At 43.2% G+C, this 72,089-nt stretch overlaps 2 protein-coding genes and 1 pseudogene across 8 annotated transcripts in view; 1 reads left to right on the top strand and 2 right to left on the bottom strand.

The window, feature by feature from the left end:
* Positions 1 to 4,287, top strand: part of Frmd4a (FERM domain containing 4A) — a 600,187-nt gene extending 595,900 nt beyond the window's left edge. For all 4 annotated transcript variants that reach the window (XM_029471433.2, XM_021186444.2, XM_085835220.1 and 1 more), the window contains one exon: positions 1,217 to 4,287. In XM_029471433.2, the coding sequence (XP_029327293.1) occupies positions 1,217 to 1,319 (103 nt within the window). In that variant the 3' untranslated portion in view covers positions 1,320 to 4,287. The remainder of the gene's footprint in view (positions 1 to 1,216) is intronic.
* Positions 4,288 to 11,835: 7,548 nt separating this feature from the next.
* On the bottom strand, positions 11,836 to 43,930 carry Prpf18 (pre-mRNA processing factor 18). 4 transcript variants are annotated; one of them, XR_003835946.2, is made up of 12 exons: positions 43,720 to 43,930; positions 40,156 to 40,233; positions 40,013 to 40,039; positions 37,451 to 37,555; positions 34,411 to 34,524; positions 30,353 to 30,499; positions 28,616 to 28,684; positions 27,131 to 27,271; positions 26,935 to 27,006; positions 24,491 to 24,646; positions 23,678 to 23,808; positions 22,821 to 23,075 (listed from the first exon to the last, which is right to left on the bottom strand). XR_003835946.2 is itself a non-coding variant. In XM_029473966.2 (11 exons), the coding sequence occupies exons 1-11, from the start codon at positions 43,783 to 43,785 to the stop codon at positions 14,425 to 14,427; spliced, it is 1,056 nt and encodes a 351-aa protein (XP_029329826.1). In that variant the 5' UTR covers positions 43,786 to 43,930; the 3' UTR covers positions 11,836 to 14,424. The 4 variants fall into 4 exon arrangements, 3 of the variants coding, with proteins under 3 accessions (XP_029329826.1, XP_021012150.1, XP_029329827.1); XM_029473966.2 differs by lacking the exons at positions 22,821 to 23,075; positions 23,678 to 23,808 and adding an exon at positions 11,836 to 14,505; XM_029473967.2 differs by having other exon boundaries at positions 22,759 to 23,808.
* Positions 43,931 to 71,475: 27,545 nt separating this feature from the next.
* Positions 71,476 to 71,718, bottom strand: LOC110290383 (cyclin-dependent kinases regulatory subunit 2 pseudogene; annotated as a pseudogene).
* Between the last annotated feature and the right edge of the window lie 371 nt (positions 71,719 to 72,089).

Below are 72,089 nucleotides of genomic sequence, written 5' to 3'. Positions count from 1 at the left end.
ATCATCGACTTATTTACCCCCAACAAACAGATACATACAAAGACACCCGTGGTCAGTGACGAAACTAAGGGCCTTCACTTCTAAAGCCACATAGAATTAACCTCGGGTACTTCCGGTGCTCCAAGCACAAGACTGTCCTAGTGGTTTACCCAAATATTCAAGGATACTTGGGATCTCTCTAGCTCCTGTGGACTGAGGGACGTTTACAAAGCAGTGAATCCTCACGTGATGAATTCCTGGAGAGGTCGGCAAGTGAGACAGATGGAGGAGTAAGGGAGCTGATTGTCCTCAGAGTGCCCTGACAGCTCTAAGATACTCTTTAAAATGGTCCAGCCCCAACGGATGCTCCTGGCACTAGGCATGGGAACGGAAGGGTAGCTTAGGGACAGTTAGTCGCCTTGAGTAGAGCTGCTGCCACTCATCTGTGTGCACAGCTGCTGATACTTGGGACTCACTCCCATCTAACCTACTAGAAACACTTACCTGATGAAACGTCTGTTTTCTTATGTATGTTTTTCTATGTAGAGACAAATATATTTTTACTATATATTATGTTTTGGTGCTGAAGATTAAGTGCAGGCCCTTTATATGCTAATCATGCTTTCTACCACAGAGCTACAGGCCTGGTCCCAACGGTATGTTTTTTAAAAAAAATACTTTTATAAAATCACAACAGTATTAATCTAAAAAAGCATTAAAAACTCAACTTAGAGCATCACTTTAGTATTACTCTAGGGAAGGCTCACATTTTTACTGTTCTTCCAGGACAGTGATAATTTACCACAGAAGTGTTAGCCCTTGGGTCTGATGTAAAGCAAGCCCCTGGCTGTCCTGTAGGAAGTCACCCCAAGTTCCATGGGCTTCTCAGCCTGGGCTACATCTGAAAATCCTGTGGGACTGGGAAGGATCCCCAAGCAAATAGCAGCATGCCCTGACTCGGGCCTGGACGTGAGCATTTCTGAGGTTCCTACATGATCCTGAGGACGAGCGTTAACTTGCATTGCTGAGGTTTCAGGAGGTTCCCTTTGTGTGACTCTTATGGTCTCTGAACACCTTTCGTATGCCAACCGTAATGGAGATTGCCAAGCCTCACCTATGTGGGGCAGGGAAGACAGCTCATCTGTAGAGGGCATGTCACCCATGCATCCTGAGCATTCATTCTGTAGTACTTTCCTCTAACTCTGGTCTTTTCTCTCTCTCTCTCTTGGATCCACAGGAGCTACAGTGACAGCTGCTTCCTGGATTCCTCCCTCTATCCAGAGCTAGCTGATGTCCAATGGTACGGGCAGGAAAAAGCCAAGCCCGGGACCCTCGTGTGAGCCGGCCAGGCTGGATATGACCACCGCCACGCCATTCCAAGTCACCTCACTGCCTCTCATTTGCCTTACCCAGATGCACTGTCACCTGCACCAGCTTCGGCCCTCAGCACTTTTCTTCTCCTGTCTCCACATCCCTTTCACCCTCAAAAACCTGACTGAGGAGACATTCTGGAAGGTTCCGAACCCACTGTGTGTCCCCTGACTCTCTTGCCCAGAGAGCCAGACAACAATCCTCAATGGCACCTTGGTGGTTTCCCTCTGCCATGATACCCAGGCCACAAACTGTCAGGAAAGCCAACACATGCAATTCCTGTAGAAGAGAACAGAAAAAAAGCTAGCCCTGCCTGCAGAGACTGAAGCTGTTTCTGGCTGCCACCATAGGCCAGCCGAGTGCTTCTAGAGGAGAACTCCTCAGGGGACATCAGTTTACACCTGAAGTAAATATGCCATAGTGAGATAGCCAGCAAGAGCTCCTAAGGGGAAGTGTGAAAAAGAAGACTGGTGCTTCAGAGACACATCAGAGGATCACAGTTGGTTCTACGCTGCCAAAGATTAGACACATTCAACAATGAACAGATAGGAGGGGCCAAGAGGAACACACTCTTTCTGCAGTGAAATGTCATTTCTAAACTGCTCCTATGCAGCACAAGTGAAAGTCAACAATCTGTAGACCACGTCCTGTCGTGACCCTTCTCCTGGAGCACTCCAGGTCCCCGAGAGCCTGGGAACAAACCCAACGGGACAGTGAAGATGAAGGAGGCTCGGCTGGCCTGGCAGACTCGGACTCTATCTGTCTGGACATGGGAGGAGCAGGGTACCATTAGGACTGCCCTATGCAGGGGCCTCAGCCTACGCCCCCAAAGCTTCCTTCCTTTTGGGATGGGGAGGAAGCCAAAGGTGACCATAGCCAAAAGCAGTTCTCTCGTTAAAACCACCAGTAAACGTGTAACCTTTCTGTTTTGTACAAGGCCTTTCAGTTTCTGTTTTTGGGAAACCAAGGGAAAAAGCACATTGCAATCTACTCAAGTGTTTTACTGTTGTGGTCCATTTTATGTTTGTTAACACTTGTGTGAACTCGGACAGACCTCGCCTGTGTGTCGCTTAGTCAGAGAACTCAAGTACACCCTTAGGTAGGAAGACTTTTACACATGTCTACCAGTTGGCAGGCAGAGCAGAGTTGCAACAACTCGGCTCCCAAAGGGCCCAGACCCCTCCAGCAGTATCTGTGACCTTGATATACCACCTCTGTCCACAGATACCAAGAGGATAAAAGGCAAAAAACATAAAAGCACGCGTGCAAGCTGCTTGTTTACATGTGTTTTGAGCTATGCTTAACACACAACCAAAAAGCCATCAATCTCCAAAGGCCTCAGAACGACTTCTATACTAACCAACCAGTGCACAGTCTTAGTGGGGACACTAACGATGGCACAAGAATCTCTGTGGAGGCAGTGTGGCTTGCAGGGGTTACCTCTGTCATGACTTCCTGTGGGGAAGACATCTAGGACCAGGAGCCAGGGTGGGGGGAAAGCAAATCTAAAAGTTAGCTGTGGCATCAAAAGAAACAACTTCCTCATGTATTTAAATCCAGGAATAACAATAGACATTACCAGACCGGGAAGGGAAGAAATGAACAGCAGAAAGGACTGACCCTGTTGCTCACTTTGCAGTGGCTTGGAAACCTCTGGAAGTCAAGTGGGAGCATTCATCCCATGTGGCCTGAGGCCTTCTCTCTCCCATTCAAGGCTGGGTACCCCAGAGCTGGGCATGGTTGGCGTGATGAGCCCAGCTTCCAGAAGCAGTACTCTTCCCAGACACTTGAGGGATAACCCTGTAGGATGAGCGGGGACAGGATATGATGGTACAAAATGACCTGGGGCTCCATGGAGACGGGGCTGCCTTTCTTGCTCCTAGTACGATAATCGGAGCTACATAATGCAGGTTTATTTGGGGGTTATTTCCTCCTTCCTTAGCTAATGGAAATGTGTCACATTGTGCCCCATTTTCTTTCTTCCAAAAGGAGATGCCTGAATAATTTGCCTGCACAGAAAACGTCCAAAAGGAAACAAAGAACAAGACAAGGTTACATGGTTACAGGTTATAACAGAGACAGCAGTTTGAAAATTGATTCTGAAGTCCTCCGGATCTATGAGAGATGCAGAAAGAATCTAAATGTAATAGGTTTGGGGAGCAGAGGGAAACGGAATGGGAGCTGTGAACACCATCATGATAGTCTGGTAGTAAGGACAGAGATTAAGTAAAACAGGTTTTACTGTTTAGCTGTGTTCGGTTAATACACTGTACATAATATAATACACATTAGCCCTTGAAGACTGACATAATAAATGGTCGCTGTGGTTGGTGATGAACGCTCTAGGTATTGTATCCAAGCACCTGCAGATTCTTTACAGATCCCTGTTTCTTTTAAGGGAGATGAAGTCCCCAGTTTAAAGCCTGTATTGGATTCGTTGGATACGTGTAAGAAATTGCTTGTCTCAGCCAGAAGACTATGTTGTGAGCCAGGTTGGTTTATTTTGTCATATGCAGGTGAGTGTTGGAGTGTTCAAAGCCCAATTTGTTTTCATCCAGTATTAGTTTAGTTCTAAATATAGCAAGCCTCACCCAGGTGCTATCAGATGACCAATTACTGCTTAGTTAACTAGATGTAAAGTTTTACATACCCATTCATGTCAATAGTTTATTACAAGTTGTGTAAAACGGACTCTAGTTTAATAATTGGGGGGGTGGTAAGATTAGGTTGCTCCTGAAACTGACTGTAGAGCATGTAAAATGATTTTACTGGATTCTGTTCAACTGTAATCAATGACAAAGATGTATGTTGTAGACAAAGTTGCAGAATTAAAAAAAAGAAATCTGCTTTTAATTTATTCTTTTTGTATTAAGAATTTGTATAGTACCTTTACATTTTGCAGAACAGTGTTGTCAACACTTATTAAAGCATTTTCAAAATGAAAACACCCCAGTTGCCTCTTGGACACTTTGTTTCTAAATGATAAACATGTAACCATGCTCCAGAAATCTACATATCAAGAAGATACTGAACTTTTATTTTCCATAAACATCAGCCTACCTATGGAATATCTTTGGGGTTTGGCTTGTTCTTTAAAACAGTCTCATTCTGCAGAAAAGCTTTAAAATCACAATCTTTTTGTCTCCAGCCCAAGTGCGGGCGCACACCACCACACACACCCCACTACCCCTGGTACTGTTGCCTTGTAGAGAGGCTAGTTCTTGCTATAAATCATCTACCCTCTAAATAACATCGCCTAAACAATAGCCAGTTGCTTTTACATAAGTCCCCAATTACAGCATATGGCTACGGCATGTATTAGCAGATCACTGCAATTGTATCCCTGACCTGTTGTTACCTGATAGACAGCCCTTTCCTAGCAGGAAACTGAAAGGCTAGCCTCCAGGAACACCCTGCATGGAAAGCCCTTCCTGACAAGAGGCTAGAGCCTGCCAATAAGAGCAACAATGCACTAAGAAGCTGGACCTGCCTGAAAGTAAGCAGATAGAACCGTGTTTACTACTTCCTGAACTCTGGCCACTGTCTGGGAAACTGCTTAGGGCACTATCACACTGTCCCAAATAATCTATACTTGAAACAGAAAAGGCCTCTTGTAAACATGTTATACATAAAGATGCCAAAATGAGCCTGTGCTCTAAGATCCGTCATAGGAAAGCAACTGGAATTTAGGAAGATGGCACTGGCTCATGCTTCCTGTTCCTTTTACACACACACACACACACACACACACACACACACACACCCCTACTTCTGCCTCTCACATGATGTCAACATAATTCTCATTTCTATCTTGATTCCTGGAGAACACAAAGTAAACGCCCCGATCCTGTAGAAAATATTAAAAATATTCAGTCCCTGACTTCCCAGAAGAACTGTTAAAAGACACACAAAACTCTCCCCAGAGTGTACAGATCCACTTGAAGGCTGTAGCGCAGACCGTGGCCTCTGTCAAGGCCCTGCACACTTGGTACAGAATCCGTGTGCTCAGTCTTAGGTGCTTGTGAATCAGAAAAAGCAGCACAGGTTAGATATTTAAAGGGCGAGGAACTCTAGCAGCATTAAACTGGGAGGAGCTTAAGCCAATTCCGAAAGACACTAGCATACAGGGGCTCTCACTCAGACCTTGTTCAAGGAGTTGGCCTCTTTGAGATGACAGCCACTGAGGTATAATATATAACCTGCCTGGTTTACACTAAGCCACACTCCCAGCAAAGTCACTTCTATTCAGCCAAGGCAATGAAAGACCCACAACGTGAGGACTCCCTCACGTTCTGACTCAGGAGAGGCGACACTCCAAATCACACAAGAAACGGTCTTGCTGCAACTGCAAGAGGATTTTTATTTAAGAGCGCTCTTGGGCCCACGGTCATATACCACGCAGGGGTAGAGGACCGTGGCGCCCCGAGTAGCTGAGTAAGGGGGTATTTAAAGGAAGAAACCACAACTCAAGGAGGTGGGGAGGGCGTAGTTGGAAAATACCAAAAATACCAGTTAAGAGTCACAAGGAAATGTGAAGTCACAAATGTCACAAGGAATACTTGGTAATTGTGAGGGTTATTTCTCAAGACAGTTTCTAAGAGCCCCTAACAATTTAAGAGCCCCTAACAATAGCACATTTGCATTGTAGGTTCTCGTAATGGTCAGGGTGGGTCAGGGTGACTTTCTTTGAATGAACACTTTTTGAATCCAGGAAGCGGGTGGGTGGAGGAAGGAATGTCGCTGTTTTATGACCAGCACCTGGAGCACTAAGCCACAAAGACCACACTCCCAAGCCTGGGCCTAAAAGCCTCGAATTTTGCTATACTTCTTCAGCAATAGTGTAGATAGTAATTGGTATTCTAGAATAATTGGTGTGCACGCACATACACACACATGGGTGTGTCGCGTCTGCGCTCAGCCAGCAAGAACGACACGACCGCCAGTTCTTCTAACAGCAGTTTATTCAGCAAACTTCAGTCTTCATCTTTCTCCCTCCATCTTTCTCCCCCAACCCCAGGCCTCTCACTCTTATATACTCTCAGTCCCCATTCACTCATGGCAGGCCATGTCACCTCACCAGGCACGCAGCTTCAGCCAATCAGGGTGGCAGGGGCATGTCTCCACCAAATATGGACTTGTTTACACCGCCAGCATCATGGTGCACCTGCGCAGCTTATTTTCAGGTGTATGAGGAAGTCAGGTGCAAGTCATAAGACTTAGCTGCAGCCCCAGGCGCCATCTTGGGACTGCTGCCACACCCGCTCCTCACATGGGTGTTTTTTAATTCTTCATAGAAACACATTTTATAAGATGTTATCCTTATGAGCCAGTAGTAGGTTACTTTTGCTTCTCTTTCTGGTACCCATTTCCCCTAACACTCCCTCCAGTCATGCACTCCTCCCCTCTGCTTCACCTAGCCTAGTCATCAAGATGGATGCCTTGTGATGCCAACAGCTCCCTTTTGTCATTTTATGCAGCTTACCAGCAGGCACTGAATGTAGACAGTGTTCCTTACTCTACTGAGATAACTTCTTCACACCAACCATGTTCTATCATGACCCAAAGCTCTTCTTTGGGTGACCGGCCTTCTACGTGCCTCACAGCTGTGTTTGTTTGGACTCTCTTACTCTTGGCTCCCTGTATTTTCTCATCACTATTATAAAGTACCTGAGAGAAACCACCCCAGGGAAGGTTTTATTTGACTCTGGTTTAGCAGACAAAGGGTGGTACCAGGTCCTTGTAAGCAAAGGTATCCTGATTCTTGGCTGACCAGAACACAAAACGCAAAACTGGAACAAGAGGCACATATAAACTTCAAAGACCACTCCCTACTGAACTACTTATATCACAAAGGCCCCACATCCCAAAGATCCCACAGAGCATAGCCATCTAGGGACCACATGTTCAAACACACAAGCCTCCTGAGAACATCTCAGATTCCAGCCATAACACATCTGCTCTCCTTGTTTGCTGTGTCACCTTTTTGCTGATGACGCCAGCACTTTCCATCCATTCTGGGGCTTGATTTCCCCCTCCAAACATGCTCCAATGGCCACCCTCAACTTAGGAAGTGCCATCTTCCTAGGGCTCAGGTCAAAGATCTTGTAATTATCCCTGATTGCTCTTTTTCTTCCCACATCTGCAGTAAACAAAACAGATATGAATGTCCATCCTTGTGAGATTTATACTGCATTGTGGGAAAGAGGAAGAAAATAAAAACTGAATCATTTACCAGAGAGGGGCAGGAAAGCAGGCACAGTAGAAGATTTAGCCCGAGACAGAAAGAGTAATGCCATTTCCACCACGTCTGCTAAGGAAGAATGCTCGTACACTTGCAGTTCTTAAGACTGCTTCCAAATTCAACTAGTGTGAGAATAAGGTTACGGCCACAGCTACACGAGACAGGAAAAGGGGAGTCAGGATGCAGCGATCTCCAAGCTTCATACAAGAGTCCCAGAATGAGAGAGAGACTGCTCAAAGGAATAGGAAGTGCTCTTCTGCCTTCACCAGTGTACACAGGTGTGCAAGCTCCCACACACGTGACTTACATCACAGACACACAGATACAAATGAACGATATGTAACAAAACACTAGGATTTTACAGAAAGTGCAAAAATTCAGTTCCCTTCTCTGAAATCCCATGCTTGTAGGAATGCCACTATGATGACACCGTTAAACAAAGAGAAAAAAAGCTTCACTAAAATTGCCATACAGGCTGAGATGACTCAGTGATTAAGAGCGCTTGGTACTCTTACAAAGGACCCAGATTCACTTCCCAGCACCCACACAGCAACTCAAACCATCTGTACCTCTACTTCCATGGGATCAGATACTGTTCTGACTTCCATAAGCACTGCCCAAGTGCAGTAAGCTTAACATACATGCTGGCAAAATACTCATGGACATAAAAATAAGTCTACAAATGTTTTTAAAAGATTACCATATGAAATGATTTTTTAATGGGGTCCCTACTCAAAGATAGCTGAAAAGATTATATCAATATCCAAGCTGGGCATGAGATTAGTTAATGGGAAGCATTAACAATTAGCACAACAACTGGCCTCAGAGACGTACAACATCTATGTCCACAAGAATGTATACATAAGTATAAACTAGCAAGAGGGGCTGGAGAGATGGCTCAGTGGTTAAGGGCATTGACTACTCTTCCAGGGGTCCTGAGTTCAATTTTCAGCAACCACATGGTGGCTCACAACCATCTGTAATGGGATCCAATGCCCTCTTCTGGTGTATCTGAGGACACCTATAGTGTACTCATATACATAAAATAAATAATTCTTTAAGAAATAAATTAGCAAGAAAATGTACAAAACTCAACAGGAGACAACAGGCATGAAGTCTGTCTTGATCAGAGCCTTCCTAAAAGGAAATGTACAGTCGAGGTGTTCAACTGGGCTATCATCAGGTGAACACAAACTAACTCCACAATATAACCCTGCCAAAGCAAAGGTGTCAGAAGACACTTCAAATATGAGCAGATGCAGACAAACTAAACTCTCAAGTCCCCAAAGCAGGAGTGTGACTAGTATAAGCCCCAGGGGACTCCTGGAGATGAACGTATGCTTACCTTACTCCATCTATAATAATCTATCTTCACCAAGAAAGGCATAAATAAGGTTCATGCAGAGTGGAGCAACCTGTACGAGCCGCAGCTGTGCACAACAGGGACTACCAGGAACCTAAACTTCCACTCAACACGGCACATAAGAAAGTCAAGCACAGTGATTTCCAAACTGGGAAAACACACAAACACAGAATCGAGCAAGCCTAACTTACCTGCTACATACTTAAGGAAGTACACAAGACCTTACAATCTGCTAAATTTCTTACCAACCATAAGAGCCAAGTGTCACCTGTATATTAAAGAGGATTCAATTCCTTATGCTTTGACTTCATTCAATAAGTCATTTCCTTCCTTAACCCAGCTAGTAATTCCCTTATAATCAGTAGTTTTCATGATGTATTAAAAGGTTGTCAACCGAGAGAGTCACAACCAGCTTATTCTTTAAAGAAAACATACAGGCTGCAGAGGTGGGTCAGTAGTTGACAGCACTTGACATACAATCGTGAGGGCCTGAGTGGGGGATTCCTAAAGTCCACGTGAAAGATGGACATACAGTAATGCCAGTAATTACAGCCTTTCTTCAAGAGGATGGGAAGTGGACAGAAGCCCCAGAGCCTTGTGTACCAGCTAACCCAGAGGATGCAGAGCCTTGTGTACCAGCTAATCTGGACGATGTGGAGGCAAAACAACTGGCATCCCATTGTCTCAAGCAGGATGGAAGATGAGGCCTGAGGTCTGACATCTTCACATGTTGGGATGTGTGCACACACCACCATCACCAATAATAACAAACAAACAAAACCCAGCAAATAAAAGCCAGAATAGGAACACGTGCTACCTCAGACATGGCCAGGCAGTGTTTGTTCCAGTCCTCTGTGTGGGTGGATATGTGATGCAGGGTCTCAGAGCATCCACCATTCACTATAACCATCAGGAACACTCAAATGTACAACTTGAACTCTTTCACAGTGGGCAGAGTCTCAGCCAAGCTCAGGCTGCAATACCCATAGGCCATAGTGTTTCTAAGTCTTCAAAGAAAAGCATGCTAAATGCAAAGGCAACTTGGTTTTGACAGGTTGTAAAACTGCAGCTGAAAGCCTGTGGGACTTAGCTGCCATGCAGGAAGCCCAGTGAATGAGGCTGAGGTCACCAATAACACCCAAAACGAAAGTGGAAACTCCCCAGTGGCGGCTGTCCTTTCCGTGAAGTATGCATTAAGCTTGGCCACTGGGGGTGGGGGTGGGCAGCTAACAGTTATTTCAGAGCAGGGCTTAGGGATAAGGAAGAAACTAGACAAAGGGCGTGGCCTAGCTAAAATATAGTCATATGCTGTATTAAAGTATCCCAGTTTAAAATGTGAAAAATACACAAATAGTCACGTTTTAATAGTAAGCTATTTTGGCCAATGTATAAACCTTATTCTTTTTGTAATGAGCACAACTCCAAAATTTTGGCTAGGGTTAGCTCACATCCAGCCTTTGCTGCTAGCCAGCCACAGGGCACTCCCTAGTTACTCAACACCACCAGAAATTGTTTTTAAACTTTCAAAAGACTTTATGTTATTGTTAACCATTAAAGTTCCAGGGGTTAAAATTCAGCCAATGCAGCTGTAGAGTCTATGATAAAAACCAGTTACCACAGCAGTTTCCCAAAGGGACCCTCTAGAGACTTGTGCTGGCCTCAGCTCTCTGGACAGCTGGAAACTCTTCCATCAGTAAACCGTGAGAAAGTGCTTTTTGGTTCAAGACTCCCAATATGATGCCATACCATAAATTTCTAGAGGATAAAGTTATGCTTTCAGGGGTTGTGTGGGAGAAAACTGCAACAGGGAGGAGGTACGATCCATTCAGTTATCTGCTCAAGATGCTCAGACAAAAGAAACGTAAAGTTCGAGACTCCCTTTCATTCTGGCCTCCCTTCTGTGGTGAGAAGCACTCGTGGGGACTGTGTGCCAGGAATGGAACCAGACACCAACACCCAAAGCCAAGCCTTCCAAAGACTGGGAAAACATTTCTCGCCTTTCTCAAGCTGTTCAGTTTCAGAATTCCCTTTCAACAGCAATAACCAAGGTTTGCATTCCTAAATGATTTACTGTGCTCCAACTCCAGCATAGTTAAAGCACTGGACTAGGTTAAATCACACCACAGTTACAAGTCCTGTCTGCTTACTTCCCAGGCCTTGCCGGTCTACGCGTGATTGCCAAGTTCCATTTGTGACCCCTGCCTGCCTCATTCTGTTCTCCCAGGGCTGTCTCCCTTCTCGTACAGAATCCAGACAAATCTTAGGCCACTGCTGTATTTCCCTGATCCCCACCCTCCAACACTACTGACATTCTAGACTGCCTGCTATAGGCCATTAAACGGTGAAAGATCCGTTCACTTGACAGTGACACTCCTAGGAAATGAGATGGCCTCCTTATGACCACTCACCTTCTATCATATGAAATCAGTAAGCACTCAGTAGAAACGGCACCCTGGAACAGGAACTTGGGGGTCTCTTCCAGGGCTAGCCACTCACAGTTCAACCCTCTCTTGATGCTGGGTAGTGGTCTCTCCACAGTGAGCTATCAAACTTGATCCTCAGAGAAAATAACTGACACTCATCCAAAGCAGCTGCACCACTTTCAAAATAGTCCATGGACTTGGAAGGCTCTACCATACAAAGCAGCTGTGCTGGACGGTTTTGCCTAGCAACAGGCTAATGGATGGGTTTCTAGCACTTAAGGCAGCCTAGGTCAAGCCAATCATTAGGGGCATTTGACGCATTTCTGATGTACTCTATGTTCACCATGCATACATACATACATACATACATACATACATACATACATACATACATACATATTCAGATGTACTCTATGTCAGGATGAATCCCGCAATGAATCAAACAGCACCTGTATTGATTTCTTTTTTTTTTTTTTTTTTTTTTTTTTTTTTATTTTTTAAGATTTATTTATTATATGTAAGTACACTGTAGCTGTCTTCAGACACTCCAGAAGAGGGCGCCAGGTCTCGTTGCGGATGGTTGTGAGCCACCATGTGGTTGCTGGGATTTGAACTCTGGACCTTTGGAGGAGCAGTCGGGTGCTCTTACCCACTGAGCCATCTCACCAGCCCCCTGTATTGATTTCTAAGGAAAGGGTTTTTTATTAAATGTGAATACAGAGAATCCCAGTTCTTGTGGATGGAAGGATGGGGAGAAGAGAAAAGGATACAGTCAATAGAGTTGTAACTGTTTAAAAGAAAAGATATCTTTGTTGTTTTAAAAACAATCTTGAAACAAAAATATATAGTATATGCAGAAGTAAAATTTCCATTTAATGAAAGAAAGGTCATATTCCTACATATCCCAGGATTTTCTATGTAGCTTCTTTAATTTGTACATAGCTTTTTAATTTCCGTTATGAAAAACTTTACTGAGAGAGCCACATACGTGAACATGCTTCTCTCCACCCACATTCAGAATGGCCACAGTCACAACCCTGGAGAATACATATTCCCCTGCAAACAAAGCAAGCTCAAAAAACAAACAAACAAACAAACAAACAAATAACAAAACAAAGCCCCAGCTCACACAGATCAAATGTTAGGAAGTACCGATGTCATATGATATAGTTTCTTCTTTATGTGGAATTTTTTTAAAAAGATTTTATTTATTTTTTTATGTATATGAGTACACTGTGGCTGTCTTCAGACACACCAGAAGAGGGCATCAGATCCCATTACAGATGGCTGCGAGCCACCATGTGGTTGCTGGGAATTGAACTCAGGACCTCAGGAAGAAGAGTCAGTGCTCTTAACCGCTGAGCCATTTCTCTAGCCCCTTTATGTGGAATATTAACGAAAGAAAAGAAGACAACATAAAATAACTTACCGTGCTGTGTGGCCTACCAGTGGGTGAAGAATGAGTGATCTGGGCATTTCTGATAGTGTTTATAAAGAAGACTTTTATGACCAAACCACATGTCACAGCAGGGATTTGCTGCACATCTTATGAAAGCTGCTTCTTTGTCAAGTGAGTCCAAGGGAACACTGATTCGCCCAAGACAGCCACCACCCTGCAAATAACTGGCAGAAGCTACCCTATCTATGCACACCTTGGACCTTAAGTAGCCCAAAGTGGCTTTCACTCTTTCTCAGGAGGGACCAGCATAAGCAACTGTGAATCTGAGCCACCTACAGCAGTCCCCAGGTCCTGTTCTCTGTACTCCTAAACTTGGACCTGACTAAAGACGGGGAAAAAAAACCTAACAGTGGTTCCTTCATTTACTATTGCTGCTAATTCAGTTGTTGTTGTTGTTACATGAGTACATACTATCCCAGTGTAGCCACAGGGCCCCGTAAAGGCCCTTGGTCTACACTGTAATAAGCAATAATAATGATCTCTTATCATCTGCCAGGCAGCAGACTCAGCATCTTACACAGTATCGATGTGAGGTATGGACTCTTATCATCAACGTCAGACAGACAAGCCAAAGCTCAGCAAGATGGACCCACTTGCCCAAAGCTATAGTTAGATCGAGCATGGTGTTGAGAAGCTGTCAGTCCTGGTTTGGCCCACTCCCTCTTCCTTCTCTGACACCACACCCAACCCACCTGCACACATCAGTGAACTAGTCCAGACCTCTTAGCATGCGACATGAAGTGGTCACGGTGATCAAAGCTCCATTCTGTAAGCCCTAGAGCAAGTCATTTTGTGAGGCGAGTGGGGACCACGTGAGGCACAGGGAAGCCAGGAACGCCACGACTCTCCGGCATCCAGTCCTGAGGCTGCCACTCGCAGCTGGCTCCACGGCCACTTCCTCGCCCTGTCCTTGATATGCTGGTGTTCTGAACTTAGGCTGGTATAACAGCCATCTTTCGACCTTCTATCTCCTATCAATTCATCTGTCCAGAAAGGTGACAGCCATACTCTGCTTAGAAAGATAAGCAAGTCTGAAACACAAGACAAATAACACTTAACAGCAACATTCCACACACTCTATTGCAAGATGGCAGAAGGTCCAAGACCACGGAAAACTCTAAAGGAGCATTCAATGGTCCCACGCTTTTGCTGAAATAGGAAAATATTTTCTATAAATACCACATAGAAAAATGTGCAAATCACAATAGTTTACAGAAAGTTCAAAGCCACCTTCAAATGCTCCTAAGTATCAACGACACACTGGGATCTTGACAACGGTCATTTCCAACCCCCTTTCCTGTGTGGTGGCTGTCTACACACTTAAACTACGGGCAATATCTTTACAACTTAATTTTTCAACTCATTAAAATGAAATCAAGACACAAAAATTAGTTTGCAGTCCAGTTCCATGTGAAAGCCAACACAGTTCTTAAAGTCAACAAGAACGGCACCAGGTAGAGCCATGGTGGAGCTCTTCCCTCGTAGCTGTGGTAAGGCCGGAGTCCTCATGCTGCGAGGGAGCGAGGGAGCGAGGGAGCGAGGGAGCGAGGGAGCGGAGGCTTCCTGACACCCACAGTGTGTGCAGACGTCATAGTGCATTGTACTCCACACATTTGGACGGATCTGTAGGAAAGTGCTTCTGGCAAATTGTCATTAACCTCTTCAGTCCCTAGGAACACAAAATAAACGTTCATTATGACACGGCTGGACTACCTCTAACTGCCTTTCTCTGTAGTGCTCAGAAATGAGGCACTGCCAGCAATGCCACTCAGAAGTACAGGTAGACCAGTGTCCATTCATGGGTACTGTTCGTCACAACATCGTTAATCAATTTAAAAAATATGTATTCTATAGGGCTGTGTATTCTATATAGCCATTCTGAGTTTGGGTGGAGAGAAAAACGTTCAAAGATGTGGTTCTCTCAGAAAAGTTTTCCCTATCTCCAAAGTTAAAGAAGCTAAGAAGAAAGTCCCAGGACACACAGGAAGGTGATCTCAGCCCTTCCAGCCAGGGAAATTTTACCTCTGTATATAAGACATATTTTTGTTTGAAACTTTTTAAAACAAAAGTAACTACAAGGAGAAAAGAATCCCAGAAATAATATAATTTCCATCTACGTTTGAATACATGAACATACACACTCTCACAAATTTATTTTGAGCATAGATAATAACTGGCCCTCGTCAACCAGGCTGCCAGAGAGAAGTGAGCCCTAAATGACCAAGAAAACAATTCAAGGTGACAATGCCTCTCTCAGTTTGACCTTTTAAAATTCTTAGCTGGCCAGGACTTTATTTTTCTTAGCTTTCTCACTCATCACTAGTCTTTGGGGAAAAAAAGGCTTTCAAGTCTTTATGCAAATTCTTTGTATCCTTACAAACAGGTCAGGCCAAAGTAGAAACCTGCAGCAAGCCACTGCAGATTTCTCTTGAAGATAAAAATCTGTAATCAGAAAAGAATCCTACAAATTGTTTAATCCATTTCCAAATTTCTCTTGATTACAAGGAATATCTGTTAAATAGGCCTAGAATAATAATCTGGGCTATAAAAGACCATGTAGCATATTGCCTGATACTTTAGGTAGTGTTCAATTCCTTCTCTCCCCCCAAAATGACACAGAGGGTGTCTTTAAACAAGAGATTCATGACCCGGTAGAAAGAACTACAGGGCTGCAGTTATACAAACAGTAACTGAAGAACTCATGCGAAAATCCAGGGAGATAGCATTAAAAATGGCCTCAGATACGTAAAAATACATTATTTAGAACTTTTTTTGTTTGTTTGTTTTGTTTTTTTCGAGACAGGGTTTCTCTGTGTAGCCCTGGCTGTCCTGGAACTCACCCTGTAGACCAGGCTGGCCTTGAACTCAGAAATCCGCCTGCCTCTGCCTCCCAAGTGCTGGGATTAAAGGCGTGCACCACCACTACCTGGCTATTTAGAACTTTTAAACTCTAAATATTCAAACAGCTTTTTTATTTTTGTTTTTTGTGCATACTTTTAGACAGGCTGGTCTGGCACTCACACACATTCAGAAATGGGATTACATGTTTGCTGCTGGGCTCAGATCAAGTAATTCTCAGACCCAATGAGACCGTGAAAACACAATCAGTTAGCTTCCTAGTAAAACTGATAACATAAATGTCAACTACTGTGGAAGGCGCTATGGTCGACAAATTCAACATCGCTGAAACATGATGTGGAGACAGTTTAAGAGTCCTTTCCAGATCCAAATGTCGCCCACACTGAGTTCCCCAAGGCTCGGGTGGGGAGGGGTTCTCTTCAGTTAGCAGTGCGAAGGGAAGCATGTAATTTACTTTGCTCCTCACAGTTCTCCCGACAACCAGACATTTGCTTTATGATAAAGAACTTCTCTTTCGTACTCAACGTCCCCTGCTGTTGAGTTCTAATGGCATGTGTATAAAATCTCAACTGTAGCTATGGCAACATACATGACATCACTGATTTGGCATCTCTAAGAGTCCTGATGGAATAGATGGAAAAAAGGTACAGCTAGGAAAGAAGAGATACTTCAAGCAGCCGTCAAGCACGTCATGAACTGTCCTGAACAAGGAGTCAGCGTCAGGTGCCATTCCTTAACTAGAACCCTAGGCAGCCGCTCCTCAGAGAAGACATTATGAGGTACTTTTCCACACTGAGACTAAGACTTAAGAACACAGCCTCACCTGGAACATTCCTATAAGCCCTTGTAATAGGATTGATAGGTTAGCACGGGTTTTTAACATGCATGCGTCTCAGGACAGTCTTTTTTTCCCAAATGGAAACAAGTCTTTTCAGCTGAAACCCTCTGGCTTTCCACTCCCCACCACTGTGGGTGGCTAAGCTGGACAGCAGAACTCAATAACCCTGCGAACAGCTGGGAGCCAGTGATATTGTAACCGACTTCTTAAAACACAGGTTCTCATTCCAGAGCCAGCGCTGGGCTCAGACTTGTAATCCTCCTGCCTCAGCCTCCCAAGTGCTGATGACTATAGATTTGAACCCCTGTCTTTGTATTTTTATAAAAACACACATATCTGAACAAGCAGGCACTGAGCAGCACCTATGATATGCCAAGCACTGTGCCAAGCTGCAAATAAAAGGAAAAAAAAAAAAAAACCAAGCCAGGGGGGAAACCAACAAAAAGGAAACCCCACCCTCAGTAATAAGGCCAGAAGGACAAGAAAAGGTAGATCTGCCCGAGGGGATAAACTCGGTGCAAACTTGAGGCTGGGGAGGGACTGCTTAATGTGGCTGGAAGGAAAACTGAGCAAGGTAAACACTATTTTAACAGCAACAGTTGTAGGTGCAGACGAGAATAAAGGCAGTAATGACAACTCAGAGGAGACACTGCAAGAATGCACACAGCAGAGGTAGGTGGCTGTCTCCAGACAGCAACTAAAGGCTCCAGATCTCGCGATATAGAGCCGTGGAGGTTTGAAGGCAGGAGTTTATGAGTAGCATAATCCTGGGACGTGAGATTATAGTGCTCATCGGCCTTCCTCCTTCCTTCTCCAATCCCAGCCCCAGGGGTTTGCTTTAGGATAACGAGCTCTCCATACTCACTGCCCTGCTGCTGACTTCTGACCATTCATTCTCCCACCACTCTGTGTGTGAGGCTCTGCTGTGCCTGGCCACACTGTAAATGCCCCACAGGAGCCCTTGGTGGTTCTTCTTGCAAATCGTGTACTGACTTCTGACTGTGAAGCCGGGAGGATTTTCTGGGCCTTTGTCATGCCCACCGGCCGCACACATGTACATACACTACGTATTTTCTTCCTCATGCCCCTAAACCATGGTTGTAAGTGAAAGCCATATTCAAAGTTAATCTCCTAAAGGTTACACACATGTCCTCTATGCACATCTACATTATGTTATTCTAATCACTCCATTTTTAACAGTCTTTAAAAATCATAATTTGTGTAAAAAGCTTTCCCAAAAACTAGGCTAAAGTGTTTCCTCTCTCTTTGGCAGAAATGAGCCATCCTTGACGTTTCTACCAGTAATTTAAACCTAACAAGTAGACTTAGGTAAGTTAATAAGCTATATAGCGTTTGTTTGGTCTATCTGGTTAGGAAACTCCCCGAGGTGTATTTAATTTTGTGAGGAACAGAACACTTCAACTTCACAGTTGAAGTCTACAGAAGTTTGCATAAAAGCCAGAGGATGAAATCATGTTTCAGCAAACAATCTCTTGAACTGTTTCCAGTACATTCATAGAACATGTTATACCAGTATTTCAAATAAAAATAGGAGTCATGTCACTCTAAGTTTTCATTTATGTAATGTCCAGTAACAGGCAGAACTAGAAACACTTAGTCAAGAGCAGTACTGACTACGGCTGAGGGGATGTAAGAGTGCTGCCTCGCTTGCAGAGCTCCCAAGTTCGGTTCCCAGCACCCACATGACAGTTCAGAGCTGGAATTCAGAGACATAAAATATATTGAATAAGTGTTTACAAAAGAAGAGTAACACTGACTGATGGGAGAGAACATAGAAACAAGACAGTGTGAAGGAATACGCTCTACCCAGCACCACCCAGATCTTAGCTTTTAATGTGGCACGTATTACCCAGAATCCCTGAGCTATATACAACTAAAGCCATACACTTCTAACACTAAAGCATTTCTTGATGTGTTATTTTAAAAGAAGTAATTATTACATAATTTCCAAACCTCCTTAGCAAATATCTTCATGTAGAAGAGGTCTGAGTTACACATCTGCCAGAGGTTGCAAACTGATCCACAATATCACTTTATTCTTAGCAGTGTCTCTGGAACACAGCTGCTGCTGGTGAGCTCACAGGAGGTGCAGGTCTAAGATGCTTACTGTTGTTTGTTTTGGGTTTTGAGATTTGTTTATGTGTGTGAGTACACTGTCGCTGTCTTAAAACACACCAGAGGGCATCGGATCCCATTACACATGGCTGTGAGCCACCATGTGGTTGCTGGGAATTGAACTCAGGAAAAGCAGTCAGTGCTCTTAACCCCTGTGCCATCTCTTCAGTCCAATGTTTACCGTCTTAAAAAATAAAATAAAAAGGTTTGAACTTCAGGTATCATGTTGAAAACGGCCCTCTCAGAACATATTTCAAATCAACCTCACCAAGAGACCAAAAAGGTCGTTACATACAATGGAAATCAGGCCTTTTACAAACTAATGCAATGCCTGGCAGTCTTCTGCCTGAGCTGCAGCATGGATTTCAGGATAAACAACACAGTGACTCTGTGCTTAATTTCATACAATGCTAATTTTAAAAGAAAAACAAAACAAAACAAAAAAACCCTGTGGCAACATTTTCAAAATAAGAGTGTTTTTTTAAAAAGAAAAAGATTTTGGATTCTTAAGAGATTGAGTACCAAGGAACACTGGACGTCCATTTCTACAAGGCAAGGCTGACCAAAATGACCGCTAGCTACCAAGGAGACTGAGCACCTAGGCCGCCCCCATTGTACACTCAAGGCCCACTTCCTTATAGCAGAATGAGAAGGAAAACGCACAGCTCTTTTGTTTTACATGCAAGAAAATGCAGAACCAGAGGACAGGCAGGAGGCCAAGGTCGGAACACTCAGCTCCTTTGTTGTTGAAGGCCTGCAACAGGCAGAGCAATGGCCTCTAGGAGAAATGGCAGAGAAGACTTCAGACAGATGAACATGCAACTGTTAACTCAATGCTTGCAAACACTGCCACCCTCCTCCCAACTGTGGGGCAATTCTGCCTACTATAAAAATCTGTTTCGGGCTAGAAAGATGGCTCAGCGGTTAAGAGCACTGACTGCTCTTCCAGAGGACCTGAGTTCAATTCCCAGCAACCACATGGTGGCTCACAACCATGAGATCTGATGCCCTCTTATGGTGCATCTGAAGATATAGTGTACTCATATAAATAAAATAAATAATTTTTAAAAATCTGTTTCATACTGTTTTTCTGCAACTTCTTGTGACTTTCAAATAAGAAGTTTAAAAAAAGATTTTCCTAATACTAAAATTCAAACTTTACATAACTTATTTGGCCCTTCCCTGCAGAGGACAAAACACCCTCCTTCTACCATTCTGCACTACCTTATCTAGGAGTCTGTCATAAAGATTCCCATCAACAGTCTCCATCCCTAACGACTAGACAAGAACAAGACTATGAACCACAGAGGCGCCCATCCAACCACAAAGTATTTACTGAGCACTATTAACAGGTGCCAGGACAACAGTAAACTGTGTTGTCACCGCAGCACTAGGTCATCAGCAGCTGTACCACACTCGCTCCTGTGAACTGCAGTCCCAGGCCACTGTCTCACTGCTGCTCAGACTGTAGACTTGACAGAGTGGGCTGCTGGGTCCAAGGTTTTATTGTCTTCCTTACTATCAGAAACTGTCCTCTGCGCCGATGTCAAGAACTTCTGGAATGTCTACTTCTTTTGCATGCGACTATACCACTCCCTAATTTGTCCCGTCTTGACCTCAGAGACTAAACTTGTGGCAGACATCACAGAAAATTAACACTATGCCTTGAGACCAGTCAAGGCTTTGGACTCAGCCTGCAATCTTCCTATGCGCTCTTAAACTGTGTGTGCCTGCCTTTGTGAGATACAGAGCCAACCTTACTGTGCCCTAGATTTCCCATGCTGTAAGTGTTTACAGTTGAAGGCACATGCATAGCTTCCATGTTAAGTTACACACTCCATGCCCCTGACCATGATGGTATGTGTGTACGCTTATGCTGCAGTAATCCCGTGCTGACAAATCTCCACTGCCAACAGTGTGAGGATGTGGTCTGTCTGTGGTGCTGCGTGTCACTCAAGAGTCAGCTGGGTCAGTGAAGCGGCTTCCTCCCTAGCAAATGCTGCTAAGATAACTGTAAAGAATCCTCGCCCCCCCCCCGCCCCCCCAGCCATGTTTCCTGTGCTGTCCAAGCCTTTATTACAGAGAAGCATGGCACACAGGAACAGACACAGACAGATCATACACACAAAACATGCCAGTACTCGTAAAGACTACAAACAGCAACAAGACTGAGCTAAATGGAGAGTTCAAATTTGGACTTGTTCTTCATAAATGAACCCAAGGGGCCCAATGTGATCATCATGGTATACACTTTCTAAAACAGTGGTTCCCAACGTGAGGGTTGTGGCCCCTTTGGCAAACCTCTATATCCAAATATATTTACATTATGACTTACGACAGTAGCAAAATAACAGTTGTGAAGAAGTCACAAAAACAGTTTTATGGCTGAGATTACCACAGCATGAGAAACTGTATTAAGGGTCATAGCATTAGGAGGGTCTAGAACCACTGTTTAAAGCCTTTGAAACTGAGCCGAATAATCCCTTTCAGATTTTGTTATCCAGGCTAACACATCATCCAAGTCAATGAGAAAAACACTAGAAAGTCACTAACATGTCCCTAGCATCTGCTCAAGGAGAGACTTCAATCCCTTATTTAGTACTCAAGGCTTCCTCATTCAACAGGCTGAAGCCAAAACATCATGTCCTCTCCCTAACCATCTATAGGATGCCATCCAACTCGCCCTAACCATCTGACCTTGACTATTTAGCCCAGGCTAGCCTTAACTCGAGATACCGTTGTGACTCATCTCAAAACTTCCAATCCTCCTCAGCCTCCAAGTGACGAAACCACAGCCATCAAACCTGGCTGAAAAGTAGAGATAAACAAGGAAAAGATGATAGCTTATTCCGAAGTGCTTGCTGCCCAAGCAAGAGAGTTTAGACCCTAGAAGTCAGTAGTCAGGCACAGTGGTGTGCATCTGTAAGGCCAGGCCTGGGGAGGCCAGCACAGGAGGACTCACAGGAGACTTGCTGCTGGCCAGCTAATCGGGCTAATCGAGTACCACGGTAGGGACCTTGTCTCAATAAACCAACACAGGTGGAGGCTGGCGAGACCGACCAGGGAGATGCCTCAACGATTAAGACCACTCACTGCTCTTACAGAAGACACAGGTCAGGTTCCCAGGACCTGGGGTGGCTCACAATTCTAACTTCAGTTCCAGGGGCTCAAACACTCTTTCTGGCCTCCCTGGGCACAAGGCACACATATGGTACACTTAAACATATGCAGGCAAAACATTCATACACACAACATAGAAATATTCCCTTTTCTAAAGGTAGCCATCCTGAGAAACAACTCTGAGGCTAGCTTCTGGCCTCCAAGTGCACATCCAGGTACACGCACCTCCCACACACAAACACACACCCACGCGGCATTCATGCACACACACTTTTTTTTTGAAAGAATATTTTTTAAAATAGAAAACTATAGTAGTTTTATTTTATTACTATTTTTTAAATGTATGAGTGCTCTATTTGCATGTACATCTGCATGCCCAAAGAAGGCACTGGATCCCATTACAGATGGTTGTGAGCCACCATTTGGTTGCTGGGAATTGAACTCAGGACTTCTGGAAGAGTGGTCAGAACTTTTAACCACTGAGCCACCTCTCCAGCTTCCCCCCACTTTTAATATATAAATAAACTAGAAATCCTCTTAAATAAATTACATATGTATATAAAAACTAGTCCAGGAGGAAGGAGAAACCACACAGTGTCTACAAGAAATGTTGTCTTTAAAATTATCTAACTGTATGAACGTTTAAACAGTATCATTTACCCATAGTATAAATGAGCATGATTAACAAATTTAACCCTTGGAAATTAGAATCAATTATCAAAGGAAAAAACCTTTTCTAATTCAAAGCGTTAGCCTTTACTACAGTCATCTGTGGTTTTAAGAAATGAAAATCGGGCCAGTGAGATGTTCTGCTGATAAAGGCTTGCAGCTAAGCCTAATGACGTGAGTTCGATCCCTGGAACCTGCAAAGGTAGAGAAGAACCAGGGCTCTGGCCTGTACATATGCACCATTGCACAGCACACATGCCACCCCTCACTCACAATAAAAACATTAATAGAATCCTGAAAATTAAAAACGGAAAGTCTTCGAATTTACCCAAGTATATGTGAACTGTACAAACTGCACAATCAACACTAGGGAGTCAGGCTGAGATGTTTTTAATGCTAATAAATGTGAATAAGGCACAAAGTATGTCATACAAATGACCAGTCAGCAATTGGAACTAAGAGACAAACAAAGATAATTCATGAGTGGTGACAACCATTCTCTAGCTTAGCATATGAATGCAATTTTACGCAGTTAAGAAGATTTTAAGTACATTTCCAGAACTCATCTTCAGTTTTAAGAGCCGCCACCTGACAAGCCGTTCCATACAATTTGGGATCTGTAACAGTTTGCCAAATAGATCATAGTTGGTTCTTTTTTTTATTCACATCAAGGTTTCAATACAAACAAGTTTGTATGAGGCATATATAATTTAAAAAAAAAAAACAAGTACAAATACTTCAGACTTAGTTGCATAATTAAAAAAACATTTTCATATGCTACTTAAAAATAACTATAAACACTGAAGCCAAGACTCCACTTTCCATACCTTCTTAGGTTACCATACACTAAATCCACATTCCAAGTCATATTATCATAAAACACTCTAAACTGGCTGTCCTAATGAAGCCCTGTATTTCTCTTATGTGCCCAATCTGTAATTTCTTTGTTTGAAGCAAGTTGGATATGATTCATACCTGGACTATATATATAAGAAGACCCTGTTTCAAAACAAACAAACAAAAAAAAATTCCAAGAGTTTTGTTTTAGTCCTAAGCAAATTAAAAGCCTCATGATTTCCCCTCCCTTCCATCAGGTATGGAAGTCGTGGTGTCCTTTGCTCTGTGAAGCTAAAAGGGAACTCCCCTGTAACCTCCTCACTGCGCCCCACTCACTGGCAAGTCACTTCTCTGGGGTTTCATTCTCCACACTTCCAGTTACCTCAGTCAACTGTTCTCACAGCTTGACGATGCTTCCACAGGATCACTAGAAGCTCAGCAGGAGCCTCCAGCACCATAGCACCACCTCCAGCACCAGCCTCACTTCATCTCCTTCTGCAGAAACTGTACCTCCTGGTAGCACAGAGGTGAGAGCACCATGTTTCCCGGGAGGCCATACTCACACAATTTTCATTACAGAATATCGTTACAACTGCCCTTTTTTATAACCAGTTATTAACAACCCCCTCCTCTGTCCCTCCTACCCCTGTGTATTATGATTATCTGAGACATGATCTCCCTCTTTATTCCAAGCTGGCTCAGAACAAGGTTCTCCTGACTCCACCAATGAAGTACTAGAATACAGGTACATGCCACCATGTCTACTCAGCCTAATTAATAAACCAAATTTTACCATAGTTGAGTAAGTATCTGGGCTCTGGGGTAGACTGTACAGGGTTCAGTACTATCTAGTATTTCTGGTGTCCACTGGAGGCTGTTGAATGCACTCCCTGCAGAGAAGGGAGCATAAGCCTTCTTACATTTTAGAGTTCTACGTTTGGAGAATTAAAGAACGTTGGTTTAGTAACAGCAACTGCTGTACAAGCCTGATGACCTGAGTCGAATTCTCAGAACACACACAAATGTAGGTGAGAACTAACTCCACAAAGTTGTCCTCTGATGCCTATATGCATGCCCAGGCACGTGCATGCACACACACAAACACGAACACGCACGCACATGCACAAATACACACATACACATCCCATTATTTTAAAAAGAAAAAGACTGTTAGAGCAAATCTTGTCCTGCTTACCTGAATGTATTTCCGTTGGGTTTCATCATTTAAAACATGCGCAACATGCTTGGAAAAGATCTTCTCCCTGCCAGTTCTGGCATGGATACCAACCATGGTGACACCGATAGGCCAGGGGGCATTGCCAATGGCCATCTGAAGGTAAGCATCATTCGCCTGAAACAAAAGTTAAAGAAATCTAAAAGGAAAAATATATTGGCTCAAATGTGTACTTCCAGTCCTGCATAGCCCTCCTTCCTGACCAACATTTTATCTACCTCTTGGCAAAGATATTATGTTCCATTGCTCTAATCAAAAATTAAAGTTTGGGGTGACTTACAGCCTGCCCAGAAACACAAATGCCCATGAAAACACGAGTCAATACTAGCAGAAGTCAATACCAATGAGGAAGAAACACCCCGTTCTAGCCTTTGTGCATGGAAACCAATGCATTTCAGACTGAAACAGCAGGCAGTTCATTTCACGTGCTAACAGATACTGTTTTAGATTCAGTCTCCAACACATGGAGCTGGAAGGCGGACAGCAGCTAGCTAGCCTTTCACCACCCAGCCTGCCATCATATTCACTGTCCACACAGCACCGTGGGGCTCTGGAAGCAGTGGGGGGACGGGGGGGGGGGGGGCGGGCGATGCTTTATCTGCTGGGACAACCACATAGGGTCCCCAAGCCTGGACACGGGCTCACGGGTCACACAGCTGAAGCATGTGAGCACGGGAACTTTCCACCTTGACCCCCAAGACTCCTACTTGTCCAGAGCCTAAAATAAAAGCTATGAAAATCAAGACAGAAGTCAGTGAACACAAAGGGCTTGGTTTACAGTCAAGTCTGGCTAGCTGAGAGAAAGGAGGGAAAACAGAACAAAACACAGGAACTTCTAAAGCTCCCCAAGGACAGCAAGCAGGCTGCACACAAGCCCTCGGTTAACTGGGAGGGCACATCCACCCTAGGGATACCTGTCACCTTGCTCCGCAGCATATCTTTTTTTTATATATATATAGTTAGTTTTTACATTGTTCTTTTTTTTTTTAAAGATTTATTTATTTATTATATGTAAGTACACTGTAGCTATCTTCAGACACTCCAGAAGAGGGCATCAGATTTCGTTATGGATGGTTGTGAGCCACCATGTGGTTGCTGGGATTTGAACTCCAGACCTTTGGAAGAGCAGTCGGCGCTCTTAACCATTGAGCCATCTCCCCAGCCCTCTGCAGCACATCTTAAGGGTTTAATTTTAAAGGGAATTCTGTGTGGTTTTGGTCACTGGCTCTCATATGTTAACTTCCACACAGGTTTTCAACTGATACAATTTCCAATTTCCCACATCTCTAAAACCCAAAGAGAATTTCCCAACACATTAAAATGTACTAGTTCTCAACGTCACTTATATAAAGTAAGCTTCCACCTGACTTTGATATACATTGTGAGAAAGATAATGACAAAGGCATCGGCTAGAGCAGGCAGTGATTAGTGCTGTCTGCCATGACCAACTGTGCCATGGATTGCCATACACTGCCATGCAGTCATCCTTACTAAACACCATGAAGGGGAGGGGAATAATGATCAAAACACGCATGCTCAGAGAACTAAAACAAGCAAAACAAAAGACTCATGCAACTAGCAGAAACTAAGAATGAAAAGCTACCTCTACTGGAACAACTGGCTTTAATAATAAATCCCTCCATGACCCAATGCTCTCATCAAGTCACTGTATCATCTGAGAATGCTAGCAGTTCCCTCTTCCCCTCTCTAGTGCTCTAGCACTGCCTCTGGGACTCAAAGACCTTCACTCCAGGCTTTGTGGGCACCTCAGTGTCATATCTTCAGTATCCAGAAGGCTTCTCTCCCTTCTACAACTGCCTTCCCTCCAATGCCCGCATCTAAGCTCGCCCCAATAGTCCTGGATCCTAGAGTGCATTCCAACAGCTCTCCTGAGAGCTAAGGCATTGGAGTGAATAGCAACCACCCTCCCAGCAAGCAGTCTGCTACCTCCACAGTACTGTAAGGGGGGTGAGTCCCAGCAGCCTTCCATGAGCAACTTCCAAACACAGAAACAACCACAATGCATACGTAAGGTCCTCGGAATCAGCCAGGACAACAGCTCAGCTATGTTACCAATTAACTAAGCTTTGCAGTGGTCTGAAGAAGCTTGCTTGTAGGGGAGGATCTGTTCCATGCCGTGATGGACTATTTATACACTCTGATATTCAAGCCCATCCATAGACGAGCATGCCTATGCATCGCACATGCTCTGAAGAACCCTTAACCAGCTTTTAAAATGACTAAGAAACAAAGATGAGGTCTCAAGTTTGTTACTCAATGTCAAGAGAACAAAAAGGCTTTCTCCTCCCACCTGCTTCATGCTTCACACTCATTCTTAAATGTACTCTGTAAAATTCTCCCCATTCCATAATGTCACAGCAACTATAACACATAGTATAATTTACCTTCACGTACTCTCTCTGCAACATGAACTTAATAATATCTGTTATTGATTCTTTAATATCAGCAGGAAGATTCTGAAGAGAGACAAAAACAACTAGTTTTAGAAGCTACCATATGTAGTGAAAACTACTTATTCTAAATATTCTGATTTAAACAAACAAAAGTATGAGTTTAGAAAGAATCTTCCAGAAGCCTCACCCTTTTCCGGAGCTTTCTGAAAAGCGGTCTGAGGTAGGACTCCGTCTGCTTCTGGGTAGCGCTGTTCAGTTTGCCCTGCACACTGCGTTTCACGTAGTCCTCTCTGGCATTCAGTTCTTTAGCCCAAACACCAAGAAGAAACTGTTGGGAAAAAACATTAAGGCTGCAGTGCCCCCCAGTGGTGTGTGTGGAGACGCTCCCAACACGGACAGTCGGCATAGAATCAGCCTTATCACTGCTTGAGTAAGCTGTCATCTACTAAGATTTAATTAACAAACAACTTGTTTGTTTCATCATGTGCTTCAAAGTCAAGACACCCAATTTATGTACATGATGAAGATGGACCACTTCCGAAAAAAAGAGCTATCAAATTCCTCAATGACTGGATTGAAATAAACTCACTATATTTTTATTTGTACCTATTACGCACAATTCAAATAATCTGGGTTTTTCATATATATGCACTTTGATATTTGATCAGTGTTTGAAGTATGTTATATACTATTTGGACTTACACAGAACAGAGTAATCAATTTTAAAATCCAACCAACACCCAACTAATGGTGAAGGAAAAGAAATAGATAGATAGATAGATGATAGATAGAGAGATAGATAGATGATAGATAGATAGAAAGAAAGAAATAGATAAATAGATGATAGATAGATAGATGATTGATAGATAGATGATAGATAGATAGATAGATGATAGATGGATAGATGATAGATAGATAGAAAGAAATAGATGATAGATAGCTAGATGATAGATAGATAGATGATATAGATAGATAGATGATAGATAGATAGATGATAGATAGATGGATAGATAGATGATAGATAGATAGAAAGAAATAGATGATAGATAGATAGATAGATAGATAGATAGATAGATAGATAAGTAAGTAAAACTCTGAGAACTGTGATCCGTGCCGAGTTCTCAGCCTGGCAAAGGAACCCAGAGCCCCTTGGGTGTAACAAATATTTAAATGAATTTGTCTGCAGACAAATATTTAAATGAATTTAGGATCTGACCATGTTCTCCCTAGATAAGTAAAGAGAACTGCTGACAGCAAATACAGAATTAGTCAAGAAGGAAGCCCAGTACTCAGGAAGGCGCCTTGCTCGATCCATGGCTAGCTCTGCTCACTCTGTGAGAGGCCCTTCCCTAGCTCCCTCTCTCTGCCCACCACCTCCCTGGCACAGCTCTCTAGAGTATCTGAGTCGAACAGGAAACTCCAAATGCTGTGGTCACTCTATGCTGTAATCACTGTCCCTGGCTTTTGGGCAAAGCCCACCCAGAAAGCAGACACACACTTCCATCCATAATCCAGCACACAGGGTGAGAGGCTCCAGCGGCCTAGCACTTAGCAGCAGGCACTCACATGGCAAGTACAAATGCTGGGGAAGTACCCTCCCCAGGATATTCCCCGTGTAGGAGAGCTTCCTACACATCCGCAATGGTCTCCGGCCCTTCCCTACAGCACTCACCTTCAGGAACTTGGTGATGATGTCCATGTCCTTATGATCGTCACCTTTCCCTAAGGACTCCCCCAGTGCCTCAAGAGGAAAAAGAAAACATGCCTGTTCACTAACACATAGCAATTTAAAAAGAAGGTGTACAAGTGTATGTGACCAGCAATCGGTTAAAAAGGCTTTAATAATGCATAGACAAGTCAGAAAAAACTGCACATTTCTATGTAGAGATGCGCTACCTCTTATGCATGGAGAGGTAAGAGTCAGCAAAGTGGCTCAAGGGTAAAGTGCTGCCTGCAGAGAGAGGCAGACTGGACAGCCTGAGCTCAATCCCCAGAACCCAGGTAAAGGTGGAGAGAGGATCAGGCCTGCACAGTCGCACTCTGCACTCCACACACATGCAGTGGCAGATGTCCCTGCCACAAACCACGCACACAGCACACATACACACAGTAATAACTCAAAATAGTTTACAGACTGTTACTGCCTTTTGCTACATATCTGTGTTTGGACGTGTGTGTGTGTGTGAGAGAGTATGGGAGCTTAGAGTCCGGAGCTGCAATGTGAGCCGTTCAGCATGGGTGCTGCGAATCAAGCCGGAAAGAGCAGTGCACGGTGTCTATCACAGTTGAGCCACCTCAGGCCCCAATTTTGCAAATTTAACATAAAACATCAATGAAAACATTGATGGATAAAATTCTCCTAGATGGATAAAATGGCCTAAAATCAGATTATGCTGGTGACAACACCCTGTGGATATATATCATGAGCCACTCAACTGTATACTTGATTTTGGTAAATTATATTGCATGCAAATATCTTAAGAGAGTTCAAAAAAATAGGGAAGAAAGAGAGGAGGACTAGAGGGAGGGTTAACAGGACAGAGGGAGGGAACAAGCCTGAGTGACAATCGATAGCTCACTCAAATTATTTAGTAAAAGTTACAGAGCATCCCAAAGAGGAGCTGGAAGAGGATGCAGTAAAATGGTGTCCTTCACTGCGACCTCACTCTAGAGAGCCCTACATTTTCAGAGACCAGAGACTAAAGCAAGCACAAGTAACAGCTTGTGTTGTGTTAAACAGAAAGCAAACAAAGAACTCTGACCTGCACTTGTTACATGCTAGATACTTACATGATACTGTTTTTCATGAAGATTACACATATCATTCACATGCATCACGGTGCCAGAATCAGGAGGCTATACCGTGGCAAGTGCTAGCAGAAATGCAAGGACACGCCCCTCATGTGCTGCTAGTGGGACAGCCCTGAGACAACCATGCCACAGACAGAGCAGTTTGGTAGTACTCAGACAAATTGAATATGTGTGTATAAGCCCCACAATTCTGTTCCAGTTCATGTCCATGGCTAAGGAGGAGCTGAGAGCAAGCAAAGTGCCCACTGTTATAAGAAATCTAAAATACAAGCATGCCGTAATATATAACCAATCCAAAGCAAGAAAAGCAAGTGTGGATCTTAAACACAGTGTGAAATGGGGAAAAGGAATAAAATAAAGATTCCCACAACACACAATATTACTTTACATGAACATAAAAACTGCAGCGCCGCCAGCAAATAAAGGGATGCAAATACTACAGTGATCACTTCTGAAGGTAGGAAATGTGAGTGAACGAGAAAAGCCAGTGCCTGCATGCCAAGGATGGCATGCGCTGTGCAGGAACACGGCTCAACTCAGTGACTTGCTCCTCAGGAGGAAGGGATGCAGGGGAGCAGGTTCAGGGCGGGTAGACTACCTCTAATTCTTCAATGGTGGTGTTTTCCTCGTGAACTTTCAGGTCATTCTGTGTGTCCTCCTCTCCAGGTTCCTGACCACCCACAATTTCATTCAAGTACTGCTGGTCAATCTTGTCCAAAGCTGCTTTCAGATCATTCCTTAAGCCCTAGGGTGAGAACAAGAAGCGCACCAGTTAGGAAGTGTCACCGTGTGTGTCTGTGTGTGTGTGTGTGTGTGTGTGTGTGAGTGAGAGAGAGAGAGAGAGAGAGGAGAGAGAGAGAGAGAGAGAGGAGAGAGAGAGGGGAGAGAGAGAGAGAGAGAGAGAGAGGGGAGAGAGAGATCTGTGCTCGTTTATGCTCATCACGTCGTACATTGCAGGCTGAGATGTAGCTCAGTCAGCAAGGGCTCGTCTAGCGTGCACAAAGCCACCCAGGACTGGGAAATTGGTCATGATAGAACAAACCTGTAGTCACAGCACTTGGAGATAGAAGCAAGAAGACCAGATGGTTCGTTTCGAGGCCAGCCTGGGCTACATGACCTTATCTCAACCTTCCCTTCCCAAATCCACACCCAGAAGTACACGCCATGTTAAGGGCTTGTCAAAACTAGGGAAGGAAGCAAACCATTGTGCTTTAAAAACTTGCTTTTGTTTTGGTTTCTCTGTGCAGTCCTAACTGTCCTGAAACTAACTCACTCTGTAGACCAGCATGGCCTCAAACTCAGAAATCTGCCTGCCTCTGCCTCCCAAGTGCTGGGATTAAAGGTGGAAAATAATTCTTATAAAAATAGTGGAAAGAATATATGCACACTGTCCAGTCTACTGCTAAGAAAAAAAAAAACCAGACATGTTAGAAATCTAAAAATCTCATCAAAACCATATTGTTTTTCTAATAATAAAACTTAGTGAATGTGACCAAGTTTCATTCGAGGTCCCCAATCCATTTTTCCAGGTCACAAACATGTTTTACCTCATTTCAATTGCTCTGAACTCCCTATGTCAATGAAAAACAACAACAACAACAACAAGAAAAAACCAACCACCACCCGGTGTCTCTTTAAGCCAGGCTCTAAACTTTGTTTCTACCAAAGATACATTCAATGTATCTCTAGGCTTGAATATTTAAATTAGGAGAAGAGAACAGGCTCCCTTAGCACGAGCTATGAGACAAAGAACAGGGCTGGGGATGCTGAGCAGAAGAGCTAGGAAGCAGGGCTGGGGATGCTGAGCAGAAGAGCTAGGAAGCAGGGCTGGGGATGCTGTTACAAACCTAAAAATCCAAGGAGCTAAGGAGCAGAGTAGGAGATGTTATGTGGCAGGGCTTGAGAGCAAAGGTAGACGTGGTTCAGACCTGTGCCGTATGGGAGTTCTTGAGCAACTTACCTTTATGCCTTGGCTGCCTAGTCTGTAAAATAGGATTTGTTCTACCCACTGCGTAGAGTTGTTACAAGAAGTCATTGTCGGTCTATTTTACATTTACTATATGCTAGGGCAGTTCTCAAACTCTAACATAGTTCCTTTCTGAGCTAATAAAGGCAGTGTGCACCCTCAATGCTCACCGCATCCTACCATCCATCTATCCTAGCATCAACACACACACTTGAGTTGGAATATTCAACTCAAACACTTTTAATTTAGCAAACATTGCTGGCTTGCTCTATGTAATGTACAGACCAGGTTCCCAATGGTTACTACATTTAATTCTCAAGACAGCCCAGTGAGCAGAAGGTCCCACCACCTCTACTTCACAAGTGAGGACTGGAGTAGATTACAAGACTTGCCACTGGTCACACAGCTAATGATTAGCATCCAGGAATAGACCCCAGATCCTTTAGACCTATGCTCTTTCCTCAGAACCTTTAGATGTGAGGTCTAGGCCACAAATACAAAGACAAAACAGCCCTGGCCCCAGAATAGGATAAACACACCCCAAACTCTGCCATTAGTGAAACACACTATGTGCATCTGCAGAGGTTAATTATGGGAGGAGCACAGAGAAGGAAGCAACGCATTCTTTCTGATGGGGACTGTGGTTAGGTTAAAAAAAAAAAGGTAATTTTTGCATTGTGTCTAGAAGAATAAAGACAATATTTTCAGAGGCTTTTTAGAGAAAGACACTGCAAGCACATCATTAAAGACAAAGAAGAGCACAAATATCCCAGGAGCTCGGTACCACAGGGCTGGACGGGCACTGCTGAGATTCAATGCAGAAAGAGGTCCGGAAAGAAGGAAAGCAGAGAGGAAGCACTAACTAGCAAACAGAACACATGGAGCAAGACCCCTAGCCAGCCCCCAGCTATTCCCACCACTCCAACCGAGACAGTAAGCCTGTGCGTAAAGACAGGATCAGGCCGGGGGTTGGGAGAAGGCTCCTCACACAGGCAACCATTTCCCTTGGACTGCAGTCACACAAAGACTTTATGCAAAGGTCTGCCGAGCTTAGACCAATCAAATGATAGAACTGAGTTTTTCTGGTGTCATTAAAGTCACAAATAACCAAGAGTACTTAATATTACTAAACTGCTTCACAGCACCAAGTTTTGGGATGGAATGTTAAAAGCCAAAGAAAATCATACCCATCTTTCAGCATTTAACAGAGTGAATTGATAAAAAGCTAAGGAAGCCACAGAGGAGCTGAACAAACAGTGCCCTGGCACCTACAGAACAAACATCCACACCCAAAGCACGCTCTTCAACTGCCGCAGAGCAGACCAGATGCTGGGCACCAACGCATAACCAGAGCCTCCTACGCAAAATACAACCGTTACTGCTAGAAGAAAACGCAAACATCTCTTCAAGCCCTTGGCATAAGCAAAGAATTCTCAAGCAGAACACAAAACCAACAACTATTGAGAAGATTAAATTAAAATAAATAAATAAAAATTAAGAAAGGATTCGTTAACTGGGACTCCATTAAGAAAAGAAGTAATATACCACCGAGGACCAAGCAAGTCACAAAACCTACCTGTGCTCCTCACCTGGGCTCATCTGCAGCGCATATGTGAACTTCCAACTCATTAATAAAGGACAGACCAGTTAAAAGATGAACACAGGGCTCTCATAAGCCTGTGATGGTTGCTCTCACCTGTGGGACTTACGGAGACAGATCTCCCGGGTAGCTAGGATTCCTGAGACTGGGACAACTCAGTCTGGATACCTGCACTAAGTGTAGGGGTCCCATCCCATGGCCTGTGGTCCCTGACAGAATGAAGAGAAAAAGAGCCAAACACCAGCACAGATCCCTCTGTTCCTGTGTGTGCAATGTGACCGACAACCCCTTGCCTTCCCTGCTCTGGGGACAGTATCCCTTCAAAGTGTCACCAAACTAAACCATTAACCTTCCTTGTTTTGTGAGGTCCCTTGTCACAGCAATGAAACAGTACAAACATCGGACACAGGAAGGTAAGTATGAAAAGATGTCCACTCATCTTCACATCAGGGACATGAATAAAGTCATGAGGTTCTACACATACAAGAAAGAGAACAGTTTAATTCTCAGACTAACAGCCCCACAGGTGGGTCTTTAGACATGCCCCGCTTAGAAAGCACACATTTACTCCTTTCATGGGCAATGCTGCCTGTGCTCGTTTCCTCAGAAAGTAGAGTGGGGGACCTCCTCCCTGAGATACTGCTTACGAGTGTTCCTGACAGCAGTGGTCCCACCCCAGAAACAAACTGTGGCGTGTTCATGGAAGCACAGTAACTGAGCAGTAACAGGAAACGGAGAGTGCACGGATGGCACGTTCAGAAATGCCACGCTGAGTAGATGGAGCTGTGTCTATCTATCCACGTGAAATGTAAAAATGCTAACACCAAAACCAAGTAGAACTTAATTCACAGTGTCTTCAGTCAGAAAGGGAGCTGCCTGGGGACAGAAGTGACACAGAACTGGGTGACAACAATATCTTTTACCCTTAGACTGTGCTGCTAATGCGCTCACATGCTATTTAACAAAACAGATGAATTATGCGTAAGACACAGCCTTCCCTTAAAAGCGGAAGACTTACTATGATGCTAACAGTCAAACCCCATGCTGCCCAGCTTCCGTGGGGCTATCCTGTCTTCAGGCTTGGTCTTACCTTGTTAACTTCTGGTGTAAGAATCTCTATCTTCCTTAAACGCTGGAAAGCATCATAGTCGGTTTCCCCAAACAGTCTAATTGGCTCTCCTCTTTCTCTCAGTCTTCTGATGACCTAGGAAGAGAAACACCTGGGAGACTTCAAAGAGGAAAAAACCTACATAAACATCTCAAAATAACGTGCATGTTTATCTTAAATGAAAACCTAAGTTTAATAAATATAATTTAATTATCCAAATAGGTGTTTCTGAATGAAATATAAAATCCTTCATACTTTTTGAAGGATTTTTGGGTGGGCAGTGAACCATGAGGTGTGTGCAGAAGTTGGAGAAAAACTTAGAAGAGTTGGTCCTCTGCCATCTGGGCCCCAGAGATTCAATGTAGCAAGGCCATTCTCCACTGAGTAACTATGACAGCACAGGAACCCTGCAAGCCAATTTTAACATCTTTCTCTCTTATAACAGATACATTGTGAATCAAAGGGGGAGTACTTTACACCAACACTATTTGACACAAATATCTCATAAACTGTTGTTTCTCTGAATAATTCCTAGCAAATAGTCTGATATATGAATCTGTAATGGAAATCTAGAGCAAGCAACCATAGCATAGACACCAACACACAAACACTGTCAGACATAACACAAGGGCCACACTGTCGGCCCTCTTCTCATACAACCATGACCACACAGTACTTTTCTTTAAGCCTATGCTAATACATACGTCAGTGACCAACCACCACTTTGAAATTAAAAAAAAGCACAAACTGTGTTTGCTCTCCCAGGATTTCACTCAGCAGACAGGCCATGTTATGACAACACTCTAACAGTTTCTAACTAGCCGCTTCAGTCCTCTGGAGACTTGTTTCAGCAGGGGGATCAATCTGCACAGCAGGTCACACACGAAGAAAGGAAGGAAGGACAGACAGACAGCATGACCAGGGGAAGGAGTGGGCACTGCAGCACCACAATCAAACCCATGTCCCAGACTCAGACAAGAAAGGGACCTGGGGTTACATGGCCACACGCAGGGCTTTTAAAGCCTGGGAACTACTTCAGTCCCGACTTGGGTTACTGACTACATTGGGGATTGTTTCATAATTAGTCTGTACTATGGATTTTCTACACTTTGAGTACATCTTTCATTGAAAAACGAGAAACAAACTATGTAATCAAGAAAATAAAGGTTTTTCCAAATTAAATAAGTAAGTCAATAGATAAATAAATGCCACGTGGTAGCCAGGCACTCTACCAACTGCACCATCCTTAGCTCTCCAACACATTTTCAGTGACTGGAACAAAGCATCAAAGTCTGTCATGTCATCTGTGTGCAATTATGTCTCCGTGAGGACTGAGCACTGACTGGAAATAGGTCAGAAGAGAACACATTACTCAAAATGTATGGAAGCCATGTTCATTTACGTTCATATCATAGGAATAGGTTAATTTGTTAATAATAGTTAAAGTAGACCAGACTGTGGGTAGACACTACAGATCAGACTGTAAACCAGTATAACACATAAATGTCTACAATGCTATTTGATAACATGCATGTTTGATAACATATAAACAGGTCTTTAAAACATACTAAGTCAGGGCTGCAGAGATGGCTCAGTGGTTAAGAGCATTGGTTACTCTTCCAGAGGACCCTGGTTTGATTCACAGCACCTACATGGTGCCTCACAACTGCCTGTAGGGAATCCAATGCCTTTTTTGACCTCCACAGGCACCAGGTATACACATAAGCACACATACATACATGCATGCAAAATACTCACACACATAAAGAAAAATTAAAAAACTAAACGTATACATTCTTATATATATATATATATATATATATATATATATATATATACACATATGTATATATATATGCATGTACATATGTATGTATACATATACACACAAAGTGTCTGTCCTACAAACCATGCTCCTAGAACTTTTTCAAGGGACATAATCATAATTAGGCATGAAATAATATCTCAGAAGGGGTTCATACTATCATTTACAAGGAAATGCTGACGCAATCTAAAGACAGTGAAATAGAAACACTTTAAAAGCATGGCAGAAAAAAAGAACAAAAAACAAAAAAACAGGACCTAGGAAGGGGAGGCAGGAAAATAAATACTATGAGGCAGACTATGGTACATAGCAAATTTCAGTCCAGCCTGGGCTATACAAAACTCTATCTCAAAAAAACAAAAACAAGAAAGAAAAAAGTTAAGGTTCAAATACACAGTGAGAAATTATACAGACAGGAAAAACTATGTAGCACTAAAAAGGGGGAGGGGACTTATACAGATCTTTGTGTTTTAATCTGAAAAAAACAAAAAACAAAAAAAAAAACAAAAAATAAGAGATGTAAACAGCAGAACAGTAGTACTTAAACCATTTTAGACAATAATGTAAGTATAATTACTTAGAATGTGTAAGTTTATACAGATGTTTGTTTAAACTTATACCATTGTTAGGAAAGAAAGACTACTGGGTGGTAAGGGAAGGCTTATTAATGGAAGGCATTTGCTGCATAGCCTGGTGACCTGGGTTTGATGCCTGAAACCCATGGAAAGGCTGAGGGAGAAAACTGACTGCACAGTGCTGTCATCTTACCTCCACACGTGTCCTGACACATGTGCCCACACACATCATGCACTCACACAGTCATGTTAAATATGTCTGGGGTGGGGGGTGGGGAGGGAGTGCGTTATATGTGCATTTTCCCTGCATTTAGGTCTGGTGCCCAAAGAGGCCAGAAGAGGGCACTGGATCCCCTGAAAATGGAATGACAGGCAGTTGGGAGCCACCCCCCAATGTGTATGCTGGGAATCCAACTCCACTCCTCTTGAAAAGAAGCCACTGCTCTAAGATTTGGCTCCTGCTTTTTGTTGTTACTGTGGTTTTTTACAGTAAGAATACTATCAAAGGAAAAGATTTCCAAGTTCATGGAAAACAAAAAGTCAAGTCATCTCACTTCGGAAATAACTTACCCAAGTCTAGTGTAAATGTTTCTTTCTGACTACAAAATAAACAGAACCTTACCTCTTGCCTAGAAAGAGTCATAGGAAGTTTTTCCTCTGCTAGTTCAAGTTCCAGCACTGGATTTGACGATGTTAGTGGTTTCTGGTCATCCTCTTTTGGTTGTATCTATTAACAGGCCAAAGAAATGAAATTCAAACTTACCAACATGTATTTCTATTCACCATCTAATCACCTTAGCATCGCAGACACGAGTGTTCCTGCTGAAGGAAGGGCTGCAGAGTAACTGTGCATGCTTCCAAGAGCTGACCAAGCACCCACTCAGGAGCATGACACGTGGAGAGCATGCACACAGCAGAGCACGTTCTTGCTATAAAGAGTCACATATGTACAGTGCTTTCCAAAATAAAGAAACTCAATGGTGCCTAAATATGAACTTAATTTCTCCCCAGACACTGAAACAGCCCACATTCTCTCTTTTTTTGTTTTGTTTTTATTTGTTTGTTTTTGTTTTTAGACACAGGGTTTCTCTGTATATCCCTAGCTGTCCTGGAACTCACTCTGTAGACCAGGCTGGCCTCGAACTCAGAAATCCTCCTGCCTCTGCCTCCCAGGTGCTAGGATCAAAGGCCACCACCGCCCGGCCCACATTCTCTCTTGAGAACAATCAATTTGCCTCTGTGAGAAAACTGTCTTCAAGGGTTATCCAACTGTTGTTCACCTTTACAGAGACTAAAGAACCAGTTCCCATTTAGCTTCTTCAGACATAGTATTCCAACCTTGGATAAACTACTAGGCATGAAGATGAACACTCAGAGCTGGGTACAACTGGACTATAAAATAAGCTAAGAACCTTTAAGAGAAGGAATGAAGGGTGACTGCCCCAGGGAATAAAGACTCTCACTCATGACCCTGCATGTGAAAATGCCTTCAGCCCTTCCTTCATATCTGGGCAGGTCAGTCACAGACTGAGAAAACTGAGTCCAGCAATTTAAAAGTCTGACTGTGTAGTCTGGAAATATACTGAAGTGTGGCTCCCATCCACCCACGAGATAAGTGTAAAATTCAGAAGTAGGAATAGATTCAAAGAAACAGGAAGAACTGTTTTAAGAAACTACTGTCTCATTAAGAAAATCTGCACAATCAAAATTATGCAATTCATGATTCTATAGGTTATGGTTAAAGGTAAAATAAAATAGAGACAAAAAAAAAAACCCTAATGTTTTGAATACTTACACAGATAAAATCAGCACCAAGCTTTAAAAATGGGAGCTAGCTCCTACAAAGGAGTAAAGCAACCATATTATACTGTCACTACTCCAAGGAGGGAGGGTTGTCAAAGAGCAACAAAATGCAGGTATTTATTCAATCTAAGTTCTAACGTACTTTTACATCATATGTATTCATATATAAATAGACAGCTGACAGCTCTGGGACAAAGATCTACGGTATTTTGCCAGCTGGATTCAAGACTACGGCACTATCTCCATAGAGACAGCACTGTCACATCAACAACAGGATCTGCAGAGCGCAAAGGGCACACTACACTAGGTTACTACATTACTCTAGTTTCCTACCTTCTCAGAGGTGTGGGCAACGGTCCACACTCACAAAGGCTGAGACAGCAGAGAAGGTGCAGGAGAAAGGATTCTGACCCCAGGTCAAGCCTAGGCACCATTCTGGGCGAGCAGGACATGCTGTCTACACAGCTAGTCACTGCTTATTTATATAATAAAATGTCTTTTACTTTTCTAAACTAGAAGTAAATGAAGCTGGTGTCTTTAAAGAAACCTATTAAAATACAATGATAAACTTTTCAGCATCTATCTTTAAAATACTCCTTCAATACTTGCCTTTCCAACAGTAAAAAAAAAAAAGCCAAAGGCACACATACAGCAGTTACATTCTTCGTGCTTTCCTCTAGAAATGCTAAGCCATACAAATTAATGTCCAGAATTTTCTCCAGTCCATGCACAGGAGTATTACCAAATGTATCACCCAGCATGTTTTGATGGAACCTGTTAGCTGAGTATTAAACTATGTCTGCTTTGAAAACAACTGAAACAGCTTCTCCACCTAAGCTTCAACCCCTCCCAGTGTCGTCAGCGCGACAATGTGAAAGGTCATCTCAGGCATGCATCTCAAGCACGAAGTGAAGCCTTTTACACAGCTCGTGGATTTAAACTCTTCTTCTAACTAACGGACTACACAAATGCTGTCCATGTTGAAAGCAAACTAAAGCATACAGAGGCTATGGACTGGGCCCAGAAGGAATTACGGACAGCATAACATAAAGCCAGCGTCTTAAGGTAGGCAGGAAGAAGCAGAGACCACACCACTTGCTGCTAAAACAGTCAAGGCTGCATGAATAGTGTTTTGAGCTCTTTCAAAACACACTTTTATTGAGAGAGGTAGGGTAGAGAGTGGTGGAAGAGATGAAGATAAGGAATATCAGAACCGGGACTTAATTTAAAAAAAAAAAAAAATTCAAGCTTTGGTCTCAAGCCGTTCATGCTGTCCACAGAAAGCCAAACCATTCCAAGCCAGAAGTCATGCACGCACTTTTCTGAATTCAAGATCTGGTTTTTTTTTTTTAAAAGCCAAATCAAAACCAAAAACTCATACCTCTCCAGAAGGCTTCTCACTTACAGGCTAATGTATAACATTGATAAATTGAACAGAGATCAATAGTTTTGTTATTTAACAACAGCTGTAAAAATTTGAACTCAGAAATATATGACTTAACCTGAAAGTTGGAACTTTCTTACCTTGTAGCCACATCTTTCATAATATGCTTCCTCTTCTTTTTTTGCCAGTTCACTCCGCTTGAAGTACTTTTTATTTTCCTAGCAAAGACAAACAGTACATTACTAATGCGCCCTTGGCAGAAGTTTGTGCCTCAGTTATCAAGCACCCCTAGAAACCTTTTAAAAACACTTCTCAGTTTCTCAAGAATGTAATATTTTTAGCCCTGAAGATAATCCCACTGAGTTCCCCCCACCCCCTGGATGGTGGCCCCCTCCTCCAGAGCAGACCTGTGTTTGGATATGTGATAAACTCAAGTATTTTACTTGAAGTAGGAGTTCTAGCAGCAAAGAGAATAATATACCAACAGCATTTTCAAAATGTTTTTCAGTTTCCTAACAACTAAGTTCAAAGATCATTTCTACAGACAGATTTACTTGAACCACACAGAGATCTCTTTTTGTTGTTTTCTCCAAATCAAAATAGAAACTGTGGCAGATAGTTCTGGAAATCTCATCAATAGGAGCCCTCTAAAGGAACGTGTGAGGTCGCGTCATTTGGAATCTTAGCAATCCTAGCAGAGCAATTCTGGGTTCTCTTACTTTATAGCTCCTCCTTTGAGGCAAATGAAAAATCTCATTCCAAACATCCTTAAGATGCCCAGTATTTCATAAACGCCCATGAGCCCGTAGAAGACAGTGCCACTACAATATGCTCAAACGTCTCCGGCAGGAAGAACAGCCAGCCCGCAGGCCAAACAGCCACCTAATTTTAAGACGTTGCCCAACTACTTTCCAACTCGTTACACTGTTTTAATCTCCCAATCAGAAAACACAGAAAATGATAATCATTAAAAACTTCACATGTGGGCTGGCGAGACGGCTCAGCAGGTAAGAGCACTGACTGCTCTTTCGAGGGTCCTGAGTTCAAATCCCAGCAACCACATGGCAGCTCACAACCACCTACGGTAATGAGATCTGACACCTTCTTCTGGTGTCTGAAGACAGCTACAGTGTACTTACTTACAATAATAAAATCTTTAAAACAAAACAAAACTTCACATGCTGGGCAGTGGTGGCGCAAGCCTTTAATCCCAGCACTTGGGAGGCAGAGGCAGGAGGATTTCTGAGTTCGAAGCCAGCCTGGCCTACAGAGTTAAGTTCCAGGACATACAGAGCTATACAGAGAAACCCTGTCTCGAAAACCAAAACAAACAAACAAACAAAAACCTTCACACACTGACGTTAGATACACCATTGTAGTCCCAAGCCAACCTGGATGACACAGCAGGAATACATAGTAAGTACTGAAAGAGAGGGAGAGGGAGGAAGCAGGGTGAAGAAAAAAAAAACAAACTGTGCTCTATCAAAAAAAATCAAAAGCTGGTGGTGATTTTGGCTGAACTGAAATGGCTGAACTGAGCAATGCTTACTGGGCAGTGACTAGGGGAAAGGTCTACAGGACCAGAGGATCTACAAGCTCACACGGCAGCCTCCAGGTTCACCCTGGACACCATGATGAACTGTTTTTTCAGAAGCTACCACCAGCAGCTACAAGATTCACCAACAGTTTCAATACTCGTATCAGTTACAGTCTGAGATGCCGCAGAAGATCTAAGGCACACTCATGGACCAGCTGCGGGGGAAATCTGGAAGGAAGTCTCAGAAATCAAAGAAGAAGGGGACCTAGATGCTTTCACAAACTGCTTGGAGAAGGCTAAAGACCACAGGGAAGAGCCTTGGAGACCAGGTGCAATCCCATGGTTCCCTAGTTCCTGCAGCTCTGGGCATTCAGCAGTGTCTTGTACAGGACAGGAGAAGACCAAGCACCAATAGTTGGCTGAGGCCATCCTGGCTGGGCTCACCAGCACCTAACAGGCTATACAGAGAACAAAGGAGTAACTGGCTAATATTATCCTGGCTTGGGCCATGCAGGTCCAGGTCTACCAGCATCTGACATGCTATATTGGGAGAGCAAGAGACTTGCAATCAACACTAGAGTGAGAAGACGACTGGGATCCAGAGCAGAGGGCAGTCAGAAGTTGAGGCCTTCGGTCAACATGCTGGACCTGGGAGAGTTATTTCTGGGTATAGCTGAAATAGTGTAGGGTTCCAGTGCCTAACAGTAATAGAAGCCTCACCACTGCCTCTGTGCTGCTTGGAGACATGAACACACACACACACACACACACACACACACACCATACCTCAGATTCCATCTGGAGGATTGTGACCTTTCCCAAACTTTGTCTCCTAGAGCTTTAACTAGCATCTCTGTTCATCTCTCTGGTTCCTGACCAACCCCATGCAAACCCTATGTAGCTGTTTCTAATCTATACTGATTGTCTTGTCATTGACAAGCCCAAGGGTCCCTGCCATGCTCTCCCCCAATCCATAAATATAAACACACACACACACACATACACACAGAGCTTTTATTCCTCAAAAGGCACTATTAATGATATCCAGAAAACATACTTGTCAAAGAAGATGATGGGATACATAAAGGAGTCCAGAGAATTAATAACTAACGTAATTTAAAGTCCAGAGAATAACTAACCTAATTTAAGTTTGCAAGCAGTTTTAACACTTCACCAAAAAATATGTAAGTATCTTTAAAAAAAATCACATATGAATTACTTAAATTATCAAGAAGATGAGATTTAGAACCATACAGAAACCTCTCCACCGAAAAGATAGGTAACATAAACCTCGGGCAACAGACTAGCTGGCCTCTGACACCGCTCATAGATGTGTAACATTACCGGTACAGCTATGTTAAAAAAGACTCAGTGGCATTTTCAATGACTTAGGCATGCATGTACTCTGTAACCCTGCAGTCCCAAAGAGAGAGGGCTCAGAATCTGCTCAACCAATTCTGAGAAACAGCTCAAACACTCATCCCTAGGAGAATGGGTAACCAGATCTACTCACACAACAGAATACAATTTCAGAAAATTAAAATATATATATATATATACACACACACACACACACACACACACACACAGCAAAGTGAGTAATACCCGGAACATTCTAATCAAACGAAGCTCCATATGAAAATGTACATCCTATTGATGTGACATTCTAGAGCGGGCAAAACTGAGGTATAAATAAGTTGCTTCGGTGGGTAATCCACGCAGGGACTGGAAAGTGGACATTGCTATTTTATCTCCTCGTGGAGAATTGGTTACACAGGTGTTTGCATTTGTCAAAAGTCACTGACTAATAAACAAGATTCTTACACACACGCTCACAGAGAGGAACAAACACTGCACTCTATGGCGTACGCCAGATCGCTTTAGCCGACTAACTCTCTGCAACATGATTTGGAATTGACAATGCTGTTTTATCACTCTGCCTGAGCGGATACTGGTTAGGACAGCAAGCGCCGCCGAAGTGAGCCAGACTAGGCTTGACATCCACACTCTGCCCCTTGCTAAGCCCTGGGCCAGCAGCTTGCCCGGGACAGTGGCAGATCTGTCAGCCCCGTGCCCGCCCCAGACCCTCTCAGTACCATCACCCTCCCGCCAACACCGCAAGCACAGTCCACCACCCTCAAGCCCGAACCACAGCTCCAGGACTCACCACCAGCAGGTTCCTGTCCTCCACCAGCTGCCGCTTCCGCAGTATCTCGGATTTCAGGATGTCCATCTCGCTCCCAGGGTCTAAGTGCCTTCACGTTGACTCTCCAGCTCCTCGGCGGTAACCTCACCCGCCAGGGGAGGGGGAAGAGGACGAACCGCGAAGCAACCAGAGCCCAATTATGAGAAAACAACAACTGCGGGAGCCACTTCCGGCGGAAATCAGGATGAACGAAAGAAAGGTAGGGAGCGCCCCTCGGGGCGAACGCGGCCAAAACCGCTGAGTATTGTTGCCCCCTAGCGGTACCCTCCAGATACACACTTGTGATTTCAGTGACAGGTAGAAAAGAACAAAAGGCTGGGCAAAGGTAGCACAGGCCTTTAATCCCAGCTCTTGGGAGGCAGAGGCAGGCAGATTTCTGAGTTCGAGGCCAGCCTGGTCTACAGAGTGAGTTCCAGGACAGCCAGGGCTACACAGAGAAACCCTGCCTCAAAAACACAAACACAAAAACAAAAACAAAACCCCAACTGTTTGTCTCTTTAAATGGTTATTGTGCCCGACTGAACCAGCTTGTGTGCTCCTAAAGTCTCCTTGTAAGACATTATGTTAAGGCAAGAGCTTTACAAGAACTTTGCTTCATAGTTCCTCAATTTACTTATTTGCCAAGGGGGCTAATATACTAGAGAATGAGAAATACATAAATAATACCAGTTTTTAAATGGCAGTATTTATTAATTGCCTATTCAACACCCTGTAAGTTTATTGTGTTTTCTGGCTATGCAATCAGCAATGAAGATTTTTCAATGATGATTGGGAATATAATCATTCTTTCTTATAACCTAGCCCAAGAAAAAATATGTTCAAATTCTACCTTGATTTGTTTTTATTTTTATTGTGATTCAGGCACTCACTGTGTTGCCTGGACAGGTCTCAAACTCTTGCTATCAAAGTAATCCTCCTGCCCCAACTGCAGAGTGGACCTCCATATTTGGCAGAGTTTTGGTTTTGTTTTGTTTTGTTTTTTTAATCTTAGAACCATTTATAACATATTTATTCTTGGTTCCATGCCATGAAAGCATTTTTGTTTTTAGTTGTCATAATTCAACAATATTTTATGTTACCTTTTTCTATTCTAGAAGTAATGAAATAACATTCAATTCAAACTCAAGTGTAGGTAAGATGGTTTATCAAAATAAAAACTGAAAGGATTGATCATTAGAAAGTTTTTATACTGTGTGTGTATGTGTGTATGTGTGTGTGTGTGTGTGTGTGTGTGTGTGTGTGTGTGTGAAATAGGATATTTCATCTAAAAGATATCTGGGGACCAAAAAGATGGCGGAACAGCTAAAAATAGTTGCTGCCAAGCCTGATGACCTGAGTGCAATCCCAGGGAACCCACGTGGTGGAAAGAAAGAGTAGATTCTCAAAGTTGTCCTCTAACCACAACCACACCACCACATACACACACGTATACACACGCACGTTCACACATGCAACTGAAGAATAAATGACTAACTGTGATAACTTTTTTTAAAAAGTAAAAGATACCTAACTTCTGTCCTTGGATGAAGCATGCTAACATTCTTATATGAATAGTTGTTACCAGGGTCAAACCATTTACCCACATCCTTCTGATTCAGGAACTAGAGATGATGACCCCCAAACCTGAAGTGTTGGCATAGCTTATACAGTTCACAGAGAACCAGATGGGACACTATCAGTGTCAACTCAGAAGAGGCTATCTCCTCTTCAATTCCCATCTTTGATTTCTATGTTTATGCAAAGCGCATTAAATCATGATGAGGGTCTCAGATCAAAGAATGAAAACGGTGAATACCTGAGGGAGCAAATGGATGAGCAATTTAAACTACAAAAGAGGGGCACAGTGGGGAAGAGGACTAGCAGAGTTTAAAACAGTCCGTGGGATAGATCAACCCTGCTATCCAGAAAATGTGTACACCATTTCATCACAAATATTATTTAAAAGAGTGAGACATTAGCTATAAATCAAAGGTCCTAAATTGAGGAATGGCTAAATTATAGGTCATACATACAACTGAATAGCACGAAACTACATTTGAAAAAAAATTCTCAACAATAGCAATGTTTATAATAGGCTTTCTTTTAAAAGTAAAATAAGCCGGGCGTGGTGGCGCACGCCTTTAATCCCAGCACTCGGGAGGCAGAGGCAGGCGGATTTCCGAGTTCGAGGCCAGCCTGGTCTACAAAGTGAGTTCCAGGACAGCCAGGGCTACACAGAGAAACCCTGTCTCGAAAAACCAAAAAAAAAAAAAGTAAAATAATGAATGCATAAGTATAGCGTGCAAGACCAACAAAGGGCTCAGTAGGTGGGTGTGCTTGCGCATGGGCCAAATGACCAGGCTCTGAATCCTAGAATGTGACATAGGAGAACCTACTCTAGAGAGTCATGCTCTGACCACCACACACACACACACACACACACACACACACACACACACACACACCATGGCACACACTTGCCCTTTCACAAACACACAAATAAATATCTTTAAATGTAAGTAAATACAGCACATAATATCTATTGTATAATTAAAACACAGAAACAAAGAACTTACTACAAGGAAATAGACCAAAATGAAGTTGTTACATAGACACAGACCTATTGGTAAATATTAGTGTCTTCTTTAGCCCAGATTTTGGTTCAAATTCCATGATTTGGAAAAAAAATTAGTTATCAGTCATTTCATATTTTATATCACTGAAACTTTTAATAGTTTAGACCTACCTATCTACTCTTGAAATTAAACATGATAAATTTTAAGTGACCCCTATACAAGAGTGACAGTTTGTATATGCTTGGGAGTGGAACTATGAAAAGTTGTGACCCTGTTGGAGTAGGCATGGCCTTGTTGGAGTAGGTGTGTCACTGTGGGTGGGGGTATAAGACCCTCACACTAGCTGCCTGGAAGCCAGTCTTCTGGCAGCCTTCAGATGAAGATGTAGACCTCTCAGCTCTGCCTGCGCCACGCCTGCCTGGATGCTGCCATGCTTGATGATAATGGACTGAACTTCTGAACCTGTAAGCCAGCCCCAGTGAAATGCTGTCCTTCATAAGAGTTGCCTTGGTCATGGTATCTGTTCACAGCAGTAAAATCCTAACTAAGACAAGAATGCAAAGGTTCAGGGGAATAATATTTAAAGCTCTCATGATCATCCACTTGAACACTCCAGCGTCCGACATGACCTCTTCCGTTCTTTAAGTGCTGGTTCAAACCAAGCTCCAGAGCAGGGTTCCTATCCATGAAGATGGGATCGGTGAGCTCGGGAGGCACAGGGTTGTCCCCCAAAAGCTTAACTAGTATTAGATTATATGATTTGGTGTTGTATCTGAGACACAGTATTCACAGAAGTTAAAAGCAGTCATCTTCTGATAGATGAAGAAATATAAAACAATACACAGTTTATAAGATTATCCCTTTGGAGGAGTAATGCATCCTAAAACATTATCTGCCGGTTCTGGAGACTGGAGGGCAACACCAAATGTTATCAAGGTAACCTAAATTTATTTTGTTGCAATCCTAATGAATAAAAAAGAAGAGAGATAACCATACATAGTGGGTCTCAATCTTTAGCCGCAGAAGAGTCTGTTGGTTGTTTTTAATGATAAAGTTGCTGGTTCCCACATCCCAGACTTTCCAAGTGAGGCAGCTGCTGCTGCTGAACTATGGAGCACTTTGAGACCTGATCTATTATCGCAGAATCTCACTGTAGGAAAGGGGTAAGTCAGAAACACAGGCTGTGTCTTATCGAGAGTCAGAGGACAACAGGAGGCATGTGTCTATGTGTCTATCTATTTGCAACATTGTCATGGGTGTCATATTAGGGTGCCTATCTCTTCTCCAATGAGATTTCTGAGGATCTGATGGGAAGTAGGCAGGCTCCCTTTGGGTCCAGCCACATTTACATGGATGATTTGTTAAATGTAACTGTGGGCAGATACAAAATCCAATCCAGTCAGAGACCCTTCTCCCTTCCTTGAGAAACTGAAACTGGAATTGCGTAAGTCTCACCAAGACACAGGAAATAAACGTGAGTTTGAGAATGGTAGGCAGCCATGTCATTGGCAGGCTAAAAGCAGACTGGCTGACAGCAGCCCACAGAGATCGCTAAAGGATTGTGTGAGTCAGTTGCTTACTTATGGTTTTACCCTTTGTGCTGTTGGGTTTGTGACATCTGTACCTTTGAGGTGAGAGGTCACTTAGTAGTGTGGGACTGCACATTTCTGACCAACCCCTTGCTTGTCCATAATGTTAGTAGTTTGAGATCAATGATAGAGACTGGGCCTCCTGAAGAACAGAACAACCAGGATATGTATAGATATATCAATTTTCTTCTAATTACAAGAAGGTTGTATCCCAATAAACCCATTGTATTAGATGTTTTTCTTGTTCCTATAACCATCAATCTAACAAGAAGCAATTTATGGAAGATGGATTTTATTTTGCCTCACACTTTGAGGGGATACAGCCCACTATGGTGTGGAGAGCATACCACCAAAAGCATGAAACATCTGGAGACATGACATCTGTAGGGGATGGGTTGATGCTAAGGCCCTGTTCACCAATTGGTTCTTGATCTGTCAATAAAGATGCTAGCAGCCAATGAGCTGGAAAAAATAGGTGGGACTTCCAGGTCTCACCACTACCACCACCACCACCACCACCAACAACAACAACAACCCTCCACCCTCTGCAGGCAAGCTAGCAGATTCAGGAGAGGGAGGGGAAAAAAGGAGTGTTCACCATGCTTTGGAGGGAGAAAAGCCAACCAGCCATGTGAGATCTCAGGCAGAGCAGCCACAGGTGGGAGGTTGGGATGTAGATATGGGACTGAAGGTGGCTGAGCCACTCAAGTTGAGGGCAGGTTGAGAAGTAGACTGGAGGTGTCCAGCAGTTGAGCCAATAGTGCTGGTTGAAATTAATTAAATGTGTGTGTGTTTCATCTGGGAACCTGGATGGGGGCTGGTAGTGTGGCCTGTTCCTGGAGCTTAGGCCAGGTAGCAAAAGCTACATGCAGCAGTGTCTGGCTCATTTTCTCCTTTCATTCAGTACCACAGCCCATTGGGGTGGCTCTGCCCACATCTTATACCTGTTCATTTAACCCTCTGTGGATGCACCCAGAAATGCATTTCCATGATGATTATGAATCCAATAGAGTAGACAATGAAGAGTAAGAATCACAGTCATCAAGAGTATCATAATTTGAAAATACATAATTTTACTATACCTAATGTCATAAACGCCTGCTTAGCCACAGTAAGTACACTGTAGACCGCCACCCAAAAGCTCAAGGTACTTTTCTTACCAAGTATCACTAAGAAGATCAAAATCCCAAGTATTACTTCTACTGCATGTATATTGCTTTAACATTACTATCAAAAGTAGCTACGTGTAACCACTGATGCTATACAAGGAACTGATTTTACATTATGGCAACCCGAAAGTTCCACTGCCATCTGCAAGCTAAAAACTAGGAGAGCCAGTGTTGTAATTCAGTCTGGAGTTCTGAGAATTTGGGTGGAGCAATAAAATGGCATGCTTATTAAGCCCTGAAGTCTCAAAACTGAAGAGCCAGGAACTCCCATGTCCAAGAGTGTAAGATGTTCATGGAGAGCCCATAGAAAAGCTACAAATAATGATTCACAGGCTGTTTGGGCATCTCGTAGGTCAGGCACATTGTATGTACATTCCATCTTACATCTTGTTGATGATATAAACTTCTACAAACTATGGATATGTCTAAGAAAATAAGGTGGAGAGTGAGAGAAAAATACCCAACATTGAACTAAGTCTCCACACAAGTGCCCTCTTACACCCATGTATGCAAAAATACGGCGATAATATTAATAGTGCGGGTTAAGATTGCTCAACCTTGAGCAACTCTTCACCACGGAAGGGCCCTTATTCAGTGGATCAGTAGCAGCCCCTTCTCTATTTGTGACAAACAGAAATGTCCTGACCATTGCTAACCATTGCCTGGGGAGCCAATCTCTCTGTAGTGGAGAATCATCAATATAAAATAAGTTAAAACCCACAGACTCTGTATCCATCACGTATAAACAGGACAAAAACCTTAAAGAAACATTCTTTAGGACATTTTAAGACCTCTGTCTGATGCAATGGCCTCTCATGTCATTGACAAATAAGTGTAGCTCTGACATACATCTTCATTGTCTCACTTCTGTCTCATTCATTAATCCAAACCAAAATATCACCCAGAATTTGTGTGAGAGCTGGCTTTGTTCATCATTTACAACCATATGACAGTTCAGGACACAAGAGTTCTGTAAAAATCAATGGAAACGTTCTGTGAGAATCAATTAGATATATGGAATTAACAATAAAGAGTTCCACGTGCTTTATGGTTATTTATAAATTGTGTCCTCTACACACTTTGCATTAGTAAAACATGAATGTACACATGTGCAGACTTCTGCATAAAGAAAAGATATTAAACATTTACCAGCATAGCACTAGCTCTTATCCTCCTCTCCTAAGGATGTAGTTGCTAGGAAACTGTAAACAGTTTTGCTAAGGCAAGGTTGGAATGCCACAAAGAGTAAGATGGATTTGCAAGAAGAAATTTGAATGGCCGGCAGTGAAGAGCAAGCCCCAGGGCCTCCAGGCTGCTAATTTTCTATTCTGAACTTTCTAGACTATGGCTTGCTCTGGTTTTCTAGAACAACAACTAAGTCTTCATGCTGCAGGGTTTCTGAAACCAGGGTGCATCCTGTAACTGATGTGGTTGCCGTAAGTATAGTGGTATTTTACCCTGAGTCTCTCTCAGATCAAAGCATCCCTCTTCCACACACTGGGAATATGACTCCTGAAGGTGCAAACAGCATCTCTTCCGGAGTGTGGCCCTGGCCCTTGGGCACCCTCTTCATCACACAGCCCATCCTAGCCAATATCTCATGTGGAGATTTAGAGGTCTCATTTCACTGCTTCAATCAAAGGATCACAGATCTCATCACACCCTCGTTATCCTCTGCCAAATTCTGCAGATTTGGAAATTTCTCATTTCCTTACTGAGGTACTTCAAGAACTCTTTTGAAGCAAGGACAGCCACTTACAAGCAACATGAAGAAAGCACTTTGACCAAAAGACACAGGAAATTAGTAAACAGGCATTCTAGTTTTTAGATCAGTCATGTTTGTAAGGATTGTTAGAATTTTTCTAGAGCCTGACCCGAGGCTGGTAACAGAACTGATTTCGAAACTGTTTAAGATGGTTGGAAGTTGAGAAGCAGGTCTTGGGCAGGAGGGGCTGGGAGAGTCTACAGATATCAGTCTTCCGTTTGAAGCCCATGCTGAGACACCTGTTAAGAACCTGACTGCCATGTTTTCTTGACTTTTCCAAAAGGTCAGATGAGAGGCCATCTGTAGGTCACTGAGCATCCTGTCCTTGCTTGACAGTTCGTGTCCACTGCTGTCTCCTCTACTCTTCACCCAAAGTGTCTACAATGGTTCCTAGCAGTATCTCTGCAATCAAAAAGGAAATTCCAGAGAGGAACCTCAAGGTCAGGAAGAAGAAAGAAGCAGTAGCCAGGACTTCTAACAGACTGGAAGTATCTCCTGCAGCCTACTGATCATGAGCTTGAAAACCTCGGAGAGGTGGGTGATTTCCTGCCAGAAATTTAAGTTATGAAAGTGACCAAACAACTCCAACATAAGAGTGATGCAGGGGACCTGTTTACAAAGGCATCATGTTCGAATCTCTTGCTATTGAGAATGACATGATCTTCAAAAGGTCACCTTAGCTTTATGTAAGTCATAATTCATTTATAAAATACCATAACAAACATACTACATATTAGTATAAACGTGTGCTTTTTGAGAAATAACATTTTCAAAAACTCAAATGAACATAGTAGCATCATTTTATGTTGTTTAAAATCTTTTTAATGTCTAATACAAAATTTCTTTTATGTCTACTCCTGCATTCAATTGAATGTATTATCTTTAGTATGTCCTTATGACGACTCTCTCTGTTAACATACCCCAAATTAAGCAGCAATAGTTTTTCAAAAGTTAATTATCAGGCTGCAGAGATAGTCCAGTCTATAAAGTGCTTAGCATGCAAGCAAGAAGACCTGAATTCAAACCCTTAAGCATCCCACCCCTATCCTTTTTAAAGCTGGGCATGGTGGTACACATGGTACTCCCAGTGGTGACGGACCAATCCCTATGTAGGCTTAAATTTTTCAAACCTAATTTTAATAAGAGTTCTCAAAAGTCTCAACCCTCCTTCTATTCTACCATACAAGGACAGGGGAGAAAAGACAGTAAATAGGACAAGGGGATGTGGACCTGTTTAGAAGTAGTTCTTTGAGGTGATTCAGATTTCTGTTTGTCAGGATAGCAAACATGAGTCAGCAGCGGTGGGTGATCCAGCAGAAACAGCCAGGCCTCCACTGAATCTGGGCTGAATCTGCATTAGTCAGAGAGAGCAACCAGAACCAGCCGGGATGCCAGGAGTCCTTTGCCATGCCTCTCTCAAGGGAGTGAAAAATCAGTGAAGGCATGAGACCAACAAAGCATTGCAAAGCTAGCTATGGAAGCGAGCTTGTCACTGCCCATTGAGTCCTATTTATACTCTCTCCAAACCTTACCTGTCCTGCCATGGGTCTTGCCTATGCAAAATATCACATGAGTCTGCATCACAAGACCCAACCAGAAACTTCCACTTCGTCCCTGAAGCTCACAGGCCAGCCAGCTGAGTTTCTTTGGAGACTTCCTTGTCAGAAAGGGATCCTATCTTACACAGAAAGGTGTATGGCACCTAAAGAATGACACTCAGTGTTGCCTGCTGGCGCCCACATGTGCCACACACACACACACACACACACACACACACACACACTCCTACTCAATCAGTATTACTTCTGAAACTATGCTGATGAACTCTTCATTCTCTTACATTAAAAACCCACTTCTTCATCTTGAGCTTTGAATAATTTTTCCTCATTTGTAATTTTGTGACATCATAATTAGTCATTTGGAAAATATTGGTTCATTGATATATGTATATCTCACAAATTGTGTCACTTTTATTAGGCAATATTTTAAAACCCCACTCATTTATATCACCATTTCTCATCAATGACATAGTCTGATGTGGCTGGCTAGGAACTCATTGTGTACCTAAGGCTGAGCTGGAACTTCTGAGCTTCTGGCTTCCACCTCCCACGAGCTGGGGCTGCACTATCATGCCCAGTTTCACACATACCTGGACATGGAACCCAGAGCGTTGAGCATGCTGGACAAGCACTCTACCAACTGAGTCTCATCCCCAGCCCCAGAAAACCCCTTTAATGACGAGGAAGGGATCACGCTCTTGATGACAGATAAAAATTTCCAAAATGCTCATTTTCACTGCTGGTTCACATTCCACCAGGAGTTACAAATGCTGGTAGATGCTTAGGGACCAGACCCAGTTCTTTATAAGAAAACATTTGCCAAATATGCAAGTCTGGGAGCTATAGTTCTGTACTGGTCCCTTCAGTAAGCACCTGAATCTCACGATGGATCCGTTCCCTAAGGGCTCCTGTGTAGGTACTTCATGCTTCATCATACAGAATACTGAAAATGATATCTACTCAAGTGTCAAGATTTGATAAAATGACTAAATCTTGCTGCTTTGCTAAAGCTGTTTATGTGCAGCTAGGTTTTATCTTCCTTTCATACATGGCAGGGAAGAGTGAGGGGATTGGCGAGTCCTGGGTGGTGGTTGCTCTCATGTCTTCCCCGTGAATGGCACCAGAAAGGGCACGTGGTGTCCATTATTGTAAAAATAGTGTTGACTTCAGCTGTCCTCTAAGTTGGTCATGCTTTGGAAATCACTGGTCTGAGAAATCTCCCAGATGATAAAATTTTTTTTTGGCAATTTCTCTGTTGCACTTTATGAAACAATTATAAACGTAACCCTGAAACTGGCCATGTGAGCAAGAAGGATGCTGTGCTGTGGCTGCACTTATGGATGGAGATTAGAAAGTTGTTCTGAAATGTTAGCATAGAAAGATTAGCAGTATATAAAAGCACACCAAGAATTTATTATAGAATATCTAACTAAAAATGAATTGCATGAACAAATTAAAAGAGAAATAACAAGTAATTATATATATTTAAAGCCCCAAGAAGGCACCTAATACAATTTAGTGGCCGTTGTTAATAAGAACTTGAAGTAAAATAAATAGAAGGGAAATCATGTAAGCATGGTAAAGATTTAACAGCAGACATAATTGTAGGTGGTGAGATATTCAGATGGCAAGGCACACATCATCACTGTCATAATTCAACTTTTTTGGTGTTGTATGAAAGAAATAAAACAAATCCTGGATGCTGTGTTGCCAGCTTCTATGCCTAAGGCTCAAGAAACATTCCAGAAATGGGGCAGGGAGATTGTAGAAGCAGAGGACCAGGATATCTGCTAGGAGATAGTCTTCCGTATATGACAAGGAGCTGCATGCATGAAATAGTAACAATATGGCCACCCAAACAAGACCTGCACAATGACGTGGTTGATATCCCAAAGTGGATGACATGGCTGATGTCCCAAAGTGGATGACGTGGCTGATGTCCCAAAGTGGATGACGTGGCTGATGTCCCAAAGTGGATGACGTGGCTGATGTCCCAAAGTGGATGACGTGGCTGATGTCCCAAAGTGGATGACGTGGTTGATATCCCAAAGTGGATGATGTGGCTGATGTCCCAAAGTGGATGATGTGGCTGATATCCCAAAGTGGATGACGTGGTTGATATCCCAAAGTGGATGACGTGGTTGATATCCCAAAGTGGATGACGTGGTTGATATCCCAAAGTGGATGACGTGGCTGATGTCCCAAGGTGGATGACGTGGCTGATGTCCCAAAGTGGATGACGTGGCTGATGTCCCAAGGTGGATGACGTGGCTGATGTCCCAAAGTGGATGACGTGGTTGATATCCCAAAGTGGATGACGTGGCTGATGTCCCAAAGTGGATGACGTGGCTGATGTCCCAAAGTGGATGATGTGGCTGATATCCCAAAGTGGGTGGAGGAAACCTTACAAAGCACCACCCATGGGTAAAGGGCTATGGTCAATTCACTGTTCCTGTGAGAGGGGTAGAACTGCTCTTTTCTAGGGATGAGACCCCTGAAAAGTTATCCAATCCCGAGAGGTCCCATATATATATATATATATATATATATATATATATACATACACACACACACACACACACACACACACACACACGGGGGGGGAGCCTGTGTGTGTGATGTGTGTACATAATTATGGGGTGGGCATGTAACAATGTTAATTAAAGTGTTGCAATGAAGTTGAGATGCAGGGAGCATGGGGCATGGGAGCCATTGGAGGAGGAAAGTACGGAGTAGGGGTTACATAAATACAGTATTCATGTAAGAAATTCTCAAAAATATAAAATAAATGTATATTGGAAAGAGTCTGAGTAAAGACTTATACGAGATTGGTGAAGAATAGAGAATAAGGCCCAAGAAAGGAACTGGCAAAAGATAGTCTCTGTAAAGTCCATTTCAGAGACAGTAATTGTCTTAGTTAGGGTTTACTGCTACCATGACCAAGGCAACTCTTATAAGGACAACATTTAATTGGGGCTGGCTTACAGGTTGAGAGTTCAGTCCATTATCATTAACACAAGAAACACAGAAGCATCCAGTCAGTCATGACACTGAAGGAGCTGAGAGTTCTACATCTTCATTCAAAGGAAGCCAGGAGGAGCAAACCATCGAAGTAACAAAGTGCATACTTCACTATAATTTTAAAGGAATAAAGTTTTAAAATAGAAGAAAATAATCTTCACATTCATATAGAAGGGGAGGCTAGAGAGATGGCTTAGCAATGAAGAGCATTTGTGGCTCTCCCAGAGGACATAGGTTCCATACCCAGCACTCACAGAATAACTCACAACCATCTGTAACTCCAATTCCGGGGGACTCAATGTTTTCTTCTGTCTTACACAGGCACCAGGTGCTCACATAGTACACATACTACATACAGGCAAAATACCACACTTACACATATAAAAAGTAAACAACTCTTTAAAACTCATACATTACATATGTGTGTGTGTGTGTGTGTATACACACACATATATATATGTAGTGGCTATTCCTGGTTGTCAACTTGACTATATTTGGAATGAACTACAATCCAGAATTGGAAGGCTCACCAGTGACCCTTATCTGGAGGCTGGGAGATAGAAGTTTCTGATCTGGATCTTGGTATGGAGATCTTGAAGCATAGTGGCTATGGATTCCAGAAGATTAAGACAGGGAGATCTCCGAGTTCAAGGTCATCTGGGATTAAAGGTGTGGTGGAACACACCTTTAATCTGGGCTACACCTTCTGCTGGAGACCATATAAGGACATTGGAAGAAGGGAGTCTCGATCTTGCTTCTTTGCCTGCTTGCTGTGTGGGACTGAGTAACTGCCAGATCCTTGGACTTCCATTCACAGCTACTACTGAACCATTGTTGGGAATTGGACTGCAGACTGTAAGTCATCAATAAATTCCTTTACTATATAGAGACTATCCATAAATTCTGTGACTCTTGAGAACCCTGACTAATATTACGAGAAAGCATGACTCTTTTTCTAAATACTGGGAATTGAACCCTGGGCCTTGAATGTGCCAGGCAAGTGCCCCACCACTGAGCTATGTCCCCAGCCCTTCTTTAATATTTTATTTTGAGACACGGTCTCACTGAGTTGTCCAAGTTGGTCTCAAATTTTTAGTCTTCCTGTCTCATCCTCCCAAGTAGCTGGGCTACTGGACATGGCAGCATAGTGGATTTTTAATACATACTACACTGCCAACTACAAGAACCCATCATAAATAGCAGTAGGGGAGGAATAAGAGAAAGGCAGATGGGTGGACAGACATAACATAAAAAGACATGAAACAAATATTTCCACTCTGTGACAAGCAGCAAGACTATAGATCCCCAAGAGAGAAGCTATGATGGGTGAGGCCTCGCCCTGAATTACCACCAAGGCAATTTGCAGAATCCAACACATGTAGAGTCCAATTGTGATTAATCTTAAGGGGACTACATTTTGAGGAAAAGAGAAGGTGTGATTTCCAGAATTATTTAAACAGTTGGCTGAATTTTGATCTGTATATTTGTGTATAACCCCTCCCACCCTCCATACAGCAGTAATGCAAACAAAACCCAAAACTTACACATGGGAGGTAAACACCAGGTTTAGGAAAGAGTCCTCAAAAAGAAATTATCCAAGCAGTGGGGCTAAATTATCCTGACACTATGGGCTGTTCTAGCTCACCCTACTCAAGCTTAAAGGCAAGCTTCAAAATAGTCAAACTGACTGTATGTGACTTGACAACCTGTTAGATAAAGGGCTGGTGTTTTATGTATTTATTTTTGTGTATGGTATTTTTTGAGAACATGCATGTCTGTGCACTACATGCATGGCTGGTACCCATGGTGGCCAGAAGAAGACATCAGATCCCTAGAGCAGGACTTACTGAGAGTTGCTGTAAGCCAATATATGGGTGCTAGAAACCAAACCTAGGTCTCAGCCATCTCTCCAGCCTCAAAGGACAATGTTTTTAAGTGGATACAACACAATCCACTATTTAACACTATTTTTTTTTAAACTGTGATGTCCTGAGATACAAACAAAATTATCAGGTGGGCAAGAAAATATAGTCTATAAAGAGAAATTAAAAAATCAAATAATAGAAATAAACTTGGAAATGACAAGGATGGTGAATAGGAAGCCTCTGAAGCGGCAGGTACACATGTGTCTCTGATGCTCTAGTGGCACATGCATGTCTCTGATGCTCTAGTGGCACATGCATGTCTCTGATGCTCCAGCGGCACATGCATGTCTCTGATGCTCCAGTGGCACATGCATGTCTCTGATGCTCCAGTGGCACATGCATGTCTCTGATGCTCCAGCGGCACATGCATGTCTCTGATGCTCCAGCGGCACATGCATGTCTCTGATGCTCCAGCGGCACATGCATGTCTCTGATGCTCCAGCGGCACATGCATGTCTCTGATGCTCCAGCGGCACATGCATGTCTCTGATGCTCCAGCGGCACATGCATGTCTCTGATGCTCCAGCGGCACATGCATGTCTCTGATGCTCCAGCGGCACATGCATGTCTCTGATGCTCTAGTGGCACATGCATGTCTCTGATGCTCCAGCGGCACATGCATGTCTCTGACGCTCCAGCGGCACATGCATGTCTCTGATGCTCTAGTGGCACATGCATGTCTCTGATGCTCCAGCGGCACATGCATGTCTCTGATGCTCCAGCGGCACATGCATGTCTCTGATGCTCTAGTGGCACATGCATGTCTCTGATGCTCCAGCGGCACATGCATGTCTCTGATGCTCTAGTGGCACATGCATGTCTCTGATGCTCTAGTGGCACATGCATGTCTCTGATGCTCCAGCGGCACATGCATGTCTCTGACGCTCCAGCGGCACATGCATGTCTCTGATGCTCTAGTGGCACATGCATGTCTCTGATGCTCCAGCGGCACATGCATGTCTCTGATGCTCCAGCGGCACATGCATGTCTCTGATGCTCTAGTGGCACATGCATGTCTCTGATGCTCCAGCGGCACATGCATGTCTCTGACGCTCCAGCGGCACATGCATGTCTCTGACGCTCCAGCGGCACATGCATGTCTCTGATGCTCCAGCGGCACATGCATGTCTCTGATGCTCCAGTGGCACATGCATGTCTCTGATGCTCCAGCGGCACATGCATGTCTCTGATGCTCTAGTGGCACATGCATGTCTCTGACGCTCTAGTGGTACATGCATGTCTCTGACGCTTCAGCGGCACATGCATGTCTCTGATGCTCTAGCGGCACATGCATGTCTCTGATGCTCCAGCGGCACATGCATGTCTCTGATGCTCTAGTGGCACATGCATGTCTCTGACGCTCCAGCGGCACATGCATGTCTCTGATGCTCCAGCGGCACATGCATGTCTCTGATGCTCCAGCGGCACATGCATGTCTCTGATGCTCTAGTGGTACATGCATGTCTCTGATGCTCCAGCGGCACATGCATGTCTCTGATGCTCCAGTGGCACATGCATGTCTCTGATGCTCTAGTGGCACATGCATGTCTCTGATGCTCCAGCGGCACATGCATGTCTCTGATGCTCTAGTGGTACATGCATGTCTCTGATGCTGGAGATGTAGAGGATGTAATCTAGGTAATGAATGCTAAACATAAGTATGCTTAGTGTGAGTAAACATAGGTATAACGAAGAGACACCCTGAAAACATGTCCTATTATTATATGTCAATTAAAGGTTATTAAATATTAAAAAGAATCTTCAAAACCATGATGCATAGAAAAATGAAAGAAAACCCAATATAACACAGATTTGCAAATATCATCTATGAGGTAAAAGTCACCCTGGGTATGCTAGTAACAGCACATAAAAAGTATAAGAAAAAATATGAATGAATTTGAAGACAGAGTTGTTGATACAAATGATCCTAAACAAGAATAGAAAAAAAAAAAAAGAGGCTGCAAACAGTAAATATGAGGGCATCATTGACCAGTTGAACAGGATCAATCGTCTGACTTATTTGTAATAGGAGCCCCATTTGGGACATTTTGAGAAATATGGCCAATTTTTCCAAAAGTGATGAAAGTTAAAAGAAACACAGATCCACAAAACTTAGGAACCCAGTAGGAAAAACATTAAGGCAGATCGTAATTAACTTCCCGAGGAGAAGCCAGGGATAAAGCCAGCGGCTCAGTGGTGCCTTCAAGAAAGCATCACAGGAGCAGGAACAAAGAGTAGCTGTGCCCTTCCTCTCAGTGCACACGACACAAGACAGAGGAGTGACACTGTGAGGGTGGTGAAGAAAAAGACCCTGTCATCCCAGACTTCTATTCTCAGCAAAAAACCAAAAAAAGGAAGGTGAACCAAAGAGTGCTTCTTTCAGACGAAAGTTAAAGGTATTCATTACCATCAAAACTGCACTGTAAGAAATGTTAAAGACAGTTCTTAGAACAGAAGAGAAATCATGAAAAAGCAGGAGAACCAAAAACATGCTAAAGGTACAGACAAACAGAAATAAAGCTCTACTTTTTTTGGGTTCTCTAACAGCGAATTTGCTACTTACATCAATCAGTATGTAGAAAATGAACATTCCCAGCAGGTGCTGTGGTGAACTCTTCTAACCCTGCACACAGAAGTGAGAAGGAGCTTGAAAGCAGCCTGGTACATAAACAAACAAACAAACAAACACACAAATGTAAATAAAGTCTCCTCAAAAAAGCAAATTGCTTAAATAGAGCATCCAAGTGAGTTTATGAAAGTAGAGCTATCAGCACAGTCTACAAGAACACTATCTAGGATATAAAGAAAAATATCGTGAGTTAAAGGTAAAAGGATCCGTAAGTAAGATCAGCGTCTCTAACCCCCTCAGGAAGCCACTAATGCAGATTTAGAATGATTATATTCATTTAAACAAAGTGGCAAGTGCCACTGTCCCCTGGAACAGTGTGCTGTCAGCTATGGTTAACCTTAGCACTTTCTTTAACAGCACTATTGATCAGCCCTTAAGCTGTGTCTCCTTTGAGCTGTTTGCAGACAAATGTCCAAACACCACAGACAACTTTCATGCTGTATATGGTGACTTGAATAAGTTCAGCCCCCATAGCCTCATGTGTTTGAATCTTGACCCACAGCAAGGGGCACTGTTAGGAGGTATGGCCTTTGTTAGGAGTAGGTGTGGCCTTTTTGGAGGAAGTGTATCACTGTGTAGTTGGGCTTTGAGGTCTCCTATGCCTAAGCACTGTCCAGTGTGGAATCAGAGCCTCCTTCTGGTTGCCTGCAGAAGACAATCTACTCTTTGCTGCCTGTGGGTCAAGATGTAGAACTCTTGGTTCCTCCAGCACCATGTCTGCCTGCAAGCTGCCATGCTTCCTGCCATGATGATAATGGACTGAACTTCTAGAATGATAAGCTGGCTCCAATTAAATATTTTCCTTTATAAGAGTTGCCTTGGTCATAGAGTCTCTTCATGGCAATAAAACCCTAACTAAGACACCATGAGTATGAGAGAGAGAATGGGGGTGGGGATTTGGTTACAAGGATTTCTGCTTTCACACACTCATTCACAACAATTTTCACAATAATTATACTGTGATACAATATTCACATATTATATCACAGGATTCATATGCCAGGGTGGTGACTTCATACACCATAAACAGCATTAGCAGCAAGTCTATCTATGGGAGAAATCTGAAGATGAGAACTTCATCTTGAAGTTGGTATCTTGTCTGTGACAAATACAGGACAAAACAGAAATTGTTCCTTTTTTTTTTTTTTAAATCTCATTCATTTAATTTCACTGAGCAGTTCAAGGACAAGCCTGTGTTATCAGGGAGGGTAAAGGGTACTGTTAGCATTCTTGAAGCCAGGGAGAACTTTGGGTCCAGAAAGTGCAAGGCCAGCAAGACCATCACTGTTGCTAATGGTGGACAGCCCAGAGACTTTTGACTTGTATACACCCTCACCACCAGACTGTCCCTTCCAAAGCTCGGGAACATGCACTAAGGCAGGTTTTGGGGGGAATATTAAAAATATTAATAATGAATGGAGAGATGACTTACCTGTTAAAGGCTAGGTTCACAACCAAAAATATTAATCTATTAATAAATCAAAAGGAATTAAAATTATGCAATGTATGATGTCTAACAACAATGAAATTAATATACAAGTCACAGTAAAACATCTATAAAAGTATGCCAGTATTTGGAAATTTAAACAATGGCCTTCTAAAAAATCCCAGAGAGTAAGAAAAGAAGTCACAATTGGGTTCAATTATACACATTCAGTCCTAGTACTTGGAGGTGCACTGAGGCAGGAGGATCTCAAGTTCAAGGAGACTTCTCAGTTGCACAACTTGCAATCCTAAGTAAACAAACTGGAAAGAAGGGAGGGAGGGAAGAGATCGGGAGAAGGGACAGGGAAAGGAATTGATGATTTCAAACTGAATAAACCAGGAAACAAACTCTGTAGGATGGAAGCAGAAATTTCCAGGCCCTGAGAAACTGCCCAACATTCAGGCGAGTATTGATGCTGATTCTGTAGTTTCGTCCAGGAAGCTGAAGAGGGGACACTTCCCAACTCATTGTTTGAGGCAAGTCTTCCCCTGACACATAACAGACAAGGGCAGTTTAGAAAAAGAAAACTGCAGATCACCATCTCGTGAACTTATACATAAACACTCTCAACTGCACACTGGGTAGAGGACACACAGGAGCTGTTTTGGTTTGCAACGGTCAGTCAGCGGAGATGAGTCAAGCTGAAACCAGAGTCCTCAAAGCCAAGCTCTGGGCCCGAGTCTCGATGTTCTGTTTGAAGTGCTCGGGCAGGAGTCGCCTGATACCTTTGATACCTTTAGATGAGTCTGAGGAAGCACAGAAGTTATAGACAGGAAGAGTTTAAAAAGTGGTTAAAGTAAGATCAGGTCCCACCACCAGCAGATGGCACCAAAATCAGAGACACCCAGGTGGCCTTGCCCCTGGCTGGTGCAGGAAATGGGGCTGACTCATTAGGGCTTGAAATTAGGTGACCAGCCACAATGATGTTATGAAATCCAGGACTATGCCTGTATCAGCAGCAGGCAAGCCCAGCACTGAAATGACTGTCCTTCTATATTTCAGTTCCTTCATCTATAGAACGGGAAACCCTAGTGCCCGTGGGATCAGCACATGATTTAAGATACTGTCGGGAGTGCAGAGAAATCACGCCTCCAATCTCAGCACCTGGGAGACAGAGGCAGGCCGATCTCTGAGTCAGGCCAGCCAGAGCGAGTTCCAGGATAGCCAGAGTGAGACCGCATCTTGTAAAACAATATAAATAAATTCTGCATATAAATGAATAAAACAGGATTGAACATGGAGTATGCATTGTACAGGTTTTACATGTCAGTTCAGCTCTTTTCCTGTTTCTAATTCAACCATCCATTCTTGTATTCTTCCAACAAACACTCATTTAGCAGTTCTGCTGGCAGCCGAGTTGATGGCATTTTGTTATTGCTACTTTTATCTTTTTTTAAAAAAAGATTTATTCATTATAACTAAGTACACTGTAGCTGTCTTCAGACACACCAGAAGAGGGCATCAGATCTCATTATACATGGTTGTGAGTCACCATGCAGTTGCTGGGATTTAACTCAGGACCTCTGGAAGATCAGTTACTGCTCTTAACCACTGAGCCATCTCTCCAGCCCCCTACTTTTATCTTTTTAATTCCCTTAAAAATGGCTGGTGCCAATTTCCCAATCACCCTTGCTTGTCCCTTTCTTCTGTCTTATTTTTATTCCATAAGCATTCCAGTCAACCAATGAGTTCAAAGTAGGGCCAGAGACTTACCACTTAAAACAAAGAAATGACATTGACCTGTCATGTAATAAACATTGACCTGCCAACAGTGATCTAGAAAAAATACAGAAGACTGGATAGAAGAGAAATACGAGGTGGCTTTTTCACTGATGAGCATACAAGACCTGAAATTTGCAAAGGATGTATTTAAGATAGCAATTTTGAAAGAAACTTAAGAGACAGAAATGTGTCAAAATGCAGAAATGCATTCTAAACTGTAAATCATAGTATGGTATCAAAAATAATGTGCTTCCTACTTGGATTACTGAAGAGTTTCATAACTAAATACATTTGCAGGGCTGGAGAGATGGCTCAGTGGATAAAGATGCTGGCTGCACATGCCTGACAACATGACTTGAATCCTTGGTACCCACAAAAAGCATAGATGAGATGGGCTGCGTCTGCAATCCTTCATTTCTATAGTGAGATAGGAGGCAGAAGCAGGAGAGCCAACAAGAAGCTGGAAGGCCAACCAGCCTAAAATTCATTGTGAGAAACGATACGATCCCCTGCTCGGTACGGAGGAAGGAGAGAACTGTTTCCAAAAGCTGTCCTCTGACTTCCGTGTGTGCGTCTCAGCACATGCACATGCATGCCACACAAAGAAGAAATAAAGTAAATTTGTACATTCTTACATAATAATTTCTTACTTATGAACCCCTAAATTTCAGTCTCAGGATTCTTGAACATTCTGAAGGGCAGAAATCATGTATTGTTTCAAGTTTAGATTTCATTTTTAATTCCATTGGGTTGGAGAATTATCTAAGATTTAGTAATAGGTATAGTGATTGGTAGGTTTAGACTTGCATTTTCTCTTTGATTTCTAAGCTGCTTCATCTTCCACAGGGGAAAGCATTCACAAAGACCAGAGTTTCTCAAGCCTACCTGTTCACTAATGTTAACTGAGCATATGTGAAAACTGTTAATTCCAAGGCCTAACCCCCAGTCTCTGAATGAAGAGGCCAGACATCAATAGTTTGCAAGGCTGCCATGGGATGTGGGGATGTATCCAAGTGTTGAGAATCACTGGTAGAAAATGAAAGGTCGGCCGTGCTGAACGTCACACAGGTACTCGGTGTACTGCATAGCTTAGCCTCCGTATGCAGTGACTGAGTGGCTGCCTCTTGTAACACACAGTACTAAATGTCAAATGTCACACTGCCCTTCGAGTACAGCACTCTGATGTCCACTTTCCTGGCTGTGGTTAATCAAGTAGCTTGTTTTAGAGCTATTTCTGTTTGTTTGGGTTTTTCATTCTTGAGATTTGGTCTTGCTAATATAACTGGTATCAGCACTGAAATCCTCCATTCTCCCCCTAAGTCCAGGACATGGCTGTAGTAATTATGTAATCTCAATTGGGGGTTCACGCCCCACCTTTTATTGTTCAGTTCCCAGATAAAAGACACAAAATCTTTATATTTACAGTAAGTCTTTAAAGCACTAGAGCTGGACAGATATCTACCCTCCATGTTTTTAAAATCTACTCCCCATCTATAACCCTGTTATGACTTGCCATGTTTCATCTGGGCTGCTCTTAACTCCGACTAGCCAGCCTCACGGCCATGTTTTCATGACTCACCTGCCCCATCTTGTCTTCTCCTCTCTCCACCTTCTTCTTGCCTTGGTGGTCTCTCCTCAAACCCCAAGCCCAGGAACTGAGATCCACCTACCTCTCTTCTGCATAACTGTAAGATGTAGGCAACTTAACTCAACGGAAGTCTTAAATTAAGGAGCAAGGTTACAGAGTATCACTTCCTCATCCCTGGGGGCAACCAGACCTGGGGGTGGGGGCAGTATTTAGCATTACAATACATAGCAACAGACCAAAAGAACAAAACCCAACATGACACCATGCCTTCTGACTTAAAATATTTTGTGTTTATTTAAGCTGTCTCAAAAAACAAAAGTCCTTTTTTGGGCCGGGGCTGGAGAGAAGGCTAGGCTCGCAGGGCAAAGCCCTTGCTGCTCAGTTCTGAGGGCCAGAGCCCAGCCCCCACAGTCAGGCTGCCCACAGATGCTCATAACTCCAGCTCCAAGAGATTGGATAGCCTTGCCTAGGCTCTGTGGGATACACAAGTGCCCATTCATGCACACAGACACATACACATGCATAGATAGTTTTTAAAGAATATTTTTTTCTTTTTGGCCAACATCCACTTATTAGTGAGTACATACCATGCATGTCCTTTTGGCTATTATCTCACTCAGGATATTTTCTAGTTCCATCCATTTGCCTGCAAAACTCAGGATGTCCTCGTTCTTAATAGCCGAGTAGTATTCCACTGTGTAAATGAACCACATTTTCTGTATCCATTCTTCTGTTGTGGGCATCTGGGTTGTTTCCAGCTTCTGGATATTATAAATAAGGCTGCTACGAACACAGTGGAGCACATGCCTCCCCCACCCCACCCCCCAGCATGGTGGGGTATCTTTTGGGTATATTCCCAAGAGTGGTATTGCTAGGTCTTCAGGTAGATCTATTTCCAATTTTCTGAGGAACCTCCAGATTGATTTCCAGAGTGGTTGTACAGTTTGCAATCCCACCAGCAATAGAGGAGTGTTTCTCTTTCTCCACATCCTCTTCAATATGTGTTGTCATCTGTGGTTTTGATCTTAGTCATTCTGATTGGTGTAAAGTGAAATCTCAGGGTCATTTTGATTTGCATTTCTCTGATCACTAAGGACTTTGAACATTTCTTTAGGTGCTTCTCAGTCATTTGAGATTCCTCAGTTGTGAAATTACAGAGGCTATGGAGCACTCACAAAAAGGGACCTAACATGACCACACTCTGGAAGACCCAACAAGCAGCTGAAAGAGTCAGATGCAGATATTTGTACCCAACCAATGGACAGAAGCAGCTGACCCCTGTTGTTGAATTTGGAAAGGCTGAAAGAAGCTGAGGAGAAGAGCGACCCTGTAGGAGGACCAGCAGTCTTAATTAACCTGGACCCCTTAGATCTTTCAAACACTGGACCACCAAACAGATAGCATACACCAGCTGATATGAGGTCCCCAACACACAGTAGAGGACTGCCGGGTCTGTGTTCATTCAGAGGAGATGCACCTAACCCTCAAGAGACTGAAGGCCTCAGGGAATTTAGAGGTCAGGTGGGGTGGGGGGTGGGGACATTCACGTGGAGACAGGGGGTAGGGAGAAGGTATGGGATATTGAACAGTTGGAGGGTGGATGTGGGGGAGCAATAAAATATGGAGTGTGAAAAAATAAATAATTAAAAATTTTAAAAGTGGATATTAGCCCAGAAGCTCAGAATACCAAAGATACAATTTGCAAAACACATGAAACTCAAGAAGGAAGACCAAATTCTGGATACTTTGATCCTTCTTAGAAGCAGGAACAAAATACCCATGGAAGGAGTTACAGAGACAAAGTTCAGAGCAGATACTAAAGGAACAGCCATCCAGAGACTGCCCCACCTGGGGATCCATCCCATAAACAACCACCAAACCAAGACATTATTGCAGATGCCAACAAGAGCTTGCTGACAGAAGCCTGATATAGCTGTCTCCTGAGAGGCTCTGCCAGTGCCTGACTAATACAGAGGTGGATGCCCACTGTCATCCATTAGATGGAGTATAGGGTCCCCAATGAAGGAGCTAGAGAAAGTACCCAAGGAGCTGCAGGGGTTTGCAGCCCCATAGGAAGAGGAACAATATGATCTAACCAGTACCCCCAGAGCTCCTGGGGACTAAACTACTAACCAAAGAAAACACATGGTGGAACTCGTGGCTCTAGCTGCATATGTAGCAGAGGATGGCCTAGTCAGTCATCAGTGAGAGGAGAGGCCCTTGGTCCTGTGAAGGTTCTATGCCCCAGGGCCAGGAAGCAGAAGTAGGTGGGTTGGGGAGCAGGGAGAGGGGAGAGGATAGGGGATTTTTGGAGAGGAAACTAGGAAAGGGGATAACATTTGAAATGTAAATAAAGAAAATATCTAATCAAAAAAGACTATTGAAGCCAGGCGTGGTGGCACACGCCTTTAATCCCAGCACTCAAGAGGCAGAGGCCGGCAGATTTCTGAGTTCGAGGCCAGTCTGGTCTACAAAGTGAGTTCCAGGACATCGAGGGCTATACAGAGAAACCCTGTCTCGAAAAACCAAAAAAAAAAAAAAAAAAAAAAAAAGACTATTGAAAGAGACTTAGGAAGAGCAGGGATGTGCTGATTAAACTTTGAAGGAGCCTATGAATAAAATCTTGTTTCAGAAAAAAAAAAAAGAATATTTTTTTCTTGAATGCAAAACAAAAAATCTACTTGGACAGCTTCTAGTGGCATTCATTTTCTGTCTCTTTAACAGCATATTGTAGTAGCAATTTTGGAATTTCTTTAAAATATTATAAGCATGTGCTTTCAATATAATTCCAGGAGTGGGATATGGTACTTCAGACTGTTTGCAATAGCTGACTATGATTTGCCTCATGCTCTAGAAGAGGCTTGGTTTTGCCAGCTGCAATAGTTTCTGCAATTGTGTGATGTTTCTCAGAGGGTGCATAAATATGAGAACCTGGAAGGCCGGGTTGGTGGTTGGTGATCCGTCGGGGTTTAGTCAAGGTTTATTAGTAGAAAGGAAAGGAAAGAAATTAGACTTGAGGATTTTTCTTGCTCTCCTGCTCCCCTATCCTTCTAGTGATGTGGGTGAAACTGGGGAGATAAAAGATGGGAAAAGAATGCACAAAGAAGCAAAGACCAGCTCCAGCCTCCCTCACCATCTGGCCTTGGCATGACCCTGTATCTCTCTGCCATGCCTGCTGAACAACTGTGAACAACACATCCATTCTTTCTCCTCCTCATCCCTCACCCGAACACTTTCTTTTCTTCGTGGAACTCCATTTACCAACCATGCCCGTCGTTTCTAGGGTTCTGTTCCCCCATGTGCTACTTGAGCAACTTCCATCCCTGAATTTCACCCTTCCCTTGTTCCCCTCCTCATCCTCCAACTTATCACCTTTCTGCTAAATTCCCATAGATGGGAATGACGTTCCTGAAAAGACTCCATTGCCCATTGTTCAAGACTGTTGTTGCTGTTATAAAAAACCACAGCCAAGAGTGCCTTTCGGAAAACAGCTTATTTTAGCTCACAATTCCAGAAGGGAGAGTACACACTACAAGGGAGGCGTGGCAGCAGGCAGCTGGAGCAGAAACTGAAAGATCACATCTTCAACCACAAACAGAAAGCACAAACTGGAAGCTATTATTCTCATAAAGTCTGCACCCAGTGATGTACTACCTCCAGCAAGGGTGCACCCTACCTCCCCAAACAGAACCACCAACTGGGGACCGAGTGTTCAATACCTGACCCAATGGAGGACATTTCTCACTCAAACCACCACAGCCATGAAATCAGCTATGCTGTTGCATGTAGTTTTACTCTACCGACTTTACTCTGGGAGGTGTCTGCGCTACCAGCCCCCGCCCAGCTTGCCTTTAATCTTCGGATAAAACACACATACACACAGTTTGTTCCTTTTCAACTTGCCTTAGGGTACAATTGCTGGGTGTTACTATCTCCTGCCAGGAAAACTGGTCCTTAATATTTTCATCTCTGCTCCTCCCACCTGCCCTAAACTTCAGTGGCTGGTCCCTGCCAAACATCCATGACCAGGCCTGTAGTAGTGGCCACAGGTCCCATTTCCTCCTGAGACCTCAATGGCTGCTCCCCTCTTCTCCCTCCAAAGCATGGCAGAAACCAGGCAAGTGGAAAAGAAACAAACTGTGTATGCGTGTCATTTATCTGAGGATTAAAGGGAACCCGGGTGGGGACTGAGAGATCATCGGCCACCTCCCAGAGCTAAAGTCGGGCAGAGTAAAACAGAAGCCCGGTGGGGGCTGGCAGTGTGGACACCTCCCAGAATAAAGGTGGTAGCAGAAAACAACACGCAACTCTAGACCATTAAAGAGCATAGCCTGCAACCAGTGTCAGGTAAAGTGGTTGAGGGAGACATGGATCATTTGTGGGAAGACAACTTAATTGTTCCACAATTGTAAGCAGGGTGACAGATTAATAAAGACAGTAAGAGCCACTGTCAAAATACCAAGGAGAAGAGTTGGGTCAAGCATATCCATAAGTTCCTGGATCCATCAAGAAGAAAAAGCTTAGAGTCAAGGACAGAGAGAAACACAGAAAACAAAACACAGAGATCAGGTCCATGAGTGACAGAATATGCACTATTAATAGCCAACTGCATTTATCAGCACACCATGCTGGCTTTTTGTTTTTATTTTGTTTGGGTTATTGTTGTTGTTCTTTTGTTTTTGTTTTTGTATTTTGTTTTGTGGTGGTTTTTTTTTTTTGGTGTTTGTTTGGATTTGTTTTTGTTTTTTTCAAGATAGGGTTTCTCTGTGTAGCCCTGAACATCCTGGAACTCTGTAGACTAGGCTGGCCTCAAACTCAAGAGATCCATCTGCCTCTGCCTTCCCAGTACAGGCATTAAAGGCATTCATCCACCCCCACCGCCTGGCACAAGAGACCTCTTTCATGATGTCACTGGATCAGAGCTTTGTGAGACAGAAGAAGTAAGCTTGCTATGGTGACACTGTCCTGATAACACCGTGGACTTGCAAATTATTGTACTATATTCGGTGCTGATTAACATGGCCAGGGTGAAAGTTCATGCCATAGAAGGTAATGCCAGATTTCACAAGGGATGATAGGATGTACCAGAAAGAAACATTGGCTCAGAAAGCTGAAGCAAGAGGTAACCTGAAGAGCACAACAAGATGCTCTGAACAAAAATAAGAATCTGTCCCTAAAGGACAGCAACTAGAAGGATGAAGTAAGCATAGAGCCATAGAAAGGAGGTCAATAGGTCAAGAGGTCAATAGAGGTCAAATGATGCCAAAACATTTAGGACCAGAAATCCTTCGTGAGACAAAGTGAAATCATAAAATAAACATTTTATATTGTAGGCTGTACACTACACATCAGAGGAAGAGTCTACAATGAGCTTTGAGTGTATGTCCTAGGAGTAACTGGCCAGTTTAGAGATAGACTCAGTTTAGAGGATCAGGTAATCTTCTATATATCCCTTCTTTCAGCTAGGATAAGTCCAGTGTCCCATCAGGATTTTCTTATAAAAATACAGTTACTTTCCAAGGAATAGGCCAGTTATGCCAAGGCAGATCTCTCAACCTGTGGGTGGTGAACCCTTTGTGTGTGTGTGTGGGGGGGGAGGGTTGTTGTAGGACTCTTTCATAGGGGTCACATATCAGATATTAATATTACAATTCACTAACCGTAGGAAAGTTACAGTTATGAAATAGCAACAAAATAATTTTATGGTTGGGCTCACCATAATGTAAGAACATATATTAAAGGGTCAGAGCATTAGGAAGGTTGAGAATCGCTACTCTAAGAGCATCCTTCAGTCTATGCTTGTCCTACCAAGCTACAGTAGGCCTTGTGGTTGCAAGCAATGTCAGCTTGATTTGTTATTTTCTTGAAGACACACTTGAGATTACTGAAGTGAGAATCTCCTATCTGCGTGACAGAGGACAGGTGCTAAAATTTGGGGGCAGATTAACATAATACAGAAAATGACTCTGAGAAGCAGTAAGAACTTCCGAACTTTGTCGATTACTCTCTGGCACCAACAGCTGCAAAACAGGAGAGAGAGAGAGAGACAGACAGAGACAGAGAGAGACGGAGAGAGAGAGAAAAGAGAGAGAGAGAGACAGAGACAGAGAGAGACAGAGAGAGACGGAGAGAGACAGAGAGAGAGAGAGGAGAGAGAGAGACGGAGAGAGACAGAGAGACAGAGAGAGAGAGAAGAGAGAGAGACAGAGACAGAGAGAGAGAGAGACAGAGAGAGAGAGAAAACAGAGAGAAAACAGAGAAAGAGAGAACAGAGAGAGAGAGAGACGGCCTCAGGTGAGGATCCTACTCTCCTTCCTAGTCAGCTCTTACTGACCACAGCCTTTTATTTATTACAGTGTCTTTTTTGTGGCTGTGGGGGGAGGGGTGTCCTTCACGTGACCCAGGGAAAGCTGGTCTCTTCCACATTCTTTTTTTTTTTTTAATGCAATATACAGACTTTCTTTAACAAAAGTAACAGGTAAAGTAAAACAGGCATTTACATTAAGAAAAGACTACAAGAAAGTTCATCTTGAACAACTTGAAACAACCCACTTGCAGTTGCATTTGCCTGGGCTCTGTTGCCGTGAAGAACACAGCGCATGCACAGGCATGGACGAAAGGTTTGTACACTTTCAAGTATTCACTGAATACTACGTGATATACACAGATACATTAAATTTGAGAAAGATTAGATGACCCCAACTGTATTTCATTTTTCTTATTCTTTTGGAAGAGGTCGTCTAAAGAGAAGAATATGTGCTTCTGGCTCATGACCATGTAATGAACCCATCCTCGACTCTGTGGAACACCAGGTTTCCTCCACTCCTCTTCAGACATCAGATGAGTTTTAGGGACTTGTTTAGAGAGTTCTCTGGGTAATATGGCATGCCGGTACTCTTAGTGCTTGCTCATTGAAGTACTTGTCTGAGTAGTAGATCTGCTTGCAGGCCATCCTGCCGGTGCACGGAGGTGGGAACAGGAGCAGGAAACCGCATCACAGGAGGCCTAGGGCTGGCGCAATGACTCAAATCTCCTTCACATTCTTATAGCTGGGTTCACAGAAGTTTTGCGTGGCATCAGGAAGATGTGATAGAAAAGTCACCAATGCCACAAAATGGATTCGGAGAGCTAGTCTGTGTGGATAAGGTGCTCACTTCGGCGTTACTTAACCTTCTCGTCTTTGTCATCGTGAAAGATCTACAAAGCATATCATTCATCGAGCCTCTTCATAAATTGTTCTGCCTTCAAATTCTGTTGCAGAATATTTAAATTCTGGGTGACAGTGACTTCCAAAATGTTATAGAAAAGCTAAGACAGGCTGAG

The sequence above is a fragment of the Mus caroli genome, unplaced genomic scaffold (assembly GCF_978045245.1).
Source record: "Mus caroli unplaced genomic scaffold, Mus_caroli_1 scaffold_2, whole genome shotgun sequence".
Lineage (NCBI taxonomy): Eukaryota > Metazoa > Chordata > Mammalia > Rodentia > Muridae > Mus > Mus caroli.
Note: the sequence above shows the minus strand (reverse complement) of the source record. Positions and strands in the feature narration are given on the sequence as shown.

Coding starts and splice junctions, on each gene's coding strand:
- Prpf18 (XM_029473966.2), bottom strand. CDS start 43,785: ATGGACATCCTGAAATCCGAGATACTGCGGAAGCGGCAGCTGGTGGAG. Junction 27,272..28,615: donor TCATCACCAAGTTCCTGAAG/GTGAGTGCTGTA, acceptor TTTTCCCAACAG/TTTCTTCTTGGTGTTTGGGC. Junction 27,007..27,130: donor TCAGAAAGCTCCGGAAAAGG/GTGAGGCTTCTG, acceptor GTCTCTCTTCAG/AATCTTCCTGCTGATATTAA.